The sequence below is a fragment of the Tinamus guttatus genome, unplaced genomic scaffold (assembly GCF_059628265.1).
Source record: "Tinamus guttatus ecotype Peru unplaced genomic scaffold, ASM5962826v1 Tinamus_guttatus_pri_ptg000773l, whole genome shotgun sequence".
Classification (NCBI taxonomy): Eukaryota; Metazoa; Chordata; class Aves; order Tinamiformes; family Tinamidae; genus Tinamus; species Tinamus guttatus.
In genome coordinates, this window is record NW_028289307.1 from 227 (window position 1) to 69957 (window position 69731).

General features: G+C 50.5%; 3 protein-coding genes across 3 annotated transcripts; 1 reads left to right on the plus strand and 2 right to left on the minus strand.

The window, feature by feature from the left end:
• Positions 1-2275: 2275 nt before the first annotated feature.
• NANS (N-acetylneuraminate synthase) lies at positions 2276-5876 on the minus strand. The gene is given in 7 exon segments (XM_088537451.1): positions 2276-2485; positions 2813-3064; positions 3066-3080; positions 3802-3956; positions 4197-4296; positions 5430-5645; positions 5745-5876. Coding segments are annotated over 7 exon segments (1080 nt in total).
• Positions 5877-10799: 4923 nt separating this feature from the next.
• CLTA (clathrin light chain A) lies at positions 10800-17736 on the plus strand. Its single transcript, XM_088537450.1, has 8 exons — positions 10800-11012; positions 11491-11509; positions 13552-13574; positions 14852-14969; positions 15480-15591; positions 16454-16507; positions 17350-17385; positions 17533-17736. The coding sequence occupies exons 1-8, from the start codon at positions 10800-10802 to the stop codon at positions 17702-17704; spliced, it is 747 nt and encodes a 248-aa protein (XP_088393576.1). The 3' UTR covers positions 17705-17736.
• Positions 17737-21512: 3776 nt separating this feature from the next.
• On the minus strand, positions 21513-34059 carry GNE (glucosamine (UDP-N-acetyl)-2-epimerase/N-acetylmannosamine kinase). The gene is made up of 11 exons (XM_010225189.2): positions 33847-34059; positions 32028-32479; positions 30840-30992; positions 30252-30464; positions 30021-30108; positions 28894-29104; positions 26884-27013; positions 23697-23918; positions 23100-23282; positions 22619-22735; positions 21513-21751 (listed from the first exon to the last, which is right to left on the minus strand). The coding sequence occupies exons 1-11, from the start codon at positions 34008-34010 to the stop codon at positions 21516-21518; spliced, it is 2169 nt and encodes a 722-aa protein (XP_010223491.1). The 5' UTR covers positions 34011-34059; the 3' UTR covers positions 21513-21515.
• Between the last annotated feature and the right edge of the window lie 35672 nt (positions 34060-69731).

Here is a 69731-nt window from a genome sequence, read left to right on the forward strand (position 1 = left end):
AGGGTTCAACCACCTGCTCTGCAGTGAGGGACGAGGGTCTCAGCAGCAGCTTTCCTGGCTGGGAGCAAAGTCACTCCGTGCCAGCTGTGCAGAACCCCTTGGTTCTCCCGGGACAAGTCCTGCAGAACTACCCCAGGCCGGAGAGCTGCATCTGCTTCCTCCGGGGACTGCACAGAAATGGGGATGGCAGGAGCGTAGCCAACAGGGGCATCCAGTCCCGCATCGCTGGCCACTGTAGGCGTCTCAGGGCAGTTCCTCAGTCCATCCTATAGGAACCTTCAGGAAGAGGACAGGCTTCAAGAGAAACAAGGTTTCTAAGAGTGCTGAGAACTTTGCATTCTCCTGCTCTCCATTTAAGCAAAGCAAGATCTGTGAATGGGAACAGTATCTTTCACTAGACCAACCACGAACGGGAGATCAAGTAACAAGTTCTTCAGACAAGGGCAGGTTCTCCAACAGTACTGAGGTAATGTTCCTGTAACTGTGATAATTTAGACACGTGTGGAGTTTCTCTTTCAAGTCTGAAGGACGCATTTTGTGAGCCTCCGGGTGCCTCCAATGTGCCACGGAGTGAAGCTGCCGCTGCCATCCAGCGGCACCCGAGGAACCGGGGAGCACCAGAGCGGGAGGCTCTTGGCAGCAAGGGCCGTCCGTTCACGTGGCGGAACGGAGCATGGCCGCGTGGCCCTGGGTAGGAACTGGTGGAATTCACAGGGAAGAGGCAAGCTATCTGTACATTATCACAGCTGTATGATACTAATTTATTCTCTTATTACCCCGAATATACACTAAATTTCAGAAATTTTTTGGAGTCCATGCTTACTGCATTGTCTAGGAAATGCCCTGCTGCAGTGAGCAAGCACTGCCACTCATGGGAGGCTGGGAAGGCTGGGGGATTCACAGACCAAAACTGGAATAGCCTGCTGGCAAAGGCAAGGTCGCACCACCTATGGAAACATAGAAACAACAACTTCCTTTATAAGATCCTTTTATTTTTTTCAGGCTTGCAATTCAAAACAAAAAGTCTTAAGAATCAAGTAGTCTCTTAAGATAAGGCAGGTATATTCCATGAATTGAGGTTTACAGACCAGAACAAGCACATGATTCTCCCCAAGAATTTCTTCTTCCCACATCAAGGACAGGACTCCCCTCACTCTTGAAGACTTGATTCCAACAGAAACAGTTAAGTCTCCCACAACTTAACCCACCCCCCCACTCCACACTAAGATCCCAGGTCACGACCAGGAGGCAACAGGTTCCCCACAGCTGTCACCACTGTGGCGACCAGGGCAGAGGCAGAGCGGCAGTGGTGCAGCAGCCTCCTAGATTTCACAGGACAGTGTGGAAAAAAGAAGGAACAAAACACTGACTCCATCTTCATTTGATGCTCCACAGAGCAGGTTGCTGAAAAAATTCAAGGAGGACCCAGGCTGCAGTCTGGTGTTCTTGTGGAGTATCCGCCACGAGCAATTACATTTGTTTCTACTGATGGCTACTGATGCATCCTAGATGCATTTTTATTTACTCTGGCTGCCTCCTTTGCCTCTCAATTCAGAAGCAAGGACAAAAGGCCCCTCCTCGCCTCACACAGGGCTTCCTGCATACGCTGTTGACTGCCATTTTGGTGCTGCCTCCTCCAGAGGTTCAGGCACATGGAGAAAGAGCTTGCTCATAGAGACTGCATGTCCTCGGCGCGCACTGCAGGAGCGGGCATCTCCCCTTCCCTGCACAGCCCCACTTCCCATGCGCCCATCTCCACACAGAGAGCTGCTTCCAACCCAGTCCTTGGGACTAACCAACTGCGAAACCCGCTAGATTGCACGGATGATGCCACTGACACCACCTCTCATGTGCGTGGGCTCAGATTAACAGTCTGTTATTAAAGAGGTGGAAGAAACAACAGGAGAGGGCGCCACCAAAGAGCAGTTAGAGCAGCTCAAAGCGTAGACAAGCCATAACCATTTCGCATAACCTCATCAGAAAAGGGACCTGGAGAGCGACAGACCTTGGTCTCTGATTTGGCAGAATGAACTAGTTTAAGTGGAATGGGAAAGGGAGAACACGGCATTTTCTGAACACCATGTTGATATACGTTTTCTGATTAAAATTTGTAACATAAACCCGTCTGCTGCCCGCAAGAACTGGAGTGCTCTGATCCATTGCAATTCTCAAGATTCCCCCTCCCCTCTAATAACCTACAATGCTGCTAGACCTAAACACGCAGTGCGGTGGTACAGCACCACATCACCAAAGGGGTGGCGCAGAACGCTGTGCTTTAATGCTTTGCTTTTTTGACGTGATTTTCCAATGCCTGTTCCACAATGGTTTCGTCTTCTTCGATGTTCACGTTAGCCTTCCGTCCCACCAGATCAAAGATGGATTCAGGGGGAAACCCCTTGGGCTCTCCCACCTTCACGGTCAGCATGTCCAGTGTCAGCACGGTACCTTCGGGAATCGCCACCTTCGCCACAACAGATTTTCCCAGCTACAGAGGATAAATTAGGAAGAAGACAAAAGTCAAACGGAGTTCCACTGGGAGGACGCTGAACAGGATACAAATGCCTGCAGCTGCTGGGGAAGGAATGTCCTCTCCACCAACCCACTCTAACATCATATCTAGGGTAAGAGCACGGCAGCCGGCACTGCTGGACATGCTCTGTCTTTCCCGAAACACGGCTCCTGGGAACATCTCCAAACCAGAATGCAGAGGAAGCCGAGTAGCTGACCCAGAGTGACACGTTGCAGAGAACGAAGCCATCAACGCAAGGCTTTTCTGCAGACAGAGCATCGCACGTGGGGAGCGCAGCGTTACCTTCTCATTGCAGGCCATCTCACAGGGCAGGAGCTGCTTGAGCGGGGAGCCCAGGGCCCTCTCCACTGTGCGCACGGCCTTCACCAGCTCCGCCAGCTCGCTGGGCTCCAGCGACGCCTGGTGGTCGCTCCCCTTCCACGTCTTGTCCAGTGTCACATGGCGCTCCAGGACTTTGGCACCCATAGCCACGGCTGCCACTGAGATGGCGATGCCCGTCTCGTGTCCTGAGTAGCCGATGGGGATGTCGGGAAAAGGCCGACTGGTAGGCCTGGAAGGGCGGCAGAGTGGGTCTCCATTAGCAGGGCAGCAACTTCAGAGCAGAGCACATTCAGCAGCAATAACCACAGTGAAAACGTGGACAGCTACAGCGCCACAAAACAAGCAGTTGGCCACACTAAGCACACGTTTCTTAAGAAACTAGGGTACATTACTGACCATCTTGTTCTACAGAGGTCTCCGGGATAATGAATACTGACTGAAATCAGAACCGGATAATCAGTACTGACAAGAACAGCGGGAATACACTCTATTCTACATCCTCTTGTAGGCTTTTTGTGTTTAACTGTCCTCCTCAGGCTCCCAAAAGCCCACGTCTCAGAGTTACGGCTGTGGAGCAGGCCTCTGGGGAGAAGGGCAGTGGTTGCCTTGGTCAGCAGCCGGAGCAGGCTCCCCCAGCTCCAGCCAAATCCCTGTTCTTACAGCCAAGTGGCTGGCCAAGCTGGAAAACGTTGGATTTTCTCGCATTGACAGCAATATCCCAGTGATACATTCAGCACAGGAAACTGTAGCACTGCCTAATCCATTCTATTCCTTGCTCTGACACTCACACAAAACCTTCTTAATGAAAGCTTCCCACCTGCCTCCCTCCGTTCATATTCTCAGTGATGCTTTCTTAGTGGTAATCGTTTCTTTCCGTACCATGCTAGCCCCCAGCTCTGGCTTTTGCCTGCGTAACCGTGAGGGCCCGCGCGGCTTCGCACCACGCTCACCGTGATGACGCGCAGGTGCACGTCCTCGGGCTGCAGCGGGTAGGCGCTGGTGCACTGCAGGAAGCAGAAGTTGGGGTTGAGGGGCTTCACGATGCTGTACACCCGCTGCATGGTGCTCATGGACTGCATCCCACTGGAGATCACCATGGGCCGACCTGGGCACAAAGCACACAGCCGCCTTGACCCCTGCTCCACTGACAGAGCAGGCCCAAAACGCGGCCACAATTCCTGTTTCTGAAGCAAATGAGTTCAGCAGGGCCAGAAACACACGTTGGGTCATTTTTTTCCCCCTCCGTTTTCTTTAAAGGTATTTTAGGTTTGTTCCAAAAATGGATATAAGGCAACTCAGGGGGACACAGAGATGCTCGCGAAGCTGCCCGAAAGAAAAGGCTTACCCTTCTTGGCGGTCTTTTCCAGGTACGGAAAATTGTTTGTGTCTCCTGACCCTACTTTGAAGAATGGAACATCCAGTTCATGTAGGAATTCCACAGCCATCTGCAAAAAAGGGAAACCAAAATCACTGAATTTTAACGTACCAGTCCATCTTGGAGGGACTAACAGGAACCACCCTTCTAAAACATGCACACGAATGCACAAGAGCAAAACCAAAACCTATTAAATGCACAAGGTGATAAAATATATACATATTCCTCAAAACATACTGCCACAGAACCAAAGCCTGAAACAAAACAAACAAGTCAGACTAATCAGACGCTCTGTTCTGAGGGCTTGTAGCTTCCAGCCTGTCTCCAGCAGCGGCACCCAAAAAGGCAAACGGACATACATGGATCTGCTTCAAAAACACGGCACTGGAAAAACAGAGGTTGCGAAGGTGAAATAGATTTTCCAAATATTGCTTAAATACCCCTCCCCCATCTAAAAAACATCCATGCTACACTTAAGGCAATTCACGAGTTATAAGAGATTATTCATGCAATCAATTTAATGATTCTGGTGAAACATAATATACAGAAATGTAGCATATATATGATTTTTATTCCTAAAAGGCCACTGGAGAGAAAAAAAAGAAGGCCGTGAAGGAGAACGGCAGCAGCACAACAGCTCACCTCTCTCCACACACACCAAGAAAGCAGTGAAATCCTGATCCGGCCCCAGAACCCTCCAAAACCAACCAAAACAGAAACAAAACCCAGCGGAAAACAAACAAACTGACAAACAAACCCCCACACACTTTTTCAGTTCCTTCCTTGTAGCTTTTAAATTTACTCAGCGCCCAGACATCAGAGATAGCATCTAACGCAGTAACACATCTTCCCTCATTCAATTTTCCTGTCTCCACACCGTGCTGATTTGACTTCTCGCGCCTTGGACGCACATTCTATTAAGAGGCACCAAGACAGAAGGCAGCAAACACACTCGGCTCTCCTCCAGGAAGGCAGTGATGACACAGGGCGGGCTACGGCACTCCCGTTAGGAGACCTGATTCCTTGAAAACTCGGTGCATCTCTGGTATAGGAGCAGGAAGAGCCCTGAGCAGCTGGGAAAGCCAAGGGAGCGTCACTGGCTCCGGGGACATCCTGCTGTGTCACCAGCACGCGCGGGGGCCTCGCTCACAACCTGGGGGTTTGCTCTGCGCGGCAGGACACGCGGCGCGACCGCTCGCCTACCTCGTCCATGCCCGAGGCAGTGAAGAAGATGCCGACCTCCGCGGCGTAGCGCTTCAGCTCCCGGTATTGCTCGTGGCTGAACTCCAGGTGCCGCTTGTGCTCGCCGTACGTTCTGCCCCAGGAGTGTGGTGAGGTGTAGGGCCGCTCCAGGGCCCTCCTGTTGAACTTGTGCTCCAGCTCGCTCTTCTGGAACTTGGCGCAGTCGGCGCCGCAGTCCTGTGGGCACAGCGCGGCCCTGAGCGTGCCGCGCCGCCGCCGCCACCGCGCTCGCCCGCCCGCCCGCCCACCCACCCACCCACCCACCCCGCCGCGCACCTTGGCCATGCGGATCATGCGCTTGGCGATGTCCAGGTCGCCCTGGTGGTTCTGCCCGATCTCGGCGATGATGAAGCAGGGCTGCCCGCCGCCCACGCGCCGCCCGGGGCACAGCTCGATCTCCCGCGACATCATGGCGCTGCCGCGGCCGCGGAGCCACTGCGCCCGCGCTCGCCGCCCCGCGCCGCGCGCGCCCGCGCTGCCAATCCCGGCCCAATGGGCGCCGCGTGAGATGGCGGGGGCGGCGCGAGATGGCGGCGGGGGCGGTGCGGGATGGCGGCGGTGGGGGGGGGGACGGCGCGGGATGGCGGCGGGGGCGGCGCGATTCCAAGCGGGAGCGGAAGGAAGACGCGGCGGGATCTCAGAGGGGGTGGTCGGAGGGGGTCGGGCTGCGCTCCAGTTGCGGTTCACTAGCCGAGACTGTTTCTCCCCCCGCCGCGTAACGAGATACATAGTCTGTTGCATAGACACCTAAATATCTATTGAGCGGAATGCTCAAGTTTGTGTATTCACCAACAAGGGGATTTCCCCACAGTCTGGCTGAAGAGCAGGACAAAGGGAGGGGAGAGACTGGGCGGAGCCATGAGCGAGCGGGACAAAGGAGCAGGTGCCGAGAGTTGGGGGCCTTTACAAATAAGGGAAATAAGGGAATTCCCCCACATTCTTCAGCAAGGGGGACAAAGGAGTCAGGTGACCTTAGGTGAGAACAGATGGAGGGAGACAGGCGTTTGGTATAGGCGGGCCGGAAGGCTGTAACTTCTGAGTACCTTGGCCACTGGGGAAAAGGAAAGGGCGTCCCTCGCTCGGGAAATTAGGATAAAACGGGGGGCTGCGTCCTCCAGCAATTTGAGAGACCCCACAGGGATAAAGTTTTAGGACTCCTCTGTCTCCTTTTTGGACATTCGGTTCTTGACAGTAGGATTTTCCACACGTCTATGTTATCAGTTCTCTTAACACCGAGAATTAATTGTATTTATTCATAATATATATATATATATATATTGCTATTTAAAAGATAGTAATTTATTTTACCTTGAAAAAATGCCTCGAAATGGGATGCATTGGCGAGGTTTGACTTGTTTCGTTTCGTAAGTTTTGTAACAATAAGAGATAACAGGGATAAAAAAAAAAAGAGATAAAAAAAGAAGAAGAAGAAAAAGCACCTTTGCTCAACCCTCCTCTCCATGCATACTTTGCCCTGCCCATAACTGACCCGTCGTTTGGCTCCGAGGGTTTGCCCAGGATTGCAGCTACTGCCCCTTGGGCATTCAGAGATGTTTTAAGGAGCGCTGGCAGGATCGAAGCCGCAGGACGATGCAACTGTGGGCCCAAGAGCGCGTTCCCGTGTAAACACGGGCCGGTCGCGCTAGTGGCGGCGGCAGGAGCACCGTGCAGTGTGCGGGAATTTATGCACCGCATCAGGCAGCTACGGCATAGCGTCAAGGACAGTGAGATTGGCCCTGGGCCGTGTGGCGTAAAATGAGGTGGGCTAGACAAGAATTAAACCAAGAGACGCCGGGCGGACAAAGTCTGGTCTCTATCCAAAAAAAAAAAAAAGGCGTTAATTCTCCTCATTTCCCCTCATTTCCTCCAGATTTCTTTTGAATAAACCTCATAAGAGTGCAAGACTTGTTTATGTGAATCACAGTTTATTTCCTCTTTACAAAATAATTCAAGTATGCATTTTTGTCAGAAAAAAAGAAAAAAAAGATTAGCAGTGCTGCAGAAGAAAATATTGTGTGTGCAGCGGAGCTGACATTCAGCCCTTCCAACCCTGATCATTCCTGAGGGGGAATGCTTATCCCCCCTTTAGCTTATGATCTGTAGAACTGTGGAAACTGCCAGGTTTTCCTTCAGGAGGCCAGGGGAGGTCTGGAAGGCTCTCATGAATGCTCTTCCGCCATGGTGATTGCTGCCTTCTCCCCAGTGAGAACCAAGGCAATATTCAGGTGAATTATGGAGGATTTGTTTAGTGGCTGCCTGGATTATCCTGTACCAAAAAACAGCAACCAAAAAGCCTTACATAGGAAGAGGTGAAACAAGGACGTTCTGGATTTGATGGAGATGCGTGGATGAGAGAGAATTGTCACTATAGGAGGACGCTGACTGAGCTAAGTAAGGAGTTCAGATTGCTGCTTGTGTCAGTTCACTTAAGCTGTCAAAATCATTCAAGGATAACCTAGTCCCTGGTTATTTGGATGGTAATCATTAACCACTGGTGTGACCGAAGAACATCCATGGAATTTGCTGAAAGTCTCAGGCTTCTGCCGCGGAAGGATCCTTCTGGTATTCAGAGTTAGGGTAACCTTGGAAATGAGGCAGCGGGTTCTGCTCGGTGGGGATGGCAAACATGGGACTACAACAGGCTCAACAGCTCGGTGGCTGCAAGTCCTGACTCTGTACAAGGAGAAGCCCACACACTTCTCAGAAAATTGAGTGAAAACAAATGCTTTTTCTTTTTTTTTTTTGTGACGTATTTTGGAAAGCTGAGTATTTTTGACAGGGGATGCTCGGTGCTCATAAACTGAAGGTGCTCTTGCTTGTGCTCCCCTTGTGCTCCAAGTGATGGGGCTGTTCTCATTTTGTAAGGAAACGCTCTCCGATTGCCACGGACACTGGACACTGCTGGGGTGTCCCCCTGTTACCTAGCACCTAGATTTCCTGTAAGATAGGGGACTATATACTGTGTACTACAAATGATGGCCTTGGTACTGACACTTTCGTGCAGGCAAAAATCCCACTGAAAACAAGCAGACCTCCTTATGCTGTCCAGTATCAGAGATCTCTGACTCACATTTCTGGTGAGGCTGTAGCAACAGCAATTGCAAAATCGGACTGATGAAGCTCCCTGTGGTGTCTAAAACGCTGTTTCTGCTGGAATTTTGCCTTCCGTTCCAGTGGGACAGGCCCCCGACGCTGGAGCTGTTTGTTTGGCACAGCAGCAGGGGCAGGCATGGAACGGCCGTGCAGGGAGGCCGTGTCGGGAACAGAGATGGGGAGCCCTGCACACGCCCACCCGGGATGGCTGCATTCCAGCTGTCTGCGTCCGCATTACGTGCAGAGCAGTTTTCTTCCCCATCCTTCACAGCGGCACTTCTTCAGGAATAAGTTGTTTTCTCTATATTTTCGTTATTAAGTGCCTCTTCCCCTAGGGATGGTGCTGGATTAGGTTGGGAACTTAATCAAAAGAGGTTGTTAAGATGCTGGAGCATCTATCGTATGAGGAAGGACTAAGCGAGTGGGGCCTGTTTAGTCTGAAGAACAGAAGATTGAGAGGGATCTGATCAGCATGTACAAGTACCTGAGGGGAGAGTGTAGGCAGGATGGGCCCAAATGCTTCTTGGTGGTGGCCAGTGACAGGACAAGGGGTCATGGGTGCAAGCTGAAACTCAGGAAGTTCCATCTCCATGCGAGAAAGAACTTCTTTCCTGTGAGGGTGCCAGGGCCCTGGTACAGGCTGCCCCGAGAGGCCGTGGCGTCTCCTGCTCTGGAGATCTTCAAAACCTGCCTTGTAAACACTTGACACAAAGGAGAGAGGGAATTGTGCCTCTCGCTTTCTGCCCTGCATTTACAGAGCAGAACCAAAACAAAATGATAACAGTGGGAAGTGCCTGTTCAGTCCGAATGCCCATTGAGAGACGCCAAGGACAAGGTATTTTATAAACACTGTGCCGGTTTTGGACACTCTTCCCGTTGTTTTGTGGCCACAAGAATTCAGCACTTCTGCAAATCAGATCGCATGGCCACGAGATGAGGAAGGCAAGTCAGCAGTTGTATAAGAAAACGCTCAAAGCACTGGAGAGAGAGTGGCCTCCAAGGAGGCTGGTCGGCTGATGCTCCCTCCAGAACCCATTCCCTGAATCTGCCCCGGCTCCAGAACAAGCTGTTCTGATCAACTGGGTGAGATGTTCATAGAGCTGCTCCGTTGGGCCAGGCCTGCCCCCGTGATCCCCGCACACTCGCTGCTCTTCCCGGGCGGACAGGGAGGCCCCTCCAGGCTGTTGGCACCTGTAGGATACCTGCTCCTGAAATTTGTCTGAAATTTGTCTGCTTCGAGAACGCGCCATTGCTGAAAAACATTTTGAAGCAGCCAGTGGTGACACCCGTTCTGATGCAGTGGTTTCCATCATGCTGGAGCTGCATGGCTGCCGCCTCATATGTTGGTAAATACTAGAAAAAAACTACTTGTTCACTTGCTTTAAAAAAAAAAATAACGAAGATCCAAATAGCTTTTAAAACAACGTTTAAAATAGAAGTCAGTACATTTGGAAATGGGAATTTCATGTCATTTGTTTCCAAAGACCATGGAGAAATGGAGCCAGCCTGTGAGTGTTTCATAGGCCGGCGGTCCTTGGTTCCCATGTAGGTCATTTGGCTGCTGCTCCTGTACTGAACAGTGGCTGTCGGTGCAACCTGCGAGCGAGCTGCGAGAGTCACACAGCAAGGTTGAAGCTTTCTGTCCCGATGGATGAGGTTGGGGTATCTTTTTTAAGTTTTGTTTTCCAGGCAAATGATCTACACAGTATAACCAAAGCCACAGTTAACCTCGAGCCAATCCATGCGGGAGACGGCAGGCTCCCAGAACAGGCCTTTCTCGGGACTCGGCCCCCCTCGGAGCCGTGTTCGGGCGGGATTATCGCCTCAGCGCGCGCCATGCGCGCGGGCTGCCCGCTGGCACCGCCGTGAAGGGCTCAGCCGGCGCCGCCGCGGGCGGACAACCGGGCCCACGAGGCTCTGGTGCCGCGCAACCTCTGTCCGCCGTTATTCCGCCCGTTACTTCCCGCAGACGCTTTGCGGGCCCGGGCGCAGCGGGCGGAGCGCGACGCGCCGCCCCGGCCGCCTCAGTGCCGCCTCAGTGCCGCCTCCCGCCGCTGCCGCCGCGCGCTCGGCGCCCATTGGCTGCGGCGCCGCCCGTGCCTCCGCCGCACCCGCCCATTGGCTGCGGCACGGCGCCGCCCCGCCCCCCCGCGCCGCGCGTTGGACAGGGGCGGGAGTCCGGAAGCCGCCGTCGTTGCCGCCGTTGCTGCCACTGCTGCTACTGTTGCCGCTGCTGCCATGTCCGACGCGGAGCCCTTCGGCGCCCAGCAGCCGGTGCAGCCAGTGGAGGCCGAAAACGGCGTCAAGGATGGCCCCGAGGAGGACCCGGCCGCCGCCTTCCTGGCGCAGCAGCAGGACGAGATCGCCGGCATCGAGAACGACGAGGGCTACAACATCCTGGAGGGCGGCGCGGTGCCCGCCGAGCTGCAGGCCGGTGCGCGGGGCGGCGGGGTCTGCGCGGGCCGCGGAGCCGCGTTCGGCGGTGCCGCCCCGCTCCGCTCGCGGGCCGGGGCCGATCCCGGCGCATCCCGGCTGGGGATTTGGGGATTTGCTTATTTTAGCCGCAGCCTCTCTGAGCTCCTTACTCGCAGCCCTGCCAGAGCAGAAGCTGTTGCTCGGGCAGCTTTCAGACGAGGTCTGAAGATGTGAGCCTCAAATGAGAAGTCGGTGCCAAATTTCTCAAGGAAGGCCGTGACCCAGGGACTGTGCCTTGCAAGCTGCAGGGGCAGAGCGAGCTCAGCGCTTTCCCTGCATAGATGAGGCACAGGCACAGTTTCGGGAGGTGGGAAACGGTTGTACAGAGCTGTTGCCTGTTGGGGTGTCCCGTGCGTATTGCGAGTGGAGCTTCTCCCTCCTCTCCAGCCTTACAGCGTTAAGTCTGCTTGCAGCTACCTTGCAGCGTGTTCCCAGCAAGCCAGGATGGGTCCAGTCTGAGGGGGTGGCGGGCGGTTAAGGCACCTAGTTGCATTTAATGGTTGTCTGTAAGCCATAGGAAACTTGCAATGCTTCTTAGTCTGGCAGGGAGTCTCAGTTATCTTGAGAAAACAGTTAGGGTAGAGTTGCTTCCCCCTGTAGGTAATCGCACCGTGGAAGCAGTTCCTATCTGGTGACTGCTGGACCCTGGCTTGTCATGACCCGTGGAGGTGGCCACCCCATCAGGTGGCATGCGCCTAGGGCCGTCATCCCCATGACGGCAAGGAGGCCCGGCTTGTCCTTTACAACGTGCAGCAGCAGTCATGGGGGAACACAACACAGAGCCTCGGCGGCGCTGGCACCCGCGCCGGGCTCAGGAGGTGCAGCGGCAACGAGAGCTTGTTATTGCTGTGTTCTTGTGGACGTGGCAGCAGAATTACAACTAGGGCAGAGGAAACGAGCACTCTTTGGGATCTGTTAGTCTGTGCTTAGCATAGGGGCTTGACAGCGTATAGCTAGAAAAACTTAATTTTCTCTTTGCCGCGTTTCCTTACGTTGTAATGCAAGAACCCCTGAAAAGACTCTTGTGTCAAATGATAAGTAAGTCGCTCCCACAAACGGGGAGCTTGCCTACTTGTGCTCTCGCCTTCCTCCCAGGCCAAGGCTGTGTGGAAATGAATACCCCGTTGTCAACACACACAGCAGCAGCTTCTGCACGTGTCCTGTATCAGCCTGACCAAGGTGCACGCTGGCAAACACAGCTACAATGAATTATGCAATCCCAGAGAGCTGGGACAGGAGGGTATTTGCTGTGTGTGCAGCTGCTGCCAGCGCTCCTGCTCGCGCGTGGAGCCTTCTCCGCGGCCACTCGCAGGCTCTGCGCAAGGCTGCAGGAAATGCGTGTGAAAACTCAAAAAGCTGCTGGTGCCTGCGCTCTCAGAAAACACTCTGGCTCTGTGCTGGCCAGCATCTACTGCCATGCGCAAGAACAGCCAACATGCACATAGGTCTCGGCAAGAACCCTCCTTCTTCGCAATTCTGACTACCAGCCTCTGCTCTGAAGATCTTTATGAGCATTTTTTTCCTTCACTGATGTAATAAGAAAGTCATCTGTATTATCGGGGCTCTTGAAAGACCCCTTCAAGACGGAGTGACCCTCCAAGCTCGTGGGTCGGCCCGTGCTCGTGCCCCGTTGGGTTGTTGGGAGGCTCCGTAGGGCCGTGCAGCAGCAAGCACAGGGCCTCACTGCTTCCCAGGCAGGCAGAGAGGCCCATCCCGGCTGTTGGCACCTGTGGGACGTGCAGGAAGGGGCACTGCTGTGTGCACAGACATCCATCCCTAATAGGATTGCAGTGAAGGGGAATCACGGCCAAGCGTGTCACCTGTGTGGGCTGCGGTTGTCACTGGAGCTGTTAATTGTACCTGCCCCAGTCGGTGTGTGAACAGTACATGCAAGAGGAGATTTCCACCTTGGTATTTAGTGATGTTCAGGGTAACGACTGCGAAGCAAACTGGTCCTGTCACCTTCGTGTGCCTCTTGTACACGTTCTGCAGCTTCCAGAAATGCAGCAAGCAGATGGAGTAACCATCATCCTTCAGGCACAGGAGTCTATTAGAAAACAGGCTGTGTTGTCCTTTCCTGGGACACCATGTTCCTGGAGCCTGGCTGCTGTGCAGGGTCTGGGTGCCTTGGTGTTTGTTTGAGATCTGGACAGTTTCACTGCATCAGTCTCGTTCATCTGCAGCTGCGAGACGCTCCCTGCCGCTCCCTTGTTGTACGGTTCCATCCCAAGCTGCTCAAGTTGTTGTCCTACTCCCGTTCCTGCCGTGTCCCTTTGGAGGATCATGCTGCGGGGAGCCCTCCAAAGGCTGGGAGCAGCTTTCGCTAGAAGTGCTAATCCCGTCCTTAGAGCTGCGTGAGAACTAGGAGTACCCACAGTGTGACAGAGGGATCAGTGCGTTCCAAGGAGTGGCGCCACGCTTGCCCAACTGCTCTCCTAGATGCTGTGATAGGTCTCTCCGAGCCAATTACGGAGCTCACTAACCAACGGTCCCTTCTTTGCAGGGGCTGATGAAGTAGTGAATGGAGAAGTCTACCAGGTAAGATGGAATTACTTTGTATTTGCAGTGTGTTGTTGTACTGCGCTGCAACTTTTATGTAAACAAGCATTTTCCATGGCTTCTCTAATGTGCTTGTCTCCTTTGCGAAGCGGCGCTTCTGTTACCTCGTTTCAAAGCTATTAATGCTTCTAATGTGATCAAAGTCAATTTGGAGCAGCCATCTGCTTTGCATTGTGGCTTCTTACAGCATAACCACTGTGGGTCATGGACAGGTTGTGTCTGATGGTGGATGAGCTCAATACAAGCAGCTCTGTATGCCTAGTCTCTTAAATTGCTTATCCCATAAGGATAAGTCATGCGTCCTGCTTCTCTGACTGAGACGGGCCTTCTGAGGAGCTAACTGATAGAAAAGAGTTGCTGTACATAACTTTTACATAACTTTTCCGTTAGCTCCTGTAACTTGTTTGTCCCTGAACTAGTCTGTGCAGTCTTTGTTTTGGATACCTTTGAGTTCTGGCAGTTTATTTGTGGTGTTCTGCTTGTGCTTTCTTTGCTGGCACCCCTGCAGCCCTCACAAAGAGGACACAACCAGGTCCTCTGCTGGCTGTGATCCAGTCGGTGCTTTCTGGAGTGGGTTTTCCTAGCTCTGTTAGGAGAAGGATGAGCCCGTAAACTGTCCTTTGTGGCAAATGCTGCATTCAGCAAATTTGGGAGACCAATCCACTAGCAACAGCCTTGCTGATTGAGCATGTTTTAGTTAAAATATATCCTAGTGTGTGCACTATTCTGAAGCTCAGTTTGGAGTTGCATCCTGTGTTCTGAGTTGCATGCAGCAATCCAGATTATGTAATATCTTCTTAGGAAGTTGCCTTTTAATTAAGGCTTGTAAAGTTCCCTTAAGCAGAAAATGAACAAAAGTTACGGCGCGCAGCAGTGAAGTCCTGTGCACAGTGATAGAAGTTTGGAAAGATTTATTTTCACCACCAGTGCTTAGGGTGAGTCGAAGTGGACAACCTCCAAGCCTGCAGTTGCATACTACAGTGCTGGTTGCTGCCTTTCTCCACATTTAAAGCTCTCTTACAGCGAGGTTTCCCAGCCAGCTTGAAGTTTTGTTCCCAACTTACCCAAGATAGCCTTGTGTTAATTTGCCTAAAATAAGCCCTAATCCGTGATCATAGTTTCTCATCTTAGTAGTAAACATGCACTCGGATGTGAGTGCTCAGTTCAATTAATGTCTGACTTTGTGCTGCTTGCAGACTGTAATTGAACCCTGCTGTTTTGCCGTTGGTGTAACACTCCCACCCCCTCCTTTTCAGGAGAGCAACGGTCCCACAGACTGCTACGCCGCCATCTCGCACGCTGACCGGCTGCACTCGGAGCCGGAGAGCATCCGCAAGTGGCGGGAGGAGCAGAAGGAGCGCCTCGAGCAGCTCGGTAAGGAGGGCTCTTCCTTGGGACACCTTGTGGAGCTTCCCAGAGCTCCTGGAGATCCCACAGGCTAGCCAGGCAGCGAGCTTGGACATATGAGTGAGCAGCCAAGTGCCTCTCTGAGCACTGGCGCAGGAGTCTTGCTTTGTGCTTGCCCGTAGGCTGCTGCTCAATCCTAGACAGAAAGGGAGCAGCTTTTACCAGCACAAACAGGTGTCTGAGCGCCACCAACATCCACTGTGATTCTTTTCCGCCCTCCCCCAAGGATGGTGTTTGCTCATACTGGAATTGGTGAGGCCACTGAGGCCATCTGTGACCGCAGGGATGTTAATCCCCCAGCTAGCCCCTGGCTAGCCAGCGCTTGCGTGTTGCGGCCTGCGGGGCTGCAGTGCTCTGCCTCAGGAAGCTGCTGAGCTGTGTGGATTAAATGCCCGCACAGACTCGCTGGGGCCCAGGGCCGCCTGCCCTGGGAAGGGCCTGTCAGCACAACTGAGGGATCCGTTCTTGGCTCTGCAGATGCAAACTCGCGAAAGCAGGAGGCCGAGTGGAAGGAGAAGGCCATAAAAGAGCTGGAGGAGTGGTATGCAAGGCAAGATGAGAAGCTGCAGAAAACCAAGGCCAGCAACAGGTAAGGAGCCTGGCTGTGCCCGGGCTGCAGTGCTGCTGTGGCCCTGCTGCAAGGGGAGGGTTCCCGCAGCACCAGTGCCGAGGTCACTGTTCCTGATGAGGGGCAGGTCTCCAGGAGGGCAGGACGATGTTTTGTCTGAGAAGCTAGCTTGAATGTCCAAGGACAACAGGTCCTTGGTGCTTGTAGCCACCTCTGAACTGGCACTCCTGCTTGCTCCCTTTGCACGTGGAAGGGCCCTTCTGCTCCACCTCTGCCCACTTTGCTGCATGCAACACTGTGAGAGCTTGGGCAGCTCCTTTTGGAAGTGCCTGAGGAGGAACCTGGCTCCATTCCACCAGCACAGAACGATGCGCTGGTTCTATCTAAGCCATACGTGTGGGGGCTGAGCTGGCTTACTGTGAGTTCGAAGTGATCAGATTGGGTTGCAGGTCCAAGACAATATTAGATTTTCTTAGAGGCCCCCTTGGGGGATTTGGATTTCAAGTTTTATAAAAGTAAATATGATGATATTAACTGAATACCACTTAGATGTGCACTTGTGTAAGGGTTTGCAGTGCCACTCTCTCCAGGTCATTTGGCCTGCCTTAAGCTTTGGCAGCCCACAGAACTTGAGCCGGACAGTATTTCAGAAAAGCCTTTGTCTTACCTAGCTTGGCTGACAGGTTTGTCCTCAGCGAGCAGATTTACAGCTCAGCTTTGGGGAAGGAGGGCTGGGGGGACAGGGCAGCGTTTCCCAAGATGCTCTGCGGGCTGTGCCAGGAGAACGTGCCTGTTGGAATGCCTTCCACTGCGTTCTCTGCCTCTCATCCTTCTCTCTTCTCTCCTGACTGCTTGCCTGCCTGTTGGACAACTTGCTACCTAGGGTGGCAGATGAAGCTTTCTACAGACAACCCTCCGCTGACGTGATCGGTTATGTGTATGTTGCTTAACTACTAATTCTGCCTGATCCTCCTCATTACCTAGCTGACCAGCAGGAATAGGGCTAGCTGTGTGAAGGTGACTGCTGCTGAGGACTTGGTGCCAGCAGTCCCTAGCGTGGGCGGACGGCCGCGGCTGCAGAGCAGCACTCATCCGCAGCGCCGAGCGCAGCTTTCCTGGAGGGACCCCTCCATTCCATTCCTGTCCCTTGGAGGTTAGGGTGCGGAGTGCTGCTCCCTGGGCAGCTGCTGAGGGCTCTGGAGCAGACTGCAGCAGCTAGAGGTGTCTCCGGGGCGCCGCATGCCGCTCTGCAGGAGGCTGTGCTGGCTCCGCAGCCCTGCGTGTGCGGCCTCCCTAGGGTCACCTCCACGGAGAACGTTCCCTCCATGTGCCCATGGCAGGGGATGAACGTCTGCCCATGTATTCCCCAAACCCTCGAGCAAGCCTTGGCCCCGCGGCCGACAGGGCAGGCACGGCACGGAGGGGCAGCTTGCAACGTGGTGCCCTCGTGCCAGGCTCTGAGCAGCGCAGACGCGGCGCAGGGGTCCCCTGCCCGCCTGTGGGGGATGTGACGCAAAGCTTGAAGTGCTGGACTGCTGGGTCGTTTGACTGTGCTCTGCCATCTGCGGGAGCTGCCTTTGACAGATTTTCCGCTCAAACCCCCTGCTCCCAGAGCGTGCGTGCAGCCCGAGGGCCACGCAGTGTGAGCGGCAGCATTTCCTCAGCGCAGGCCAGGCCGCACCTGCATGCCCAGCTAGCTAACCATCTGCACGAGCTCATTCCCATTTTCTGTATCTGACTTTAACTTTCCTTGTTTCTTTTCTTCTCTTCACCTTTAAGCACAAACATAAACCATCCTTGCTACAGCCTAGAACAGTTAAGTAAACCCTTCGCTGCCCCTTCAGTGTCACGTGCTGCGGAGTAGCGCTGTGGTAGTGACCCTGGTGTGCGGCGCCAGCGCCGGCGCCCCACGTGCAGCCCCGTGCGGGCTCTAACCCCTGCGCTGCGCTGCCTTCCTTGCAGGGCTGCCGAGGAGGCCTTCGTGAGCAACGCGGAGGACGTGTTTCCAGGCACGGAGTGGGAGCGCGTGGCGCAGCTGTGCGACTTCAACCCCAAGGCCAGCAAGCAGGCGAAGGATGTGTCCCGCATGCGCTCGGTGCTCATCTCGCTCAAGCAGGCCCCCCTGGTGCGCTGAGGGCAGCAGTGGGTGTGATGCCGCCGACGCAACGCCCTGACCTCGCTCGGAGCAGCGTGCTATAGTAATTGCACCGTCTGCTCCAGTGTGGTGGGGTTTTGTTTGTCTTTTTTGGACCAAACCTCATGATGTACCTAAAGCTGATCATTGTTTGATTGCATGTTTCCCCTCACGTTTCCTTCCTGTGTCTGGAATGGGGATACCTCTGAATTTGTAGTCTCTCTGTGTTGCTCTGCACTGAGATGTCACTCCCAATATTATTACTGGTATTAAAGATCTGTTTCAACAACAAAATGTGTTGACTTTGGATGAGTTGAGGAGGTGTCTCGCTCTCCTTCCCCTGCGTGCTGGAGGTGGGTGAGCATACAGCACCAGTGCCGCTGCCCCGCGGTGCAGCTCGGGCCGATGCAGCCTGTGGATGGTGATGGCGGAGCCCGAGTTCGTGAGTGAAGCCACAGGTGAGTCAAGAAAGAGGCAGAGAGCAGGTCCCTGGAACAGGGACACCCAGTGATAACTCCGGCCACCTATGCCTTGACTTGCACCTTGGCTGCACCTGCGCAGGAATAACTCCAGGCTCCAGCACAGACTAGGGGTTGACCTGCTGGAATGCAGCTCCGCAGACAGGGATTTGGGAGTCCTGGTTGACACTGAAGTTACCTGTAAGTCAGCAACGTGCCCTCGTGGCCAAGAAGGCCAATGGGATCCTGGCTGCAGCAGGAGGAGCGTTGCCAGCAGGGCGAGTTGCGGGATCCTGCCCCTCTGCTCAGCTCCGGGGAGGCACCTGGAGCACTGGGGGCAGTTCTGGGCTTCCCAGGACAAGAGAGATGTGGAGCTTCTAGAGAGGGTCCAGCATAGGGCAAAGAAGATGATGAAGGGACTGGAGCAGCCATTGTGTGAGGAAAGACTGAGCGAGTTGGGTACAAATACCTGAGGGGAAGATGTAGGGAGGGTGGGGCCAAACTCTTCTCAGTGGTGGCCAGTGACAGGACAAGGGGTAATGGGCACACATTGAAACACACATTGAGGATGTTCCGTCTCCATATGAGGAAAAACTTTCCTGTGAGGGTGACAGAGCCCTGGCACCGGCTGCCCAGCGAGGCTGTGGCATCTCCTTCTCTGGAGATCTTCAAACCCATCTGGGTGCCACCCTGTGCCACGTGCTCTGGATTTCCCTGCTGGAGCAGGGGGTTGGTCTGGATGATTCCTAGAGGTCCCTTCCAACCTCAGCCATTCTGGGATTCTGTGACTTGAGCCAAATTGACTGTGACTTTCATTTAATTTCCACTCCAAAGTCTCCATAGACTACAAAGGCTCCAGCAAGAATACCTCAATAAATAAAACCCCATTATGTCACAAAGAGTCAGGTGCTATGTTTACAGTGTGCTAAAAGGCTATTTGTATTTCCTGTAGTTTGAAAGATGGCAGCGCAGCAGAGGGGACGGCTCCCGTGTGAGCTGTGGAGCGGGCAGGCATGCTGCATGCATCCAGGGAGACGTGCGCTGTGCCAGGACCCACCGAAAGCCGTAGCAGTGTGGGAGTGATCCTGTTTTCCAAGAACTGGCAGCTTGCCTGGTTTATCCAGGGTCTGGGCAAATCCACAAGCGCCACAGTGACGTGCAATATGAAGCAGGGGATGTGCCGTCCTCTGGTCATCTGCAGAGCTTCATAAACACTTTTTAGTGCTTTTTTTTTTTTTTTTTTTTTTTTTAAGTCTTCATCAACAAGAAATGTCTGTGAATCACCTGCTTTCAAGGCATGAAGTCGGCACTAAGGGTTTGGTGCCAGGCCAAAACATAAGTGCCTTGAACACAGGGCTTTGGCAGCTGCATTTCAGCTGCTAGAAACACTCGTTTCGACCTGTCTCTGTTGGCTGCATGCGGAGCACCCTATGCAGAGCGCGTGGGGGCCGGGCTTTTCACGTGGACCAGGAGCTTGTCCCAGGCTGGCCCTGGGACAGGGTTTGCACAGGAGCAGAAGGGCTCGTAGCTCCGAGGGTGTCCGCGGTGCTGCCAGGGCCACTTCCCAACACGCTGCTCCCTGGTGCTGCACGCATCCCCCCTGCCGAGTGCCCAGGGCAAAACTGTAAGGAGTTTTGGCATCACCTGTGTTTATGTAGTGGGTTTCTAGCACCCCGCTGCCAGAAAAATGATTTTGACCAGATTTTAAGATCAGTTTTCCTGAGGGGACCAGACTTCACAGGTGTTTTGGGTCAAACTTCCCAAAACTCACTTTGTTTTGCAAAGGATGTGTCAGCAGTCCCCTCCACAGTCCCCAGCTGTGGTCAAAGCCACTAATGTAGCTCAAGGCTACTGCATGGCAGCAGCAGCGAGCGAAACTGTGCTGCGCTTTGGCTGCAGAAAAACTGCCAACACCAACTCCCCTCTCCTCATACATCACTGGGGAGAAAAACAGACCCTCTGCAAGCAGCAGCCAGCGAGCAGGAATGAGCGCCCTTCAAACAGGCCTTTAAACGTGGAGTGGGAGACAGTCTTGTCCCTGCCCCATGGCCGGCGGCTTCTCTCAGGGTGGGCTCATCAACTAGGCAGCTGCTTTTCGTTCTGCCCTTGTGGCAAGTAAGTGTCATCAGGTGACTCTGGCAGGGTTGTGCTGAGGAACAGCTGGATAAAGACAGACCCGAATTTAACAAGTCAGGAAGGTTTGCTCAAAAAAAAATGCTGGACACTGTTGAGAGGGCCCACGGGCCTGGCTTTGAGCCTCGTGCGATGCCAGCAGAGCCTCCCCTCTCCTCCGGACCCTCTCTGGCCAGAAGCTGCACCGTGTCGCTCTGACCCACAGCTGCCCGACAGACTCTGCTCCTTGGCCTGCACCTGCCTCAGGTTTGGTCGCTGCAGCCAACGGGACGAGGCCCCACCAGCGCTCACGCTGTGGGGCCAACGGGCTGTGCCACGGGAAACTCCCTCAGGGCAGCGGGTTTTTGCTCCACTGCATCACACTAATGGTGTGAAGGCACCCGAGCGGCCACCCTGCCTGTGCTGGGAGACAAAACATAGCTGAGCGAGTCCAGTGAGAAACTAAACCCTTCCCACACCCTTCACCACCACAAACCAAACACAAAGCCCCCAGCAATAAAAGTCAAATAATTTACTGTTGACCGCTGATAAAGACGACGCTCCCGGCTACGCTTGTCACATTCTGTGGACAGCGCTGGCCACCTGCGCGCTCTGTAGATGACAGGCTGCCTTTTCCTTCACATACAGAGCCTCCAAAATGGGGTTCAGCCCCATAAAGGTGCTTTCACAAACAACCGATTCCCCCCGGTACTTCATAAACTGCAGTTTTTGGATGCAGCCCTTCTGTTTGTAGATGCAACATCTCTTTCCACCCCATGAATCCACTACCTACTACGTGTGATTACACAGCTATTTGTGGGTGGAAGTTTGGAAATGGAAAAGCTAGTCAAATTTTGAAGTTTTCATTCCATATAGATGAGAAGTAGGATGCAAGACCTGAGGCATTAACTGTAATTTGACAGACCACCCCATATCTGCTTCCCAGAGTACATCATAGTATGCTTATAAATAATTCAACTACCCTTAACCCAATATCAGAGCTTGCACAGACGGAGGTGATTAAAACAATAAAATTGCACATTATTTCCCAAAAGAAGGAGACAAAAAATCAGGAAAAAAAAAATACAAAAAAAGGTATGAACTCAATCAGGAATTGCTGAAGTAGTCACTTGTGACTTGGAACCCTACTCTGATTCAATAGCTGCTCTGGTCAAGGAAGAACATTGGACCCGGACTCCCCTTTGCGCACCGGGAGCCTGTAGAGCCGTCCATGCCGGGACCTAGCAGGTTCTGCGTGTCGTGTAGTCCAGGACGAGGCTGGCAGCGCCGAGCAGAGCCGGGTCTGCCAGGTTGGAGACCACGACGTCCACGGCCTTGGCGGAGGAGAGCGCCTGCCGCTGGATCACATCGCGCACAGCGCCCGCATAGTGCGTGGCCAGCACCCCTGAGAGCACCACCAGCGACGGGTTCAGCGTGTGCAGGATGTTCACGACGCCCAGGCCCAGCGCCGTCCCCGCTGTGAACGACACCAGGAGGGCAGTGAGCGCTGGCCGCTGCAGCAGGCCTCCCAGCGCCCTGTAACACTGCGCCCGAGGCCCTGCTCTGCCGCACGCTACACTGAAAAGCAGCAGCAATTGCCATTTCCTTTCCCCTCCCCCCCCTCCAAAAAAAAAGGCAAAAGAGAGAGGCAATTTTACTGCAGGATAATGCATTATGCAGGGATACGTATGGCAAGGATAAAACATTGTATTACCACACTTCTAGTCTAAGGCTGAGGATCGACCTTCTGGAGAGCAGCCCTGCAGAGAGGGAACTGGGCATCATGGTGGACGATAAGTTGACCATGAGGCAGCAGTGTGCCCTTGTGGCCAAGAAGGCCAATGGCAGCCTAGGGTGCATTACGAAGAGCATCTCCAGCAGGTCGAGGGAGGTGATCCTGCCCCTCTACTCAGCCCTGGTGAGGCCACATCCGGAGTATTGTGTCCAGTTCTGGGCTCCACAGTACAAGAGGGACATGGAGCTGATCTACAAGGATGATCAGGGGCCTTGAACATCCTAGGATGGTGCTGGCCTCTTTTCAGTGGTGGCCATGGACAGAATCAGAGGAAATAGCCGGAAACTAAAGCACCCAAAGTTCCACAGGAACTTAAGGAAAAAATTCTTAACAGTAGTGGAGGGACAGAGCACTGGAACAGGCTGCCCAGAGAGGTTGTGGAATCTCTGTCTCTGGAGATTTTCAAAATCCGCTTGGATGCAGTTCTGTGCCATGTGCTCTGGGTGACCCTGCGTGTGCTGGGTGGTTGGACTAGATGACCTCTAGAGGCCCCTTCCAACCTTAAGCATTCTGTGATTCTAAGGGAAAGGCTGCTGCCACCCGTCTCACCTGTGCGCAGGATGCCCGCAGCCCTGGCGTTGCCCAGCCGGGCAGCCTGGATGAGGTGTGCAGCACCGACAGGCTCCTCCTCCTTCATGGACATCCCCTCCACGAGGAGCAGATCCGCTGTGGGAAGGGAAAAGGCCGACATGGGGGGGGGTGACAGGCGGCCAGCTACCATCCTTACATCTCCGTTTGGGCATCCTGAGGCACCCACCCAGCCTTGCCCTTAGTCAAGGATGTCTTATTTGCGTTATTCTGGGAATTGTTTGTGGAACAAACACCTGAGACCCCAACCAGTCTCAGGTAACTTGCTAGTCTTGTCAGCCCCAGAACTTAGTAAACGAAGTTTCTCTAAATGCTTTCATGCTTGTCCAAGCCTGAGAACCTACTGCTCAATGACAACTGCTGCAAAACCAAATGCAAAGTGCTCACAGCAGTGGCTACCACGCGGCCCCGTTGCTTTCCCAAAGGTAAAGCACATAAATACCATCATGCAGCTTCTTCGCTTCTCTCTGCAGGGCTATTCCCGAGGCATAGGCTTCGATACAGCCTTGGCTCCCGCAGAGACACTCTGGCCCGTCCAAGGAGACGACGATGTGCCCAAGCTCTGCTGCACAGAACGAGCTGCCATGGATCAGCTCGTGCTGGTGGATGATGCCGCCACCGATCCCTGCAAGCACAAAACAACGCGATGCCTCCACGTCTGCGCACTTTCAAAGGTGAAGAGCAGGGACTGGTACTGCTATCTGCGATACAATAAACAAGGCTTGCCATGCTAATGTCTCATCTAGCTACTTTAGCTAGGTATCTCCATAGGGCTTGTATTTTCCGCAGATGAAAGAAAACTAAATTAAGCCATAAAGCTAATCCAGAAGATGATTCTAGCCAAGGCTGCTCTAGTTTTGCTTACCTAAAACAGTTTGTCTGCAGAGCTGTATCAGCGGAACTTCTTTTTATCACTGCAGCTCGTGCAATGCCAAATGTTCCCTTTGCCTAAGTAAACAAGCACTGCATATGGTACCAGCGGGGACGGTTCTGCCTCGGGAAGCTTCCGGCCTGCGGCACCCTCGCGCTGCCCACCCACCTGTGCCCGTGATGAGTGTCACAAAGTTCTCGACACCCTTCCCGTGGCCGAACTTCCTCTCGGCCAGCGCGGCGCAGTTGCCATCGTTGTCCACCCACACGGGCAGGTGCAGCGCGTCCGAGATGGGCGTGCGCAGGTCCACGCTGCTCCACTCCTGGATGAGCTTGGTGGAGTGAAGCACGACCCCCTCACGGGGGTTGACGCGGCCCCCTGTGGAGATACCTGCAGGTGCCGGGCAGAGAAGGCGACATTGAGTGCACGCTCTGCCCCAGCAGGAGGGAGCATCCCCACGTTCACCACCCGCTTGCAAAATAACCGAGACAAAAATCTGTATGCGTTACTGGACGTGCTCTCAGGAGGATGCACCCGACATCCCGAAAAGAACGACATTGGGAAGAGCACTGCTCAATCAAGGGTTCATGTTCAGACTTCAGCAAACACTGCAGGAAAACATTGAGCCTTTATGATTTTTTTCTTCCAAGTCTTGTGTTAAAGACCATAATAACAAACTGCACTGACCAAATTGCTAAAAACACGCAGTAGTAAAAATATCTTGAAATTTGCTATACCCTTGCAAATTTGGAATGACTAAAAATAATCATGGGACTTTCAGTGGTAAGTCCTACTTAGAAACACAGTGTTTTCCTTACAAAAGTAACAAACTAGGTCCAGGGCGCTGCCTATTGAATAAGAACGAGGTTAGCAGTGCTTTATTCACGGGAAGGGGTCCCAGCGTTGATGACCTCTGGGAACACTCCGGAAAAGTAAGCTGCCCCATTACACAAGTATTTAGCTCCAGTAAACAGAGTTTAAACCTTTTAACCACTTTTCTTATACAGACATTAAATAATTGTGAAACTTACCTACAGGTGTCAAAAGACCCTATGAAAGCAACTCCAATTGCTTAGTGAAAATCTTAACAAGTTCATGGAGAGCCCTGTGACAGCAAAGTCTGTCTGGGTGAAAAATTATCTAGCTTCAGATCTGTCATCAAGTACCTACTAGAAACATTACTGACAGAAGATCTGAGAGGGGATTTCAAGAAGACAAATGTGTTTTCCTGCGGTAGAAAGGATTATCAGGAGGTGCCCGAGCAGCACAAGGACCACCAGGACAGGGCCCTGTGGGCAGGTAATCTTTTTGTTTGACTGTTTATTTCTTTATATTTATTTTTCTTTTTTCCCCTTCAGTTCTTCAGAAAGTACCTTTCAGAACAGGAAGAGCAAGACAGAGAGATGCTCCCCCATTGGCACATATATAAAGGTACAAAATCTAGAGCTTCTAATACATGTAGTTCCCGGGTTGTTTCATCTCTAAACAGAGACAACGTGTTTAACCAACAGGCAGGGCTTATTTTTGCAATCTACCAGAATCGGCACTGAACAAACTGCAATTTCCATGGGTAAAAAGCATCAAAAAAGTTTACTTTTGTGGAACTAGTGAATCTGGATAAGAGAAGCTTTAGTTCACCTGCAGTAAAGGATAGTCTTAACGACATGACTTGACAGATGACACATTTCTCCTCAAGTTTTGGATACTTCCAAGTTTCTTGAAAAACAAATATCTTTAAAATTTCCGACTAACGATATCTTCCCCCTCCCTCCGCCCTGGTAATTTCTCAGCTAAAGCAGAATGGGGAATTTTATGCCCTCCTTTGTATACAGGACCCCCACACCAATAATTAGTTTCTCAGACCAAATGTATTATGCAGGGAAGAAGTATATAAATACACACTCTAAAGCAGATCACAAAATGCCAGAATGGCTGAGGTTGGAAGGGACCTCTAGGGATCATCGAGCCCAAGCCCCTGCTCCAGCAGGTACACCCAGAGCACGGGGCACAGGGTGGCATCCAGATGGGTTTGAAGATCTCCAGAGAAGGAGCCTCCACAGCCTCTCTAGGTAGCCTGTGCCCAGGCTCTGGCACCCTCACAGCAAAAAAGTTCTTCCTCATATGGAGATGGAACTTCCTGGGTTTCAATGTGTGCCCATTACCCCTTGTCCTGTCACTGGCCACCATCAAGAAGAGTTTGGCTTCATCCTGCCTACATCATCCCCTCAGATACTTGTACATACTGATCATATGCCTCTCACTCTTCTCTTCTCCAGACAAAACAGGCCCAGCTTGCTCAGTCTTTCCTCACACAATGGCTGCTCCAGTCCCTTCACCATCTTTGTCGCTCTGTGCTGGCCCTTCTCTAGAAGCTCCACATCCCTCTTGTCCTGGGAAGCCCAGAACTGCCCCCAGTGCTCCAGGTGCCTCCCCGGAGCTGAGGAGAGGGGCAGGATCCCGCAACTCACCCTGCTGGCAACGCTCCTCCTGCTGCAGCCAGGATCCCATTGGCCTTCTTGGCCACGAGGGCACGTTGCTGACTTACGGGTAACTTCAGTGTCAACCAGGACTCCCAAGTCCCTCTCCACAGAGCTGCTTTGCAGCAGGTCAACTCCTGATCTGTACTTGTGCCTGGGGTTTTTCCTCCCCAGGTGCAAAACCCTGTGCTTGTCCTTGTTGAACCTCACGATGTTCCTCTCTGTCCAACTCTCCATCCTGTCCAAGTCCCTCTGAATGGGAGCACAGCCCTTGGGAGTGCCAGACACTCCTCCCAGTTTGGCGTCACCTGCAATGTGGCGAGGGAGCCCTCTGTGCCCTCATCCAAGTCACTGATGAACAACTGAACAGCACCAGGCCCAGTACTGACACCTGGGGGACACCACTGGCCACAGGCCTCCAGACTCGGCCCCATTTATCACAACACTGCAAGCTCTGCCATCCAGACAGCCCTCAATCTACCTCATCGCCAGGAGGACTTGCTGACTTGAGCAGAACTATTTACACATCACTTCAAATCACAACGTTACAGTCAGAGACCGTGCAATTGAGCACCAACAGCATTTCCCTGGGTAGCATAGCACCCTTACACGCACTGGTGGCACAGCTTAAGCCTTGGGTGCTGTTAGGGATCAGCAGGTTATCCTATAGCTTCGTGCAGAATGGGGCAACTTTGGGTATTATCGCCAGCTTCTCATCTTCACAGCTATTTAAAAAAAAAGTTACTGTGCAAAAAACATAATTTAAGAGCATCAAAATATACTTGGTCTGTTTTGGCGGGGAAAAGCCAAAAACGTTCTAAATGAACCTGTAGCAATTTCACTTAGTGAGAAGCTCAGAAAAGCGGATGTGAACTCACCCACTCCCAAAATCCTGCAGTTCATGTTTACTGCCTCCGAGGCAGCCTCCACGCACATCTTCAGGATTAATTCCAGCCTGTCTTCATAGGTCTTGGGGTTCAGCTGCGTATACTTCTTCACTATTTCGCCCTAGAAAACAACAATGACAGAACAGCCAATAAAAGAATGAGCGTTATAAGCTCTTGTTACACTCATTACGGTGTTGCCATCACTCTCTTCTTGTCCTGACCACTAATGTTTCAACTCCCAAAATGTCGCCCCAGGGCTCTACCCTCCAAAAGAGACAAGATTTCTTTTTCAGGACAGTTTGTATTTTACCCATGCCACAGTCTTACTTTCAAATAGGTCATACTTAGAAGACTTTATCTGCCCAGTATCTCCTCTTAAGGGAACGAAAGAGATGTGGAACAAAACAGGCCCAACGAGGCAGCCCTTCCAGTTGTGCAAGGCAACAGCTATGTGCTAGGTGTTTGGAGGTGCACAGTGTGACACCAGGAACAAATACCCAACACTGCTCAGAGTAACACCCAAAAACCTCTGGACGCCAATTTCAATCAAATCCTTACTGCAGGGCTTAGGGGTTCAGTTTTTATGTACTTCCCAAAGCAAGGAGATAGGTGTCTTAAGTGAGTTAATACTTCAGTCCTACGTGTCCTTCTATCAAACAAAATAGATTAAAAGTTATTTGACAAACACCTATGCCATCGCGAAGAAACTTTTTCTCCCATCTTTGCCAAGAGCTTGAGGCTTCAGAGTTTAAACAGAAATTCCTTTTTAGTGGTTCAGATCATCACTGACTGCATGAGCCTATATGCTTATTTCATTATGGGATGCCTTTACAGGGGATTTAGTGCCATGCTGTCCCACTGGTCCATCACTTTAGGACATTGGTAATTTCTCCCAAGCACATCTTCTCATGAGAAGTTACCTGGGATGTCTTGAAGATATTTAACAGCCCACCTGTACATGGCAGAGCTACACAAACCATGCAGCTCTTAGCTGCGTGGCACAGCCTGAAGAAATGAGGAGGACGGGTCCAGGATCTCCTGTGCATGGAGTCCATCAGTCACAAAATGCTCCTAGACCTGAGCACCAATCCGTAAGTACTTCCAGCTTTTTCTTTTTTTTTCCCCCCCTACTTACAACTCAAAACAGTCCTTAAAGTACCTAGGCATCTGTGCATATTTATCAAACGTGGGTTATGCTGAAGACAGTGCTAAACCATTATCGCTTTTCAGACATTGGAGGGAAAACAGTCACAGCCAACACAATCACTCAAAGCCCTAGAAGGAGTTTCAGAAGATTGTCGTGTTGTTCTCATCAATTCTAGATTGACAGACTGTAACTGCACCGTTATTCAGAGACCGTTTTTTAACATCCATTCACAGTGGTTTAGTGGCGAGACACTGTCCTCTTCTAGGTGATACAGCTCTCTCCTGCACTGAAGCTAGGTTAGGCACCAAGAAAGGCCTTGGAAGCTCACCCTTTTTAATACCCCACTCTTTGATCATGCACAAACCAAACAGACTTTTTCCTCCTCCTCTTGGAAAAAGGCTCTGTGCATTTGAACACCTTTTCCAGTCAGCTCCCGCTTCCTTCCGTATCTCCCTGTTTTCCAGGCTGCAAGGATTGCTGTGGCTCTTCTCCCAGCTGTCTCCACACGCTCCACGTGTCCATGGTGCCTCATACTGAGCAATACAGCTGGCCGAGGCCTGGCCTGGTCTTGTTTGCTTCTGTGCAGGGAGATCTCGGAAGACATGAAGAGTTTTCTTCTGCCAGTAAAGGAGAAGCAAAGGCGCTGCCCCATGGACCTGCACACCCTGAACCCATCACCCGTCCTCCATAAACAGCTCTTCTAGCTATGGACTGTTGTCCAGGAGGATCCTGTGTGTCCGGTCTGTGGCTCCTTCTCAGGTGTCTTGTTGTGAGGAAACCATCCGCACACAGGAAGAGATCTTCAGAGCCTCACCAAGGTGGCAGAACCCAAACAAGCACTGCAGAGTATTTACCTTCATGCTGACGATCGCCACGCGGAGGTTTGTGCCGCCCAGATCCACCGCCAAGGCACTCTGCGTCTCCAGGATGTGGTCAATGTCTTGCGAGATGTTGTCTTTGACAGGAGGAAAACAGAACTTCTTCTGCAGCGGCTCCTCGAGGTTAATAGACTTGAGGAACTTCAGAATCCTGGGTACTGCATTGCCATCCCCATATATTTTTGAGCTATAATACAAAAGAAATTAAAGAGTACTAGGTGTGACACTGCAACCTCCAGGTTTTTACACGACAGAAGGCTGTAACGTGTTTCATTACAAAACTACAGCACGTCTCCTGTGGCACAACTCCACCTCAGACCACCTGTAGAGCCAGGCATGGGAGAGGGTAGGTGTGCCATTACCGTGGAGGAGTTTGGAGATTAGACCTAGCAGCTGGAGAAAGTCTGGCATCTGCTCCATTTTGGGGTAGGAAACACGGAATGTGAAAAGCTGGAGCACCAAAGACACCAGAAAATTAAACAAAAAATTCAGGGTTTAATGAGCAAACTTGCGTCATAAAGCTCTAACAGTTAGAACCATGAGCTCCTGCTGCTACATGTCCATAAAAAAAATGTACTTTTCACACAGCCAATTTTAAAGCGTACAATTCATGTCAGCCAGACAGAAGCCTGCTTTCAGAATATTACCACACACTGCACCAGACATTCAATAAAAAAAGCAACTCACATTCATCCCATTATGGAGATTCTTAGCAAATACACCCGTGGTTCCTGCCCTTGAACACATGCAACCCAATGACGCCGGGCACAACTTGGTTGTTTTAAGCCCAAACCCCACTGTGTGCTGTGACCCAGGAGTTCCTTGGGGAGGTGCTGGTTGGAACCCACAGCTACGTGAGTTCTGACTGCTTGACTTTCTGTTAAAGCATCACTCACACCAAAACATCACTGGCACTGTTAGCTCTCTAGGTACTGCTCTGTACACGGGATGGTGCACTGCGATTCCGAGTGAGCCACATAAAATGAAAAACAGTTTACAGCTGCAGGCTAGTACAGCGAAATATCCTTGTAATTACGATGGACCACTGCAAGACTGAGTGCCGCTTTCTCCGGTGCCCAAAGAAGCAAAGCAAAGACACTTACCAGGGATATTGTTTACCAAACTGAAGCTGCAAAGCATGCAGAATCTTATCCTGGGTGTCAGCATCACGAACATGAAGAACGTTTTCACCTAGGTGACAAAAAATGAGCATAACAGAACAAGTCAGCTACATCAGACTAACTGTCCAGGAAAAATAGTAGTTGTCTGCTCTGGCGAATGGAAACCACAAGTGGAAATACCTTTTATTTGATCTGATTAAAAGAAAAGCAGACCTGTTTCCCTGCCGGTCTGGCGGGTGCCAAGGTTGATAACAGGGGTGCCGAAGGCTCCCACCTCCCGGACCCCACAGCTGCTGTTGCCGATCATGCAGCCCGCGTGGGCCACCAGCTGGATGAACTGCTCGAAGGGGACGTGCTTCACGGCGCGGAAGTTGGGGTGGTGCTCGATGCCCTTCTTCCTCATCACGCGAACCATCTCTTTGCTTCCTGTGGGAAAACGCTGCTGTCGCCAAGCGGCTCAGGGCTCCTTTCCCGCTGCAGCCTCAATTCGCAAGGAGTTGCTAGCAACTGACTGGACTGCCAGCTCCAGTCCTTCTTAGTCCACTGCTTTGTCCCCACTGCGTTCGTTTTGGAACTGGGCTCCTAAAGGTTGATCCCCAAACCCCCTGGAGAAGCCACCTCTGGGTGTCACACCTCCCTCTTCCCTCTAGGAAGGAGGAGAGGTGTCATCCTGCAGTGGAGCTGTGGCAGGCGAACCCCAGACACTGGGATCACCCTGCTGTCTCCAGCCAGAGGAACGCTCTGGCTTGAAAGCACTCCACAAATAAACATGCATTCTTTAAAACCAGCTGTCTTACTCACCAGCATCAACATTGGGGAACAGAACAAGAGTTCTCTTGTTGAAGGAGATGAGCGCATCCAGCGTCAACTCGAACATCTTTATGGAATGTTTGATATCTGTGGTTACTGGATGCTGCAGAGCCACGATATAGTCTCGGGGTTTGACATCTTCACCTGCTCAGGAAGACAGAGAAAGGAAAGAGGGACGATGAACCGATGAGAACCATCTAAGCACTGAACAGGGGGCATCTCGGCACACGACCTGCAGTGGTGCAACAAAGCTCAAGGGCGTGACAGCAGGACTGTGTGGGGGAACAGAAGCTGAAATGTTTTGAAGCACTTTACAGGTAAAAGGAACAAAGTTTGGGGGAAGAAGTGAGTTCATAACCATCTTTAGGCATGGGAATTTCAGCCCGCAGAAAAGCGGCTTGTGTTTTGTACCTACCTGGTGCTCTCCTCAGAGAAGATGCTCAGCAGATCCTCAGGGCTACACGCTGATAACAACGCTCAACGTTCTAATTTGCCAGTCTCACATATCTGCCACCCACCACTGATGTATTTGCAAAAATGGAAGCATCCAGGGAAATTCTAGCCCCAGACTGGTCTCTGAACTGCCTTGTCCCTGTCTGCCCACATGTACTACCCTCAGCAAACCCACAGACTGTTGCTTCTCAACTGTATTTCTCTATCATGCTTCAGATATCCTTAGGCTGTGATGAGAATAGCTATTACAATTTTATGGTATGCATTCCTTGGTTCTAATTATGATCTTCTTGCATATTTTCCAGCTTGAAAGGTCCATAAATCCCTCATTGCCTTTCCCTTGTTTCAGCCCTGACAGACAGAGGGACACAATGGCTTAATCGGTACCCTCTGTCTTACGAGGAATGAATTCAACTTTTGGTGAAATCAAAATGAAAAGACTGTGATAACCTATAATAAGCTATAATTTAATAATAATAAGCTATAATTTACCAAGTAAAGATGACTACATAGCAAACTGCTATACAACAAGATTTTTGGTGAAAAATGAAGTCAGGCTTAGGACATTACAGATGCTGGCAACAAGGACAGTGGGAAAGGAAGAGGGGAAAATATGTGTTTTCTTATACATATTCTTTCTCCTGCCATTCTTACTCTATAACCTAGTCACTTAGCTGGTCTAGCTTTGAAAGAGTCATGAAGCGCATGTCGAAGCGGACTACTCACCCAGCCACATGCATATGATGCTCATGTAGTCCTTGTTCTTGGCAGAGAGCAACTTGTCGTAAGAAGGACACCCAGCCAGGAGGATGCGGTCGTGGTCCTCGCACATGGCTATGAGGTGCTGCTCGGCACTGCGCGTGCAGCACACGTGGTAGTGGGCCAGCTTGGTGATGGCGTGCCTGATGGAGTCGTCGATGGTGCCGCTGACCTCGCCGCCCTCGATGTGCAGGATGCGGATGTTCATGAGTGCTGCCGAGGTGGCCAGTGCCAGCGCGTCGAACCTGTCGCCGTGCACGATCATGATGTCGGGCCGGAGGCGGTTGAGCACATCGGGCAGCTTCACCAGGGCCAGCCCCACTGACTCCACCATGGCCGCCTCGTCCTCGCCACGCACGATGGTGTGCAGCCGCGTGTGGATGTCGAAGTCGTCCTGCTCGATCATGCGGTATGTGTTGCTGCAAGGACAGCGCGAGCAGCTGAGGTGAGCTGCAAGGACAGGGCAAGCACCCAGCGCAGAGGTGCTCGTGCGCCAGCCTCCTCCCGCTGCAGCGGGGCTGCGCAGAGCTGCCTCGTGCATAAAACACGCTCCCAAGGCCACTTCGTACGGCCGCGTTTTCAGCTTAGACCTTCAACGCCGTGTCTGCAACGGCCTGTGGCAAGGAATCCAACAGCTTAATCACACGTTGTGCCAAGAACCGTTTTCTCTTCCTTGGATTCTGCCATACTCCCAGGTCACTGGGTGTCTCCTGCTCATGCACTGGGACAGACAGTCAGCTGCTGCTTCCTGTTCGTTTCCTACGAGCCTGTGAACCTGCAGACCTGTTTCCACCTCCACACGCAAGGCTAAAGCGCACACAGGTGTTTAGCAGCTTTAGCTGAAACGCGGCCCTGCAGCCCTGACCACCTCTGCTGCCTCCTCTCATCCCAGCATCCCCAGAAGCAGGGCAGCGAGCAGCCGGCACATCAGGACGGTGCCCACAAGCGCGGGCACCCCCAGATGCCCATAGCCACCTCACGACGTCTCCCACCTGTTCTTCCTTCCCTGGGAATTCTGAGTCTTCCACACCACTTTTGGACTGCTGCTCATCATTGCCCTGAGGTCCCCCAAGTACCCTCAGATCGGTGCCCTTGGCATCATTCCAGGGCACTAACAGTCCATCAGCTCTCTCCGCTGCACGAATAAAATATTCAGGCTGTTTCTTCACCCCATTTACTGCCAATACCCATTTACTTGCACTAAACTCCAACTGCTACTTGCTACTTCTGTGAGGGCCTTCTGAAACTCCTCATAACCAGCCTCCATGTCCACAACCTTCACTAAATACAGACAAAAATAACGTAACTTTTGAAGCAATGATTTTATCATCCTTAGGTGTTACTTGTACACTAGCTCAGCCCTCTGGCACGTTGCTCTACGTGTAGAGATCCTTTGGCAGTTTCCTGACACATCTGAGCAGGTATTTGCTGCGAGTGGTGATGCTTCGCTGCTCAGAACTTTTACCACCACTTTTCACATCAAACACTACTCTGCAGGTACACTTTCACACCTAATAATCTCTCTTACCCTGCTATTAAGCCACACCAGCCTTTTTCATCCCCTCTTTTTTTTGGACAGGTCATATATAATATATATAACTCCTACGCTGCACAAAGGTGTCTTTCAAACCTGCTGCCCCCAATAAGGTTCCTAAGCAGCTGTAACAAACCATTACAAACTCTTATGACACAAGATTATTTCTTTTCTTTTTAAACATACATTCCTGCTGTTCACACTAACATGTCAGGAACATAACAGCAGAGATGCAAAAACCATCCACCTTACCCGTAGTCGTCAATGAGATGGGACCCGAGCACCACAACGTCCAGCTCGAAGAACTGTGGTTCTGCCTTGATTCCAAACATAATGGGAGCCAGCTTGGAGTAATCGGCCCGGTTGCAGGTAGCGACACAAACGCGGAGCTTGTGGTGGCTCCCATTCTTCTCCATGACCTTCTTTTGCTTCTGCTTTGAGAGATTCTTAAAATACAGCTCCTGAAAGGCACAACAGAGGCATTATTGATAGTGTTCACAGCTACTGAGCGGCACACTGAAGGGCACACACAGCTGCACACGGGCACATACAGTGCAGACCCATGGAGCGGTACAGTCGCTGGCACTGCTAGGAAACTACCGGCACCCTGTTACTAAAAGATCTTTACTATTATTAAAGGAGTCTTGTTTTCAAAAAGGGCTGTTTAAGAGAAGCCAACTCTTTTTCTACAAACAATATTTAAATGTTCCATGCAAACAAGATTCAAACATTTTGAAGCTCAACTGTACTTAAAAAGTAAATAGGGATCGTAGCGAACGACAACAACAAACGATTCAAAATCACACCGCTTCTTACGTAAAAAGGATGCGGAATGGACTTTTTTTCCATGAGGCTTCTCAGTAAATAAAATCAAAACATAATTTTTAATCCCCTTTCAGGTCACAAGAGCTATATCCTCTCACAAGGCAAAATGTTAACACCCTGATTTCAGCCTTGTTTTGAGGACAGGAATAATGAGTTGACCGTTGTGGGTAACTGAGCCCCTAAAAGGAGCTTCCTTCCCCGTGGTGGCTCCAAGGCTAGGTCCCTCCCTCAGGTTGCTATTGCCACCATCATATGCGTTTTTTTTTTTTTATTATTTGTTTGTTATCATATGCATTTGCCATGCGCAAAAACAAGTCACTTTTGCTGCGTTGTTCCAGCAACAGCTGGAAATCCTGCCTCGTTCTTCCGTTCAGCAACTGCAGCCGAAGACACAGAAGATGAACTGCTAGCGGGACAGAAGGCCTCCGACCCAGGCTACACCTGCATCTTCACTTAAATAAATGAGCTGCGAAGCCTGCTCAGCTGCTGAATCACTAGACACAGGAATGGGTCTAGTGATCCATTCACATGGAGGTTTAATTATCAGGAGACTCAGTTTCCCTTCTTCTCTACTATACCCATACACGCGTATGTGTGTGTATATGTATACACACATATGCATATACATATATGTACAAATGCAGCAAACATACCCAGGCTCTTAGCCCAGAGGGTTTACCCTTTGAGGAAGCCACAAATGAAAATAAAGGTATCTTTTCATTTATGAAAAAATATAATTTTTAAAAGTGTATTTTTTCTGATGTCTGTAATCCTCACGGAGGGCTTCAGAAGCACCTGAGAAAGTCTCAAAACGTGAAGGCTGCCCAAACCCTTCACTTTTGCCAGAGGTTCCTCCTCAGGTGCAACCCAACAGCCTGAGGGCGCCTGTCCCTGACAATACTGCCCACAGCCGCCGCTCCGCCTGTGCCCACAGCCCCCCCACCACCTGTACCTACAGCCGCCGCTCCGCCTGCGCCCACAACCGCCATTCCGCCTGTACCTACAGCCGCACCCGCGGCGGGGGCGACCGCTCATTCCCATCCCGGGCGCCGCTGGCGCGAGGATGCCGCAGAGCGCGGGTCCGCTCGGGTACGTGTGCGCTATTTTATACGTATACATACACAGATACAAGCGCACGCACGCGCTGACGCCGGGCGGCGGGCGCTTTGCTGAAAACCCTCACTTTCACCCCAGAGGAAGCGCCTGACGACGTCACCCGCGCGCCAACAACCCCCGCCCCCCCCCCCCCCACGCCGCGGCGCGCATGCGCCCTCCGCCCCGCCCGCCCTGCGCACGCGCGTAGCTTCCCCCCCCTTCCCCGCCGGCCCGGGCCGTTACCGCCGCCGCCGCGCCCCCCCCGCCCTGCCGCAGCCTCTGTCTTCCCTGCACCCAAAGACGCGGGAAGCTCCGCGCTTTTCCTTCTCTTCTTTCCACGCTCCCTCTCTGAAAATAAACGAGCAGGAGCGATGCACTCTCGGCTGCCATCCCTGGTATGTCCCAAGTCAGTAAATGAGGGATTTCTGGAGGGATTCCTAACTTTAAGGGGGCTTAATGCTAGCACGGGAGTACAAAAGGTCTGCGCATCAGGCAAGCATCTAATGTCAGGACTAGCGAGTGATACTCGTATTTCATAATTTTCTCCATTTGGAAAGATTGTTTTTCTGTGCCAGTAGTGAGCTTGTGCTTGGGCTATTCAACTGCACCAAAGGAAAACTGAAAATATATGCAAGAGAAAGAAACTGCCCCTGCAGAGATGGCTACATTATACAGTTACTTTACAGGTCTAAAGACAACAAACGGAATTTCAGGAGGGAAAAAAAAAAACACTCCTTTTTGTAGATTAGGAGAAAGGGAAATCCTCCTGTCCTGAATGCCTCGGCGGAGCCACTCAAGTATGTCCTTTGAGTGCAGTGTGGGATCCTACAGCACTAACCAGCGACACCTCCCCAAAAGGACTGCGAGCGGGATGCTCCGGTGCCAGAAGCGCAGAGCCTCCTGCACAGGCGCCACAGAAAAGATTGTGCTTTAGGTCTTGGCCAGGAGTAAAATGTCCTCGTTTTTAGCATGCAGTATCCATAGCCCTGCTTTTCACTACCACGCTTTGCTTCTCCAAGTGGAAAATAAAGATTGGCGGAAAACCATGAGCTACTAGCACACGATTTGAGAGAGGGACTGCCCTGGCAGGGAATAAAAACCCTGCACTCGATAAGTCTTCTGTAAACACGTTTTACTCGGCTAGGGGAGCCCTTGTCTTGTAAGTGATGAAGAACAAAGCGTTGCTGCTCAGGATGCGAAACTGCAGTGCAGCTTAAAAATATTGTTGGTTATCAAAAAAAAAAAAAAAAAAAAAAGGGAAAAACCCCAGAGTCCCGCATGGCAGTTGGTCATTTAGTTCTCTCCGCCTTTCCACAGTTATCCTGGAAGCAGCGTGACTGCGGAGCGCCCGCGGGAGCGCAGTGGCCTCCTCTCCCCAGCGGCTCTCCACGTCCACGTCGTTTTCGCGACGTTTATGGGCGCTGTGATCCGCGGCGGGAAGGCGCCCCCTCCTCACGCTCCGCAGCTTGGCGGGTTCCTCGGCGACGTTTCCCCCGCGTCCTGCTCGCAGCCTGCGGGGCTGGCGCCAGCGCCTGTTCCGAGTCGCCGCCTTCCCCTGTGAAACCCCGCTCAGAGCCACCCCGCGCCCCGGCGCCCGCTCCGCACATCCCCCGTCCCGGCGGGCTCCCACGCTCCTCCTGCCCGCCGCCGGGCTGCGACGCGGCCTCGCGGGCCCCCACAGCCGCAGCGCCCCGCGAGGAGCCGCGGCCGCCGCCGTCTCCCGCGGGCTCCCCCCGGCGCCGCCACTTACGTGAGGGCCGCGGGCGGGCGGCGCGGCGCTGCCCATGGTGTTCGCTCCGCGCCGCGCCGTGCCGGGCCGCGCCGGGCAGCCCCGCTCCGCTCTGCTCCGCCCCCGGCGCCCGCCCGTCCCCCCAGGCCCCGCCGTGTCCGTGTGGCGAGCTTGGGCGCGCACCGGCTTCCCCGTGTTTCGCACAAACGGCCCTTGGCGGCGGGGCGCGGGGCTCGCCTGTCCTGGGGGGGCCGAACCCTCCCGCGTCCCGCCCGGGCTGTCGCCTCCCTCTCTGCACCTCAGCCCGTGGTGGGCACCAAGGGGTCCGAGCGCTGCCTGGACCTAATCCTGCACCTGCCGCCCCACGCGAAGCCAGATGTTCACATGCTCTCTCTGGCCTCCTCTGCCGATTTTTTTAATAAAATTTTCAGCACCTTCTATCAGATTCGACAAAATTCTCAATGTCCCCTGCCAGCCTTTCCTCTGTTGGGAGGCTGGCACCACCACCCTTTACCTGCGATTTTGGCCTTAGGTATTGCAAGATACGTGAACAATATATTTTGATGTATTTGAACAAAATCTTGCAAATTCACAGCCCTTCCCTTCTGAGGCACGTGTGGTCTGCGCTCCCTCTGTCCTGCCCCAGAGAGGAGGTGCTGAAAATCTGTCCCTCACAGTGTCCTGGGGGGCTACTCTGCAGCTAACGAGGCTCCCCTGGGCGAAGCCACATCCTGGGGCTGGTGTTGCAGAAAGCTGAGTGTAAATGTCAGCATCACTGACCCCTTCTTGGGAGATATGTCTCTGCTTCGGGTGAGGAGGGGCAGCAAGCTCCTTTCACACAGTCTTTGTGTGAACAATTAACCTTGCTGTACTAGCTTTTCTTGTTCCACCCTCCCATTTGTCCCTTTATTTGCCTCTGGGCTGTTCTTGCCAAAATGCTATCTGAACAAAACCCACTCAGAAAAGGCCTTTTGTAGAGGTCACGATGCAGGCTCAGTTGCAAGATGGCCCCTCCAAACACACACAGTTAGAATTCAGCGTACCTGCTAGGATGGAGAAGTTGGGCAGTGGGGATAGGAGGGGTCTAATTTGTCCACAGTCTATTCTGGCACTCACTGAAATCAGAACTTTCGCCCAAGCCTGGCTTTGGTTAATTCCTCTGTTGCCATCCCAGCGGGACGGCTGCACTGCACGAGGCCATTTCTCAGAGTACGGGCTCAGTGCACAGGCTCTGTGGTGCCAGGGTTTCCTAGGGACATGCTGCACCTGCAAGATCCTGCACGTGCCCTGTTCATAGTATCATAGAATCATAGAATCATAGAATCATAGAATGATTAAGGTTGGAAGGGACCTCCAGAGGTCACGTAGTCCAACCCCCCTGCACACGCAGGGTCACCTAGAACACGTGGCACAGGACTGCATCCAAGCGGGTTTTGAAGATCTCCAGAGAAGGAGACTCCACAACCTCTCTGGGCAGCCTGTTCCAGTGCTCTGTCACCCTCACTGTTAAGAAATTTTTCCTTAAGTTCCTATGGAACTTTTGGTGTTTCAGTTTCTGGCCATTACCTCTAGTTCTGACAGTGGCCACCACGGAAAAGAGGCCAGCACCATCCTCCTCACTCCCTCCCTTGAGGTACTTACAGAAACTGATTAGATCCTCTCTCAGCCTTCTCCTCTCCAGGCTGAACAGGCCCAGCTCCCTCAGCCTCTCCTCATAAGGCAGATGTTCCAGGCCCCTGATCATCCCTGTGGCCCTGCGCGGGACTCTCTCCAGCAGCTCCACATCCCTCTTGTACTGTGGGGCCCAGAACGGGACACAATACTCTGGATGCAGCGTCACTAGCTCTGAGTAGAGGGGCAGGATCACCTCCCTCGACCTGCTGGAGACGCTCTTAACGCTCCCCAGGATCTCATTGGCCTTCTTGGCTACGAGCGCACACTGCTGCCTCGTGGTCAACTTGTCCACCATGACACCCAGCTCCCTCTCTGCGGAGCTGCTCTCCAGAAGGTCAGTCCTCAGCCTGTACTGGTATATGGGGTTATTCTTCCCCAGGTGCAGGACCTTGCACTTGGCCTTGATGAATTTCATGAGGGTTTTTTCACCACCCATTTGTCCAGTCTGTCCAGATCCCTCTGGATGGCAGCGCAGCCCTCTGGGGTATCAGCTACTCCTCCCAGTTTCGTATCATCAGCAAACTTGCTGAAGGAGCACTCTATGCCTTCATCCAGATCATAAGGAAATACCTCCAACTGCGGTTGTCTTGAGACTGTGCCAGCAGCCCTATGCCTCAGTTCCCACGACACTCACCTGGAATTCCAGAGAACAGTAAGTCTTTACAAATATAGCCACAAGGAAGCAGCCTGGAGGACAGGCTGAGTGATGACAGCATATGTTGTCTGCCTAAGAAAAAGAAAAAGGGCCTATCTGGTGGTCTGTGTTCAAAAAAGGTCCCGTTTTGCGTGTTGATTTTGGCCTAGGAACGCCACTTATCCCCGTACCCCTTGGTGGTGTCTCACAGAGCAGTGTCCTGACGCTAGGATGGGCAAACAAGAACCAATACTTTGGGGAGAGCTGTGTCGTAGCTCATGGAGAGCCATGCAGATTTCAAAGCCCTCTGAGGATGCTGGCGACCACATGCAAAAGTCATGCGATCTAATTAGTTCTTCAGGAAACGGAGCCGTGTGATGGTCAGGCAAGTTTGCATGTGATTTTTGTAGAGAAAGGACTTGCAGAAACCCAGCAAACAGCCCTGCCGTGCTGTTTAATAGTGAGTCCTTACTGCTGTTAGGTGCCTGCACGGAAAGGTCCAAGTGATGGCAGTCACCGCCCTGTGTGCATCCCAGCGCGCGAGAGCGCTCTGTGCATGTCCGTCCCACGCGACAGAGCAGGAAGCGCTGAGCTGGGTGTGCAGACCTGGAGGTGTCCTTCCCTGCGGCTTCGCCCTGTGGAGCTGTGCTCTCAGTGAACAGTTCGGCCTCCCTTTGGCATTCTGCTAATCAGGCAACCTCAAAGTCACTTTTCTGAGGTGTTCATGAAGTATCCAAGACATGGAAACATCTCTGCAAGGCTAGCAATGGCAGCTGAAGGCCATGAGGGATGCTTGAAGGTCTCTACAACAATGCCAGACACCTATGCTTGGATCCCTGCCCTACGCTCTGTGAGGGCATTGTGTTAACTTCTCTGCAGAACAAGGGCGTTTCATTCACTGTTGTGCTTTTGGAGGGAGCAGATGGCATAGCTGGGGCAGGATGTGAATCCTGTTGAAGCAGGAGAAGATATTTACTTATAGGTGTTGGCTTGTGTTCTGTGTCAAATGACAGGCAGGCTCTTTTCAAGCATGAACCCTTCTCAGGGTCACTTTTCCTGGGTTTTATTTTTGTTTGAGGGTTGCTCTCTGGTGGTTTGCATGTGTGTGGGCAACTTTTGTTACAGCAAGGAAGAAATCAAATCCTCTGGTCTCTAGTGTTGAGGCTGCAGAAGACTTGGGAGCCTAACATTTGTAGAGCTGGGCCTTGCTGTTGGGCACCTCTGAGCTGCAGATTGCAGCCTCCAGGGCTTTGAGCCACCTGCCTGCGTCTCAATGCCTTTGAAGAGAAGATCTGGTCATGGAGATTTTGATAGGAGACTTGAAATCAGCATTAGGCATTGATCCCTGACACGTGAGGGCCTGGACATGGTGTCTTTAGGAATCGTGGTATCTACTCCGTGTCACGAAAAGCCCCTTTATACAACTGATAGATTGTATTTCAGCACATGGTTGTTGACAGACACACAGTCTTTCTACAACTTTGCTGTCAGAGGGTTTGATCTGGAACGTCTTTCTTCACTGTGCATGGCTATGCACCCACAGTAGAGTTCCTTATTGATGCAGTTCGGTGTGGTACCCGGTGCTTTCACCCGTTTTTCACCCTCTTGGCACACTACTGAAGGCTGTTTCTAGCCCGCTCTGGCAGAAACTCCAGTTCTGGAGCTAAGCTGCTCTGTGGTTATTCCTCCCTGAGCTGAAGGAGACCTTGTCTCTCTACCCCACAAGGGAGACCACAGGAAGGCTCTGGAGGACCTGTGATCCAGGCTGTGCCTGGCCTGGGTTTTGACCCTGGTGAGCAGTTCTTCGGACCAGCGGCTGTGCGCAGTGGGTGGAGATAAACTGTGTAAGTGTCAGCTCTTTGTGAATTCTGCACTCACCCTGCTTACCCTCTTGATTTGTTTCTCTAATAGTCGCCCTGTGCAGACCCAAGCACAAAGTCCTGAGATTAAATCCCCTCTAAACCTTCACAGGAGACTCCTCCCCCTTCATAAATGTCTTCCATAAACATCATAATCATGTACACTCACAGAAAGAATAAGAAAGCAGGCATAGAAAGCACCACTTTCAAGCATTCCTAACAACAAACCGATTGAAAAAAATCTGTGTCTTGGCATCTCTGTCTCTTTGGAGTCACCTATATACCTTTCTGGTAAGTGAAAGGTTTCAGAAAATGTTTTATTCTTCATATTTTAATTATCCCCAAGTACCCAAACTGAACTGACTGAAAAACAAATCGCCTTTGAGACAGCAGAGTAGAACATTTCAGATTAAAAGAGATTTGGTTGGAGCAAGGTAGATGAAAATGATGTAGAAAGGCAGAGATGCTGAAACACACAGTAGGCCTAGCAGGACCCTTCTTAACCTCATTTTGAAGCATCTGGGTCCTATTGGATTTCAGAGAGGCATGCTGTTTTTGCACTTAAAATGTAGGAAAACTGCTGAGACTTTCAAGTGTGCCTTTGAACCTGTTGAGGGCCTGAAATCCTCTGTCCACCAGTGCCTAACACACAGGTTTGTATCTATCAAAATGGAGACCTCTCTCCATCCCAGGGATCCCTCCTGATCGGAGATGCTGGAGCAGCAGGGGAAGGCGCAGCTCGGCTTGCGGCAGCAGGCTGCAGCGGTGCATGGGAGCCCACAAGGCTTGCGTGAGGGTGGCCTCTATCATGCCCAAAAACACAGACACTGCTGCTATTTGGCAAAAATCTGCAGGGTATGATACTGCACACAGACCTGTCTTTCCCTCCGTAAAATATATGGATAAGACCAAAGCAAAAGTAATTTATGTATCCTGCTTTGGTCTCTCCTAAGTGAGAAGGGTTAGGGCAAGGTTGAGGAGCAGCGTGTTTGCTGCCCTGACTGCAGAGTACTGAGTGACCCCCCCGTCAATTGTGCACCAGAATTTGGATGTTTGCCACTACCTCGTGAGTGGCTGTTCTTCGGAATAGCCTTATTGCTGCAGTTGTTGCAGAGAAATGGGTGCTGCATTTTCAAGACAATTGGAAAGCAGTGATTTCATTCCTTTCCACCTGTTAATACAGTCGTCACTAGAAACTTCCTTTTATTTATCTCTTATTTACCTGGTCTCCAGGAGTGTAAATTTTATTGGTTCCAGTGACGTCAAAAGAGAGTGAGTCATTTTTCCTTCTCAGCAGAGACCAGCTGGCCTGCTCTGAATGTTTGTTGTTAGTCAATAGTTAATCAAGGTGTGTTGTATTTGTTCTTTAGCTTGTGTCTCCTTCAATGCATCTTCCAGAAGGGGTCAGGAGAATACTCCATTCTCCAACAGAGTTGAAGAGAAACTTTCTCTCTAGAAATGTAGAAAATACAAAATGTGTGGTGTCAAAACTCTCTGTTACACTTCGAGGAGTAAGGGACAAGGGATACTCGAGGTCCCTGTGCTTCCTCTTGCCTCCTTTCTTTCTTCAGAGGCCAGGTTCTCTTCAGGAAGAGAAAATGCATCTCCCTAGACGGCAAAGGAGATTTCCTATGGCATAAAGAAATGGACAGAAACAATCTGCCCATCATCCTGAAAAGGTCTTGCCTACAGCTGTACGAGCAAGAGGATTACTCCGTACCTTCTCAGTGAATCAGGCTGAGGGACAGCTAAGAAAGCCATGGACATCTTGCCATTGCCTTTTGCAGGGAAAGGCTGGTGTCAGACTTCTGAGGAGTGCTGTCTGATGGCACAGGATGGACCTGAGTCACTGGGACCTGAGACCTTCTATGGACCTGAGTCACTGGGTGAAAGCATCCCACTGACTTGAACCAGCCTCCTGCGAAGCTCGTTTGGCCAACTGGGTCCTCTCTCACCCTCTGAAACTACATGGTGTCATTCTCCCAGCGGCAAAAAAGACTGTAGCACAAGTGTGATCCGATAGGAGGGATTTTTGTTCACCCTACACGAGGTGTGTGATGAGCTGCCCTTGGTCTGGCTGGGATTGATGCTGTTGGCCGAGTTTATCACTCAAGACATAGGTGAGGGAGGAGGCCCAGTCCCTGCTGTGGCTCTACAGCTCCAAAGGGCTCGTGCTGGGATGTGAGAGGCCAAAGTGCACCTGAGAGGCCCTGGGACTGAGCAGAGCTAGAGACCAGCTGTACATCCAGAATTCATCATCATGCAGCAATAAGGGCATGATGGCGCTGAATGAAACACGTTAACCTTCCAGAGAAAATGAGCCCCCTCACTGGACCTTCGGGGCTCTGAGGTGGGTGCTTGTGAAATGGAAGGCGCGCCATGCCGCCCATCAGAGCAGCGCCGTTCCCTGGCTCCTGCCCGTGGTGAGGCTCAGCGTGGGGCATGTGGAGAGGTGAGAGCTCCTCTCAGCAAGATGCACTGGCAAACCCCACGGGAGATGAGTTACAGTGGGTGTGTTTTCTGTCAGCGTGGAGACTGCTGTTGCTTTCCATTCGGTAAGCTGGCCTGGACAGGCCAACTGAATCGCTTGGCCCCCTCAGCAGGATTTCAGAAGGTCCTGAAATGGTTCCTTCATGGTTTAATTATCTGCAGCAAGCAACACATGCTGAGAAAATGCCCTTTTGAGATGGGAGGTTTAGCCCCAAAGGCCAGGACTTTTTCTGCTTCCTCTTCCAGCAAAAAGAAGAGTTTCAGACCAAAAAAAAAAAAGGAGAGAGAAAGAGAAAAGCATCTGAGGCCTGAGGACATATTTGCTTCCTTAGAATTAAGCATGCGCTCAAAGCTGTAAGATGTCAAAGCAATGAGGTGGTTTCCTTCTCCATAGCGCATGTTTTCCATGATGCTTTACAGATGTTGTTGACTTGTCTCTCCCTGAACCACCTCAGTCTGCTGGGAGGAGGCAGTGACCGAGCTTGGGGGTTGAGGGCAGTGCAGCAGCTCTGTGTGGGTGGCTGGTAGCGCCATGGCGGGGAGGGCTCCTCGTGCGCAGCCTGTGCCTCGTTAGTTACACAGGGAGCCGACCCTATCTCCACATGAGGGGACAGCGGGTTTAGCTGCACAATCATAGACATTAGCAGGGCCGAGTGTACACGTTTCTCCCCCAGAGGCCAGTCCAGCGTGGGAGAGGTGTGTGTGCGGTGCAGCCCAATACCGCACGTAAAGCCCAAGCAGCTACTGAAGGAGCTTCGTGAAGAGCAAGGGGCTTGAGCTGGCTTCGGCCCAGGGGGTCAAAGGCACCCAGTGCCGTGATGGTGAATGCTGTGTAGACACTGCTAATGACGGTCGCACTCATGTTCCAGTGTATATGCTTGTGTTGTGATTTCACTCTATCAAAAATCACCCTGCAACATTAAACACCCCCAAAGTGAGCTGCTCCATTGAGCATGATACGCTGTGTGTATGGAGTAGCTGAAGGAGCACGGTGCGGGCACAGTGGGCGCGGAGGAGACCTTGTGCTTCACAGCAGGCAGTGAAGCAGCACCTTCCAAAGCAGTGGCAGCCACGCGTGCCGATCCTCCGTGCCAGCCAGGCCCAGGTGCTCTTTAAAGGTCATTACTTCTGTGCAAATGTTTATTTAAATGTTTAAATGTAATTTTCAGATCTTGACCTGGCTCCTTGTCAGTGTTTTGATGGCTGTGCAAGGAGGCGAGACGGTGCTTGGGCCTGTGTGGAGCAGGCAGCAGAGTTCCAAGTGCTGCCAGTGTCAGGAGCAGCTACGAGTGGCTTCGTGCAGGTCTGTGACCAGAAAAGCCCCTTCCAATCTTTTTGTTTTGCTAGGAATGGGGCAGCAGGACAGGATAGCGGCTGCTCCATCCCATGCTGAGCTGTGAGGAGGTGAGGGCCATGTCTAAGTATAGACTAAATATTTTCTTGTCACCTTGTATACACGTAAAGATCCAACCACAGTGGATGTGGGATTGCTAAACACCATCAGAACCTGCATATTTCATAACGGAAATGACAATTAATCCTTGCAAAGCAAGAGGGATTTTTATTTTAATGTGGCGGCCAAGTTGAGAAAAAAGTATTTGTTACACCTTGTTTGGGAGTTCACCAGCCAAATAGGCTTAGATGGCTTCTTGCTGGCCACCTGTAGAGGTTAGAGAGTTTTGTTCTGAGAACAAAAAAAAAAAAAAAAGGTCTAAAGCTAAATCTATATCTTGTTTTTGTTTGTTTACGATTCAGCTTAAAAAAGTAATGAGCCATTTTTATAGACTGAAAATGGAAGCACTTCATTTTTTGAAACCTGCAAAGGAACATTTACCATCTTGGGAGACAAAATAAGACCTTTGTTTCTTACTGAAATCCTTCCCCCTGCCTTTTTTCAGTAAAAATGGTTGGTAAGAACTGTTTTGTTCTGCTGCACTTTTCTGCTGGTACTTAAGAAAGCATTTGCCCATTTATTTTTGGTAAGGATGCTAAAACACTGTGCGGCATGGCAAATCTGACCTGTCAAGCAATGTACTAGTGCATGTATATACAGGGTAGCTGGTATAAAAAGCTGCCTCCCAACAATGAAAATAATTATGTATGAGCAATTAACCAACCCAAAGCTATGTTGATGCTCCTCCAGAACCCAAAGTCTAATTAGCACGCTAAGCCACAAAACGAGGCACTAGGTGGTCACAGAAACCTCCAGTGCCTGAGGCTGTTTGGAGAAGTGAGTGAGCCTTAGTAGGACGCACCCAGGAGATCCCCACGGGTGCTTCCTTCTTGATCCTGTGGTGAGATCCTGGATCTGGGCGCTTCTAGCACCCAGAAGTTGCTGCAGCTGCAGGTGGAGGTGGGTAGAGGCAACGGTGATTCGGTATGGAGTGCTGCAGGGTCTTGCTGGTGAACCACGCTGCCTCGGTTCCTTTCAGCTGCTGCACTGAGGGGATGATCTCAGGAGGCTTCCTGCAGGGCTGCCTGCTGGTCGGAAGAGCAGGCTGTGCCACACATACCCTGGGACCGGCTCCCTGGCCCAGCAGGGTCTGCAAAAGGGTGCATCACGCAGTGCTAGTACTTCTTCAAGAAACACTCTGTGTTCCTGCAATGCAAAACAATCCTTGATGTGATTTCAGAAGCCAACTCTTGCTCTGGTAGTGCAGGCAGAGAGTCACAGTGCTGTAATCTTAAACATTTTATTAAATAACTCTGGAATAATATGGCTGTGTTCTCACTTCTCCAAATCTAGCAAGGAGCCTTGGATCTTTGTACTGTCTGATGAGGCAGGGAGTAATTCAGTTTATTGTTAGGACCTGTTTGCATGCCAGATACTTGAAAAACATTTACCACTGATAATTATGCCAAGGAGCATGTGCTGCAAAATACTGTGTTGCCAAAGCTTTGTGCATGGATTGCATTCAGTCACCAAGGAGAGGAGGAGGGGAAGACATTTTCAGACATCCTAAAGACATCTAAACTGTTCCTCATTCTCATTCTCTGTTCAAGGAGCTTCACAGCAAGTCCCTGAGGTTGCACATCAGGCTCCTGAAATGGCTTGAATCATTCTCTCTGTTGGCAATGTGGTTCAGGGTGGATGGAGTGAACCGCAAACTGTGTGACTCCGCAGAAGCATTTCATGTTATTTATGGGGCAGAAGTCGCTTTTTGGATGTGGTATAAAAGCACAGCCAAAGCCTGCCACGTTCCCAGGGCTTATTCAATGGTGAGCTCGGGTGACCCTGTACTCGGAGTGCAGGTCAGATGAAGAGCAGTGGCAGCTCTCCCTTGCACTTTCCCATGAGCTGGGATGGGAACCCACTCTTGTGAGTTAAGCCATGTGCCTGCACTTGCCCTGTGGTCATCCGTAGGTACCACCCCATTACAGACCCCACTGCACTGAAGACACAGAGCTGTGCCTGGCAGTGGGTGAAGGACCAGACTCTTGACCTTTTGTTGCTGTGCTCCATTCCCTCTCCATTTCTTGCTGGAAAGTCCATTTCAGGCCAAAGAGGGTAGGAAAAGGCTTTTCTTTTTCAGGTAAGTGGGGTTCCCTTGCAAACTTCACTGGGAGAGAGAATGAAATTTCAGGTTGCCTCCATGGTAGGCCAAGACTTGGATGGGCTCAGCATCTGAAACAGGACCATGGGTGGGAGTAGCTGCAATGCAAGGGCCATATTTCCCTGCTGGACTCTGGACTGTTTCTTGTGTTGGAACTTGTCTCTTACAGATCCCCCTGGAAAGGGAGAAGGCTTCCTAGAGAAGCAGGAGGCTCCACCTGGAAACCTGCTCATCTCCCTTTCTTGCTGCAGTTAGAGAATACGCAGTGCGGGTTGCCTGGGGCTTGTCTTCCCTCTTGCGTAGCAAACCCATGCTTCACAGGCACTCCGGGCATCCCAGCAAGGGACAAAGAGCCCTTTCTGTCCTAGCAGCTTGTTATGGCTGTCTGTGTACCCGAATGTGCTGGGCTTGAATACCACAGTAAGAAAATGGTATAAAAAGGTAGGTAAGAAAAGGTACCTGCAGAGGGATAAGCAGTGCTGCAAGAAGGAATCCTAGGAGTCTACTTCAGGGAATGGCTTAGCACGCTGCGTGGTTTCACCAGACCAGGTTACCAAAGCACATCTGGCGTCTGCCAGGAGCTGAGCCCTTCAGCCAAGACCTCGAATAATCAGAGCACCTGGAAATGCTGAGACATCTTCTGTGCTGCGTGTTCTTCTGGCAGCATGCAGCAGAACCTGGATGCCATGCACACGTGTAACCAGCCCTTCCAAAATACGCTTCCCTCTGAGAGAGTGTCGACGGTCAGCAGGAACACAAAACCACACAGAGGTTAAATGATTTTTCCAGAAAGTTAGTGACAGGATGACCAGGATCATGACCTCCGTGTATAGACCTCAGCCTTCATCCTGTGTGCTATGCTCTTTCCCCTCATCATTTTGTGCTGAATTTGGGTGTATCCACCACCCTCATACCTGTCTCGAGAAATCCTGTCTGCAACTTCACCGAACCCGTACGTTTAGTGTCTGGTAGATGCTGGTCTCCAGTGGCCAAGCTGGTGTCACTGTGCACTGACCCAACAGGAAGGGGGATGCAGCTGCCTGTGGGGCTCTCCCTTTGCCAGGCTGCAGAGTGGAGCTGGGCCGCGCGTTTCCACCTTGGAAACACCAGAGGTAAAGGCAAACTTTGTGGGCAGAACACCAGCACCAGCCAGGGAGGCCTGTGGGAAGGGCAAGGCTGGTGCTATCTGTCACATATCCTGCTGCAGTTTGCTTTTTTTCTTCTGCTTCTTGGATATCCCTTTATTCTCTCAGCGGGCCCCGGGAGAGCTAGGTTTTCTGTTCATTTCTGTCGTTTGTTCCCCTTTCCTCCTCCCTGAAGAGGCAGCAGAATTCTGTCTCAATTATCCTCCACAGTGTGCTAAACCTGGTTCTGTAATGAAAAGAAATCTGTGTTTTTCAAATGAAATATTACAGAAATACTGAGGCAAAAATCAGCTTTCTCTCTCTTTTTTTTTAAGTGACATTTTCTCCTTTTTTTCATCTCTCCTCATACTTCCTCTTAGCACGTGTGCAGGCATCTCTGTGCTAGATTTGCATGGAAAACCTGACTGAGGCTTGAGGTTTTTTTCATGTCAGAAACTGTGTGCAGTTGTGCGCAGAATGGTGGAGAATGCCTCAAACAGATCACATGTGACGTGGCACAGATAAAAGCAGGAGATGAGTGTGAGAGCAGAGAGCAGCATAGTATGCACGGCGCTGTTGTTTTGATTATATCGGCTCTGTGCTTTTTACCAGCACGGAGTGAGTAAGTTCAGGATGCTACTGGTTTCATAAACCTTTTTCTTATTAATCAAAAATAATACAATAGCCACGAGGAAGCAGGTCTGAAGGTCCTGCCACAAGGAGAAGGGAAATGTTGGTATGCTGGTGGCTTCTTGCAAATTGGTTTTGTCGTGATTTTACAACCCAAATGTCTTTTATTTATTTTTTTTAACCTTGAAGGCAGCACCAGGACCAACATCACCGCCTGTGGAGTTGCGTAAGTTTTATTGCACGTGGAGGTCAGTGTTGTCTGGCGGGTGACGGTCCATTCATTGTGCTCAAAGCAATTTAAAAAAAGTAATTCTAGCAAAATCAGACAGTTTTACTGTCTGCAGATCTGATTTGACATATTCAGGGTGCTTCTAGGAGTCAGAGTAAGTTTTGTTTGAAACTTTGGTTTGTTTTGGGAAAGCTCATTTCCTGATGAGCTGGCAAACATGCAGTTCCTCCCACATCAGTCTTGCAAAAAATCCCAAGAGTAGTCAGAAATGGCTTTCACCCACGTGTTCTTGGTCTCTCAGAGACTTGTTCTCCATCACCAGATGTGAGAAATCTGTTTTATTTTTCTTTCTTTCTTTCTTTCTTTCTTTCTTTCTTTCTTTCTTTCTTTCTTTCTTTCTTTCTTTCTTTCTTTCTTTCTTTCTTTCTTTCTTTCTTTCTTTCTTTCTTTCTTTCTTTCTTTCTTTCTCTCTTTCTTTCTCTCTTTCTTTCTCTCTTTCTTTCTCTCTTTCTTTCTCTCTTTCTCTCTTTCTCTCTTTCTCTCTTTCTCTCTTTCTCTCTTTCTCTCTTTCTCTCTTTCTCTCTTTCTTTCTTTTTCCTTAAGAAAGCAGAGTTATTCTCAAGACTGCACCGGGGATTTCCTCTAAACCTTGAAAGGCTGAAGTGATACCAACTGCAGCCAGCTGAAGGCCGCGATTTCAGGGAACCAGTCTGAACAAATCCACAGATAAACTTTCCCCACTTCCCATCATGAGCTGGCATCCCCTTCCAGAACATTCTCCTCGCCAGGAAGGGGAGTGAATGTAGCCGCTGTTGTGGAAGGGAGTCTCGGTGCCTGTCTCGATTGCTTTTCCATGTGACGCAGATGTGCTCAGCTCCTGCTGGCGCAGAGCACAGGGCGGTGGAGCACATGCTGTGCATTCACAGCAGCTGCGTCCCAGCATCTTGTCTCCTCTGACACTCCTCACGATGCAGAAAAGGAGGAGAAAACAGGGTAGGGAAACCTCAGAAACGTGGCTGCTCACTCGGCATGCAAAACCTGCCAGCGGGCACATGGAGCAGCTATCAGAGCTCTGGATGAGCTCGCGTGAGTCAGCCGGCCCGGAGCTCGCTGGGAAGAGTGCTTCAGGGACCAGGCTTTGACCCAGCGCCTCCTCTCCCCCAGCCCAGATGCCTCTCCCCGTTAGCTGTCAGGCATGCCTGGCGCTGTTGCAAGGGGGCAGAAAGTGGAGGCTGGTCAAGCTGTCGATGGTAGCCCTGGGAAAGGTCTGGCTCACGCTGAGCTATGTGGTGGGTGAAGGAGCCAGCGTGAGGAGCTGGTGGTGGCACCTCTGGGGATGCTCCTGCAAATCAGAGAGAGCGGAGACCCAGACAGGGCAGAGCGACGGATGGGGACTGGGAGGCAGCTTGTGGTGGCTGTGATGGCCACATGAAACCAGAGCTGGGGTGTTCTGGCCAGCTGGAGCCTCCCTGAGCGTGCAGAACCCCAGACACCGCTGGCTTGACTTGCAAGAGAGCAGGGGAGCTCAGGAGAGCTTACATGGGTATGAGGGACCACGAAGGGGTCCTGCACCCGGCCCAGGCAGTGGGCGAGCATCCCAGCATAGCAGCAGGAGCCAGGCTGCATGTCCCTTGCAGTGCGGCTCTGCATGGAGCACGCGTGGGCAAGGCCGAGTGTGAGGTCAGCTCTCATCACCAGCCTTGCCAGACGCACCCTGGTGCAGTGGCTGTGCTGGAACAAGAGGAGCATCCTCCCCACACAGGGCACTCACAGCCCAGCCAGCGGATGCCAGGAGACGCGGAGCGGATCCATGGCAGTTCAGCCAGATCTTGTGCTGAGTAGCTTCCGCAGAGAGCTCCAGCCACATATCTTGGGTCGCAGCACCTTGGCTGGGTGTCCTTGTCCGCAGGTGGGCCTGGCTGGTCCAGCCACTAGGGAAGGCAGGGAGGTGGCCCAGACTGCCCCCCTCTGATGAAGTGGCAGCCTCAAGCATCAGCATGGCTGCAGTCTGCTTGGGAGGGAGCCTGGCTTGTGTTTTTGCTGTGTTTTTGACCACTGGCTTGTGTTTTCGCTGTCCTGGGCAATGCAGGCACAGTCCCACACACACCCTGGCCTGCGTGTCTTTCCAGGGCTGCCCTTCTTTCCACAGCAGGGAGCCTTGGGCCGCCCCTCTCTCCATCCACACCCAGGATCACCCCAGCTTCAACCCTGGGAATGCCCGGCCCGCACTGCTTCCTCCTCAAGATCTTGGTCTTCCCGGAGCGCCCTCACCGTGCATCACCCTGTCACAGCCCTTCCGAGGGCGATCCCGGCCTGGTGCTGGCGCAGGCAGCGTGAGCCCCCTGCTCCCCACGGCTGCGGGCGCAGGGGCAGCCCCCTCTGCTCGCCCTTGGTGTGAGCTCTCCCTGCCCAAACTTCGGCTTGTGGCACCTCAAGCCTCATTAGCGCGCTGGCCGTCACCTCTGTGGAGCAGCAGCGACATCCAGTGGTCAATAACTCAGCACAGGGCCCCTTTCCGTTCGCTCTCCACCGTCTCCTCGGGCACGCTTGCTTGGGGCGTTAAACCCGGACACACCAGCTCAGCCACCCGGCGGCCTCACCCACAGCCCTCTTCCCCACCCAAGGCAAGGCTTGAGCAGATTTACGAGGTCTCCTGAGAGCTGCTGCGTCAACTGCTTTTACTGCATTACGCCCAAATAACAAATCTCTAGGACATATAAGCCAAATCATCTGTAAATTACATCCCTTTTCCTTCTGAGAAAAGCACTGTGAGCAGCAAGAGGAGGGAATGTTTTTACAAAGTTTTACGTCCAATGGTGGCAGGTTCTCCCCACGCAGCTTTTGTGGCCTCCTTGCACAGGCGCCTCTTCACGCATAGAAGGAAGACGGAACTAATATACTTCCCAGTGATGAAGGTGGTTGTGAGCCAAGGCCAGGGCTGGTGATGCCAGCTACCTAAAAAAACTCTCCTTCCTTCCCCCACCTGTCTGCTATTTCATACTTGGAGTTAACTTCCTTGGGGCTGCAGTCCAATTTTTGCTGTTTAGCAGGAGCACTGTGAGGTCAATGTGGCATGACCGTGATCATGCAAGTACTAAAATAAGCATTTGCAATATTTGGTATGTTTCCCCCGTTTGTAGAGAAACGTGCAGGCTTGCTCCTTAATTCACGTTTTCACTTGGCTCGTTTGAAAAATAATATTTGCTCATGTGTGCTTCTGCCGTAGAGCCAGGGCCATCGTCAGCCAGGTGTTTACACAAAGGGCACTGGGCTGGGGAGCAGAAGGGCACTCCAGAGATGGTCTCCGAAGGGTGTCCTTGCATAGAGCCTTCTGTGGAGCGAGTCCCTCGTCCCATCTGGGAGGCAGGGAGTGCTGCGCTTCTGGCTGCCTCACTGATGCGCTGCCAGCCAGATACTTCCCCACCAGGGAGAGAGGAAACCGCAGGCTTTAGAAGGAAACAAGATAGCAAATTTGGCAAATAGCTGCCAAATGCTTTCTGGACTACATGTGGTTTAGACAATTAGCAAGATCTCTAGGGCCTTGCTCTTACACGATCCACAGGTTGTCCATGGAGACAACTTTTTCTGAATGGAAGATAACTGATAAAGATTTTATAGGAAGAATTTCTACACGGACGGAGTGCTGAAGCACCGGAACAGGCTGCCCAGGGCAGCGGTGGAGTCTCCGTCCCAGCGGTGTTCAGAAAACCTGTAGATGAGGCGCTTAGGGATGTGATTTAGCAGACAGGGTGGCCATGGGCTTACGGTTGGACTTGATGATCTCGAAGGTCTTTTCCAACCATGATAATTCTGTGATTCTGTCTTATTTCCTAAAAATGTGGGGAGAGTGCTACCTAACCTAGAGTTGCATCAGTTGCGATGTGTTCAAATAGCCATCTGTTTCTTGCTTTGTAACAACTGGATGCTCCTCTGCAGTGAGTAACTCCCTTCCCCATCTAAAAAGCCAGTGGGATCCCTGGCATCTTGAACAACATGTTTTCCCTTCCAGTGCCTTTATGGATTAGCCTGGAAAGTCAGTTCACCTCGCTTGACTTCAGCAGATCTGTATCAAGAGTCCGGGTAGAGGGAAAGACACAGAATTCTGCTAATGGATGCTGCTAAGAAAGGTCATTGCTCACAAGAACTCAATTTTAGCAAGTAATTTCATTTAGGCCAGTTCTAACTGCTTATATCAGATCTGTATTTGGCATTTTTATGAACTATAGTCTTCTTGAGCTTTGCTTATTAGATCTGTTTTTCACTAAACTGGTGATGAAGCTGGAGCTTTATCCTGTGTCTCTTGATACTGAAATACACTCTTATGTTGTTTATAAATTCCGCTTTGCTGAGCTGTAACCATGCGTTGGCCCTGTGGTGACATTGGCTGGTTGTGACATGGTGACCAGTGCGTCAAGCATGGCAAAAGTAACCGAAGGGACACTGTTTTCCGAAAAACAGTGCCTCATCAATGTCTCTGAAGCATGCATGAGAGCTAAAATGTACTTTTTAAAGCTAATTACCTCATAGACTTACCAACAGCTTGGCTCTCTCTGGACAGCCCTGGCAGCTGGACCTTTTGGACACTGTCGACCAGAGTATTCTCAATCCTTAGCCCAACAGTTCTACTTAGATCAGGTTGGCCCCAGCCTACTATTGCAGAATCTGCCTTAGCTGCAGTCAATTGCAAACCACTCAGTTTGCAGACAGTCAGTTTGTAAGTAGAGAAAGAGATAAAATTCATCAACTCTAATATTTACACTGAATTATTTACTGAGTTCCATAGAGGGAGCTGATGGTCCCTCTGAGGCTGCTTTGATTCTTCCTGCCAGACTTAGACCTTCCAGATACTAGTAAATAATGTGATTTACAGTAAATACATTATATATAAAAAAACCACTCTATGCCCCATCATTTCATTAGCTGCCTGTGAAGGGACAATGAAATCCTCATTTTCTAGGGAAGCCTTTGTGAATTTTCTTGATTTGCTGCAGACTTTCACAGCCTATGTTGAATGGGCTTTGTAGGTCCTCATAGGAAAATCTCAGTTTCCACTTTGTGTTGTTTGAAATAATTAACAGACTCTGCAGGAATTTTAGAAGAAATGATTAATTTCTGCGAAGAGAAAGTCAGTAAAAGTAGATCTTGAGGCATAAAAGTGAAAACCAAACTCCTTAATCTCGGTTTGCAAGAAAAACAAGACTGATGTTTTGCAGAGTGGTGCAAAGCCTATGGTAGAGGAAGGCTGATATACAGGGGAATCATTTGAAAAACAGGTAAACTTGGACATTTATGATAAAATGTGGGAAAAAACAGGATATTATTTGATAAAAAGGGAACACAAGTGCCTTTACTGGTGGCAGATTTATTCCCTCCCCCTTCCTCTTTCATTTTCTCTCTCTTTTCTCTCTCTGTCTCTCCTCTTCCTCTCTCTTCTCTCCAATTCCCTCTCTGCTCCCTGGTTTTGCTCTCTCTCCCCACTTCTTCTCTGTCTCTCTAAATCAGTGCCCAGAAGCCACGCAGACCTTCTGCTTTCCAAAATATCCATGTTTTATCCTGACCTCTCCGTTGGCCTAATTAATGATATTTTTCCTCTTTATAAGGCCTGCCTGGCTAAGCATGTTTTAATTCAATCATGGAGTCATGGCTATCCCAGTTTGACAGGAAGGCAAGAAACAACTATCATCTCTGTTAAACTGCCTGTGCTAAAGACATTATACCCAGCAAGAAAGGGATGGAGCATGACACTGTAACTCAGATTCTCAGATGAAGACTGCAAAGGTCAAAAATAGCTTTCTCCTTTCTCCTAATATAGAATATCTGATAAAACTTAAGAAGCAGTCCATTGAAAAGTGATCTAATTAACTCATAGGACATAAGGCTAACTCATCTGGCGTGGCTGCATGGTGACAGCTGAGAAGTTATCCAAATCCATGACAGCACAGACAGTGACAGACACAGCTTGTCAAAACCCTTGTTGCTCAATCTAGCTTGTCAAAACCCTTGTTGCTCAATCTGTTGGGTGCTCCTTCCACCTGAAGGTGAAATTTGAATGACACATGCTGGAGACGGCTGCATTCTAGGCCAGATCTGCCTTGTCATTAAGGGGACATTGTCTTTATAAGGGACTTGTTCACTTGTTTGCTTCCTCATGGTAGGTGGCCTTGTACTCATTTTCCATTCTACCCTTTGACCAAGATGGAACTTTAAACAAACCTACTCTGTTATCTCTGCCATCATTTTGTGGCAGATGATCTTCCCCAGGTTTTAGACACTGAGTCCATGTCTGGTGAGATGGAAAGTCACAACACAGGATTTGCTTACATCCTGTTGGTTGCTAGAAGGTATTGCCTGTGACAAGACCTTCGTGGCTCTCATTTCACCCCTGGGGGGTGGGGGGGGCATTATTTATCCTGTTGTAGGCTGAATTCCTGCTCCATCTTCTTCATTATCCCAGCTTCTTACTTTTTGTATGGCAGCATCTCTCCAAGGAGTAGTCCCAGGTCCTCCCTCCTCTTCTGACACAGACATGCTTTGGTGTAGGAGGCAGAGTGGGTCTTTCCCCCTGATGCTTCCAGGGTGTCCTCCTGTGCATTGCTAGAAGAGGCCCTATCTCCTGCCTTCTGTTTTTGGTCGCAGACTCTAGTCCTTTATCTTCTTGGTTTGGTACAGGCTTTCCCCCTCTCTGTTTCAAAATCACCCCTTCTTGATCTTGTTTTGGTTTTCTTCCTCCAGGATTATTTGGTCTCATGGGCCCACTCAGGTTGTATCAAATTTCTTTTCTGTCTGAACACTCCAGGTAATCACTGCAGGACTACAGAGACCTTTGTGGCGGGTTTGCTTGGCCAAATGAGACATGATTGTTAGATACCATGTGCCAGGCTGTAGACCTTGCCATGCTGTAGGGTCGGTCCTCCGTAGACCTCAAGCATTACTCAGCTCAGTGTTGTACTTGTTTGGTGAGCCTCTGTCTGCCCTGTCTCTGATCATTGTGGACATCCAGAGCAAAGTTCTGGGCCTGGAAAATCACTCTTGAAGCAGATGTGATCTTGATCTTGCTTTATGACTCAGTCCTTGGTGCAACAGGTGGGACTCTGGGCCAATGTCCAAAATAGGATGCTAGTATGAAAATCATAGAGTTGTCTCATTTCCTGCTGTGTGACTCTGCTGCTGGTGAGAGAGACTTCTTTACGGGAGGGTTTTTCCCTCCCCTGTGTCTTTGCAGTGGGAAAGGCTAAATCCTTCCTATGAGGAGCCTGGCTACATGAATCCTGGCAGGTCAGACACATGTCAAAAAGTGCCAGTGCAGTTCAAGAGAGAACAATTCTGTTTTGCAATATTTAGGGACATTGCTACATCCTACACATGCAGGCAACCAGCTGTTCCTCCCTGAGGTAGAGAAGAAGTCTTCTTTCATCTCTGCCCTGCTCCACAGCACTTCATGTGGAGTGGCAAGGCTGGGGTGAAGTCTTCTCTTGCCACACGCTCATCCTCAGTGTAGTGGCCCGGGATTGTGCAGGGCTGCATGTGCTGGAAGAAAGCGTATGCTGTCCGATGCGCTGTGCAGGGCAGCGTGGGCTGTTCCTGCAAGAGCTATCAGGGCGCAAAGCGCTGCCCTGCAGCTTGTAGCACTTCAGTTCAGCTTGGATGGCCAGCCAAGAAGCAAAGTCACACCACGGAAAAGCCTGTCAGGCAAATGTATTCCAGAAGGGTGTATTGGCAGTGGAAATGTCTAGTATGCTCCTAAAAGTTTGGCAGATTTTGCAAGGAGACACACCACTACTCAAGGCCTGATGAGTGGTAATAGCGTGGTTCTCGCTGCTATGGTTGATCCCTGGTTATCACTATGGGAATCCGGCCCCTCTTTTCTCTGAAAGCAAACAGTCATCTGCCCTCAGGAGCCCCTCTTCCCAAGGTAATAAATCTTGGTAGCCCTTTCAAAGGGAACTGCTCTTTCTTAATTGTTTATTATACTTTAAGTGAACCTTGCATAAAAATATGTCATGCCCAAGAATATTAGAGATATCTGGATTCTTTCTGCAGGATTTGTAGTGTGGATTTGAGGGCAATTACCTTTCTGGAAGATTATAGATGCAAGAAGCAGATCCGTTGGCAGGGCTATAAAGAGGGAATTTGCTTCTTTACAGATCAGGACGTCAAATACTGAAGGCTATGTTTTTAAGCCACCATGGTAAATCAGAAGGATTAATCTATCTATCTCTCTATATATATAATGCAGGAAAAGCTGACTTTTAAAAATACCTCTCTCTGAAACAGCATCTTGCACTTCAACTTCTGAATCATTATTCTCAAGTATCCACAAGTGCCCAGTGTGATGAAAATTCACCATGACAACCATCACACCTTATTGTATTTTTATATCTAGGGCATTAATCTTGCTGTGGCTGCAATTCCTGAGGTTTTGGTTGATACCCATGAAATTCCTTTGGACGCAGACCGCCTCATTCATGGGTTGCTTGGAGCTGCCCATATAATGCCTCGAATTGCCTTCCTCACATTTCCCACCTGAGGGAAGAGAGGCAACACCACAGCCGTGGAGGTCACTTGTGATTTCAGCTATATGGGGAGACCCCGTCCAAGCCAAGGTGTGGAACACCGAGTTTCCTCTCTGTTGAAGCTCTAGGCTTCTTGTGCCCTGGCATCTCGGGAACTATACAAACCTGTATGGCTGCTTTATGTATCTGGGCAGAGAAGTGCAAATGGGTTAGCAGTTGGGGCAGATTGGTTTAAAGAAGCAAAGAACAACACATTTGTGAAAAACAGCCCCTTAAATTCAGGTCCATTTCAGGAGCTGGGTATGGCATAATCCTTGAAATTGCTCGGAATTAATGTATGTTCAGAGCGTGGTTTTAGGTACTCTGCCTTTGCAAACGCGATACATTCTTCGCTATAGCTATATGTAAGGAGTGCTTGCGCATGTCCTCTTTGCTCACAAACAAGATCTTGAGTCTAACAACTGTACCTGTTACCAAGACGTTTGGCTAAAGGCTTCTTTTGGTGGCAAAGTGCATGTTGAAGGGAACCTGTGACTTGGCCCAGGCTGGCTTTGATTAGGGTCTACAATAAAACCCTAAATGGCTCTATCACTGCCCCAGGATCCTTATGCACTGGTGCCTCTTCCAGGCATTGCTGCGCTGTGGCTATGAATGCACCAGGTAGCTGTGGGGCAGCAGAGACAGAGCAGCTCGTGAAGCCACTGGGCATGGTACGAGACAGGACTGGCATCTCCTGACACTGGGCTTTATTTTGCCTCCATAGAGGAGCTCCCCTCATTTTTGTGTGAGCTCCGGTCTGCCCACTGCAGTGGTAATGAGCTGGTGTCTCTCGATGAGATCCCTTGGGTCCCACAAAGCACGTCTTAGGAGCAGCTCCCTTCCACAGCTCCGCCAACGCTCCTGGAACTGGGTTTCCCTGTGCTTTGATGCGTGCAGTCCTGGGGCTTTCTCCAGTGTGGGGAGCTGCTTTTCCATGTTTCTTTTCTGGGGGAGGAGAAGAAGGGTAGAGGTGTGACACTGAGATAACTCATGTGTTGTCTGTTGTTTTGAGAAAATAAGGGCTCACCTGTATGCTAAGGAAGCAGCAATGAAGTTATAGATAGCAGGCTACTGGAGAGCAAAGCTGTGCTGATAGGGAAATAGGATCCTAATGAAACAAGACAGTGAAGTGTCAGGAATTTAATGTTAAATTTCCACAGGCTGTTAATGAAGAAATATTCTTTGCTTACCTTGCTGATCCAAGGATTTGCCACAAGCAGCTTGTACAGCGCAAGCTCCTAGGCTGCCTTGTGAGGAGAGATGTCATGTTGTCCTTGTGCAGGCAGCCGTTCTGGCAAGGCCAAGGGGACACAGCGCATGGTGGTGGTGGGGGCAGTGCAGAGCCTCTCTTAGCTGGTCTGTGGCTGCCTGGCACTTCTGGAGCAAGGACCTGCCTCTCTGGAGAGTGGGCAGCTCTTTTGAGATGGGCTGAAACACTCGCCCTGTGACTCTAGTCACCTCCCGTGGAGATGACTGAGGAAGGGAAGATGATTCCTGGGCTAAAGGATGCTTGACTGTTGGTTTTCAGGTGTCTGAGCCAATGCCTAGTAAGAAGATCCAAGCTTTACAGAATTGCAGGATGGTTGGAAGGGACCTCAGGAGATCAGGTAGTCCAACCTCCCTGCACAAACAGGGTCTCCTCCAGCACACTGCACAGGATCGTGTCCAGGTGGGCACAACCTCTCTGGACAACCTCTTCCAGTGTCCTATGAGCCTTTCATTTTTGTGGATCTCCAAACATTTGCCAGGTGAGGTGACCAGCCCTTCACTTTCCTTCTATTCCCTCAGGGTGCTACTGTGAGAAGTATGGTAAAAACAAGACATTCTCAGGCACTGTGGTGATACAGGCTGCATAAATGTTAAGAGCAAATACATGCAATAATAATAGCAATTGAAAATAACACTGTTACCACGGCTTCTGTATTTCATTCCATAGATATTGCACAGGAGAGGTAGCGTTGGGCTTTTCTTCATGTACATAGTACATTGTTTCCAGGCACTTCAAAAGCACAAATCCATTCTGCCAAACACTGTCCTGATTTAAAAATTGCATGTTTTTAAAGCAAATGCAGCTAGAGCCTGCTTAAGAAGCCAGTGAATGTGGATCATGCCTTCAAATGTTCTCTCCTAACCACCGATTAGAAATGTGGGTTTAAAAGAGATTATTTTTATAATAACCGGAGTTGTGGCTTTAGGAATAATGTCTGCTGCTGCAAGCTTTTAGCCTGATGTAAAGAGGAGTCCTTAAATTCCCCATGAAGCAGTGCTCTTTGGAGCTGGTTACCTCAGTTTGTAGATGTCTCATGGAGACCTACATTACTAAAGGATATGTGCTACCCACCTTGTCCCCCAGCACCACCAAAGGGTTAGGAACTGAGCCTCAGAAACAGCAATGGATACAAAGAATATGACCCTGGCTTCATTAGCAGGACCATGCAAGCAGATGTCCCATATAAGTCCTAGGTGATATACGTCCTATAGAGGTTACCTTGCTGATCCAAGGATTTGCCACAAGCAGCTTGTACAGCGCAAGCTCCTAGGCTGCCTTGTGAGGAGAGATGTCATGTTGTCCTTGTGCAGGCAGCCCTTCTGGCAAGGCCAAGGGCACACAGCGCATGGTGGTGGTGGGGGCAGTGCAGAGCACTGCAGATATACGTCCTATAGAGGACGTATATCACCAATGTCCCCATATGTGTTCCAAAGCACAACAGACCTCTGCCTTCTTCTGCCTCTGTGCTGGGTCTGTTGCAGACTGCTGTAGCTGTGCTGGATTGTGAGAGAAAATCTGCTCAGGGAGGGTGAAATCTCTGCCGGGACAGGCCCAACGCTAAGCCACCCACCTGGGGGTTGTACTGGCCTCCTTCTTGAGGCAGCAATGACGAACTCACCTGTGACTGCAGTCACCGTGACCATCCTGGGTCCCCATGAGCGAGGGAGGGAGCTGCCTCCACGGCCTTTTCTGTTGTCCTCGTTACTCACATCCTCCATCCTATGGGTGGTTGGAGCTGCTGGAGGGAACTGACGCATGTGCAGGCAGCATAAATCCATTGCTTTTTGGTGATTAGAAATAGGCACCCATCTAAAGCCATAAAATAAGATTCCTTAAATAGCTGTACTGAAGCTGGCTGTGATATTAGCTTGTCTTCTGCTTCTGGATTTAAACTGCTGATACTGCCAGCCTGTTTGTGTGTACTGCAAAGGAGAACACGTAAAACCTCAGCCCAGGAGAGTGAAGGAGAAAGTGGTACCAAACTTGGAAGTGCATGAAAATGCTTTAAAATCACTGAGAAGTGCAGTGCATCTGGGGAACGTGTTTTCTGCCATCTGCCTGCTGAGGTCCTCTGAGCTGGAGCAAGATCTAAAAGACACTTGGACTGGTACTTTCAGGCCTGAAGGTGTGCTATGGGGCTTGACTGAAGGGAAATGCAGCTCCAGGGTTTGAAATCAGACTCTGGACTGAACAGCAAGGCACAGTAGTATTGTTTTCTTTGTGAGAACCTTGCAGTATAACTTCCCTGTTGTCAATAAAATATTTTTTAAATGACCAAAAGACAAATTCCATCATTTTTCCTCATGCACAGAGTCCTAGGATGCTCTGAGAATAGTGAGAAATTCAGAATAATTTCTGTGCCTGTTTTCTATGAAGCTGGTAACTCCATACTGTCAGCTTTTGCTGACCATGTTCTCTAGTCAAACTCAAACCTCTGCGCCAGTAGCCTTCTCTGCTGACTCCTCGTATATTGTTGTACTAAAAGACTTCCAAATTGCTGTAATTTTGGCGTAATTGCTTGTGTGTCACTTTTGTTTCATGTGCTGTGGTTTGCCAGACATGGTGCCTGGTTCCTCTATTCCTGCACGTTCACGGAGAGAGTTCCTCCTGCTACTTAAGATCCATATTTGGCCATATGCACCCTGTGAAGGGGGTACTGATTGCTCTTTCTGAGGGCAGGTACGAGTCCTGGAGGAGAGCTTGGTGGGCCTAAGACCATCACCAGTTCTGGCTGCCCCAATGGGACACAGGGTTGGCGGGAGTGGTGTGATCGGAGGCAGCACTCTCCGAGGTACATGGGATATTAGCACGGTTCGCGTCCGCGTAGGTCACACTCCGAATAGTGACGTGTGTGCAGGAAAGGCTGGCAGTGGATAAGGTCTTATGAGTATGTGGGGTCCTTCCATGGTCCCACGAATACCCTTGGAAGGTGTCGCAGAAGGAAAACTTAGCTCTAAGTTGCTACCAAGTGGAATGGCAACTTAAAGCTGTGGAAAGTAGAAAGGCAACTCAGGTTGTTGCCTGAGGTTGTTCTTGCGTCCACAAGACTCAGGCTCAATGTTTTCAATAAAATGCAGAGCTATTTTACTCCCACGGTGCTGCTGGGAGTGAAGTGGTAGATCGCTGTGCCTAGGAAAGCAGTCGGAGAGAAGAGATGTTCACCCTCAGGAGCGGCATCAAACTGTAAATCTCCAAGGCTGCAGACACCTCTCTTGCGTGCACACAAAAATATCGTACTCTTGTCAGTGTTATTCCCCTGACGTCACCTGCAGGCTGGTGCCCTGCAAAGCTCTACAAGATGCAGATGCCTGCCGGTGTGAAGACGAGTGCTCGCTGCGACTCCCGCTCCTGCGGCACGGCGGGATGAACGCGCCGTTCCTGGAACCGTAGCAAGTTTGCGAATAGCAGCTTTCTGGGTGAAGCTGCCAGCTGCGTTGTCAGGACCAGCGTCTGGTATGTTATTTGCCTCGGTTTGCAGCAGGGGAGTCCTGCAGCCTCGTTTTTTTTATGTTCATTGCTAACACTTTGGCAGCTTCTTGAATCCTTCTGAAACCACCTGCAGAGGTTCCAGCCCACTCAGTGCCAATCCCAAACTGAGCCCTCTTGTGCCGTTGATTGCAGGTAGATTGAACAATCTACCTGCAAGTTTGTCAGGCCCAGGATTCATCTGCACTGAGGTGAAAGCAGATCCACTGAGGGAGCATTATGTTGCTATGGGAACAAGTGATGAAGATATCCCTAATATGTGAGAGATGCAGCATATCCTGTAAAGATTCCACACAGTTCCTGCAACCATGAGTGGTGGCTGCGTTTGATGCCAGGCCAGTGTATTGGGGAAGCGTGAGGAAGGTGAATGTCATGTCACAGTTTGACCGTGGCACCACTGGTCCTGAATTTGGAAGAGGAAACGGCACAAGGGTGAAGACCCAGCCAGGCGAGCCTGGAGAGCAGGTCTGAAGGCCTGGGGACATTGCACAGAGCTGCCGTGAGCTCTGTTGCAGTGAGCCAGCAGCACTGCAGGAAGAACAAGGGATTTGGTCCAGCATCTCCTCATGGTCCCATACTGCAGTGAGAAAACATCCTGAGGGACCCACCTCTTCCCCCCTAAGCTCAGCCCAGATTGTGGGACTTAACATCTGGGAAACAAGGGGCATCCTAAGTGTGTCTAGGGCTTCCAGAATGGAGTGTCTGGGGTCTTTGGTGTGCTTCATTCACACAGCAGGGCTAGGAAGTTTGCGAGGGAAGGGAACTGAGTCTCCAAGGAGGGCACTGCCTGCGGGTTGGGCGTTTGGCAGTGTAGTTTGCTTTAACTTGTCTCTGGTGACTTTGTAGACGGCATTTGAGAGACTTGATAAATCCAGCTAAGAACTTCTCATGAGCCTCAGCCCCAATCCATGTTTGCTTCAAGCCTTGATCTCCTCTGATTCCTCACCACCTCTGCCCCCAGTCACTAAAACACAGAAAATAAAACCTCCTTTTGTTCAGATTACAAGACCTCAGGCAGGCTGCCTCTCTGAAGACAGCACAGTTGTTTCAAGAGCAAAGGTGAACCTGATAGGCACAGAACTGGCAGGTGTAACAGTAATATGGTTGGCAAATTTTGGGAAAAGCTCTTCTGGCATATTCTGCAACCTTGTTTATCAGTCTCCTTAATTCAGCTCGACTGACAGGAGAAGCAGAGAATAACAAAACAGTTGTGGCTGGAAGATCCTTTGGAAATCACCTGGCCCAACCTCCTGTTTGAAAAGGGTCACCTTAAGCAGGTTGCCCAGGACTACATCCACCTAGGCTTTTAGTATCTCCAAGGACAAGTTGCTGTTTTCAACCACCTTCACAGTAAGGACATTTTTTTCTTTGCATTCAGGTGGAACTTACCATGTTTCAGCTTGTGTCTGACTCCTTTTTTTTGCAAAGGATGTTTCTGGGAAGAGAAAGCAGAGCATGGTCAGAACAGAGCTCCAAAGACATTCGTAAAATGGAGCCTCCTGCACCACGTGCACAGGGAGCCCTCTGCAGTGCACATGAGATGTGCTCCTGGTTGCCTCCGTTAGGTCAATGGCAAAATCCCTGCTGTTTGGTACCCAGGCACAGTTGTATCCTGTCAGAAGTAGGTTCGTTATTGGCCTGAGATCAGCCCCTTGGGAACAAAAGAGCTTCCCTGAATACTGTTTGTTCAGGGAGGGAGGAAACACCATGGGTTGCCAGGGAGGCCTGTGTTTCATGCCTGCTTCTTGCGCACACGGAAATGTAAGGAGAAAATGGTCCCTCCATAACCAGAGCCGATTTCCCACCCCCCACACAGAGTGCTTCTCCAGCCCTTCAGAGCCTCATGGCATGGCATGATCCTGGGCTGGAGTTTTTCGACACCCAGCCAGGCACTAAGGATGCTGGCAGGGTGAGTGGCCCGACAGGGCCGCGGTTTCGCTGAGCAAGGGGATGTGCTGGGGCGCCTGCCTTGCCCAGCCATGTCCAGGACTGCTGTGGAGCATTTCCCCACTCGGACCTGCTCCAGGGGTACCTGGAGGACCAAGGGCCAGGTAACCAACATGCATCCCAGATGTCCCGGCAGCCCTTCCTGGGATGCCTCTCATGTCTAGACTCTGGTCTTCTTATGTGCACGGATACAAAGCCAAAGGAGGGAATGGAAAGCCTTGGCGTGCAAAAGGCTGCTCTTAGGGAACCTCTTCAGTTTTCTGCCCAGACCTGCAATGCATTCAGAAAGAATAAGAGCTTCTGTAAAAGCTCTCGTAAAAATAAAATATCTAAAATAGGAGTTTGCCACCCTCCTATGTAAATGCATACCAAAAAAAAAAAAAAAAAGAGTGCGCGTATGTAGGCATTTATGCAGGTATCTCCACAGAAGCATGCACACACACAACACACAGACCTATAGATGCCCCTAAATGTTTTCTGAGATTTGATATTTTTTAAGATAATTTTTCTGCATTTGGAAAGAGAACTCCTTGAGCTCACTGAGTAATGCTGATTTTCAACATGGGAAATGCTTTCCTGCTCCTCTTTCTTCCATGCACAAATGCATATGCATGGTAACTGAATAAGAGCCATCTCTGAGAAAGCTGTCCCTCAGGACACAGTGAAAATGCCTAGATCTGCAGCAGGGAGAGGAGCTCTCTGCAGCCTTACCAGGGATGCAGCTGGAGATAGTTTTTAGCCTGGCAGTTTGGGAATGCTGTGAACAATTTGCTTCTGTTCCCCCCAGTGGCATGGAAGTTGCTATGGCTCCTTCGCTCACATGCCCTTTCATTTTGAGGGCATTTACGCTGTTTTCAGAGCCGACGAAGTGGCTAAGAGGAATCTTAAGGAGTTTACACTCTTTGGCAAGCAGAACAGACCTTGCTCTGCAGCCAAGTGGGCAGCTGGCAGAGATGCCATCGCAGCATCTCCTTCCTAGCCTGACTTTCAAGTGACCTTGAAGTAGGGCCAGGAGTGGAGATTAGTGTAACGGGACAGAATGGGCAGCATTGGGTGGAAGCCTTGCTCTCTACCAGCAGAAAATGACCCATCAGACCTGTCTCTGCTCCTCTGACAGTGGCTGACCCAGCAGGTCATGAGCAACCTACCATGATTAAGGTGTCTGCTGCCAAGGAGGGTGTGATGAGCATGCATGGGAATGTCCCAAAGAGTTCTGTGGTCACACCACAAACTGCAGTGAAGCAGTCCAATGGAAATGAGCCTAAATGGGTGGAAAAGGGGAATTGCATAAAAAAAATCAGGTTCTGTATCTCTTCAGCTCTAGAGTACTGTTAATTCCAGGTCTTTACCAGATGCAGAGGCAGAAGGGAGTAATGGTTTGCGAGACTTTAAACCACTTTGTCAAGTGACAAAGGAGACCCAATAAAGGACAAGCATCCCACCTTCCCGTCCATTGCTACTAATTTTTACAGGCTCTTCAGATTAAGAGAAATTACTTCCTTCCCTGGCGGGGAAGGAGGGGGGAATCCCACAACAATTTATATAATTTAGCCGTGACTAATACCTCACTCTTATTTATGTAATTTATCACTCCTGAAGGGAAACTGAAAGACAAGTGCTTTGATCACAGTTGCTCAGCTCTGGGTGCTGTTTGCTGACGCATGTCTACAAGCTGTTAGAAATGGTCGGAATTTCCCCACTGGAACACAGCTTTAGCACAAAGAATGTTGTGTTGTTTTGTTCTTTTTTATTTTCCTGAGTGCAACCGAGTTGCTTTTGCTAGATATGTCTACACTGTGCAGACAAATTCAGTTTTTCTTTTTTTTTTTCCTTTCAATTTTCAGTTTTTCTGTTGCAAATCTGAAAGTAACTGTATAAAAACACAAGTGCATCCATGCTGGCTGAGACCAGGGATTCATCTAGCTAAGCTGCCTATCTTTATCTGTGTACAAAAGCAGATGCTAAAGGGAGAGCCAGAGCAGAAAACTATATCTAATACTGCCATTGAGGATCCTCCGGCTTCCTGATGTTTTTAGCTGAGGAAATTCCCCGAATTTGACATGGTTTCTCTGTTTGGAAAGCCCTGATGTGTCTTATGCAAATACCTTGCCTTTTGTCAACCTTTTGCTGCCATAGCATCCTTCAAAAAGTTGTTCCACAGGTCTACAACAACTGAAATTTCAATTGGATGCCCCATGAAAGTACTTTTTTTTTTTCTTGTGTTCCCCATTGTCTTCTGTGTTTAGGTTTCTAGAGAAAACATTTCCTACATGTAAACACAAAAGACTACTGTGAGAAGCAAGAGTGAATTTTCTGTCAGGTTAGTGTAGAAACTTGGTCAGCTGTTATAACAGACAGACAGACAGAGAGCTAAGTTCTTACCTCCTTGAGGAATCTCCTTACGGGTCCCTGCCTCCCTGCACATCCTCTTTGGCATCTGTTTTACTGGTATGAATCCGCTGAGAAAGTGAAAGCAAGACGTGACTGCGGAGGGGAAGAGTGGCCCAGTTTTGCAGCTCCTAACACATGCCTTTGTCAGCTTGGAAGCCGCTAGGGGTTATGCAATTTAGAGAAATTCCTTCTTCAAGGGAAGAGTATTTGCTTGGTCTTCTGAGCCATGCTGGATAGACTGGTGCTTCTCATGAATCACGCGTCTGTAAAGATACCAGGTTTAGCTGAGCACTTTGGAGTGTCTTACCAAACTCCAACACAGAACTGATCTGGACCGTAGGGAAAGCATCACGTTATGAGTTGCTCTCAGCCCCACTAAGCTTTCTCAGGGTACCTGCTGGCTCCTGTATTCCCTTGGGCTTTGAAAGCATGCATCAAGGACTGGTGTTTTCCTTCCCTCATCTTTCTCCATGTTTGAGAGGCAAATATCAGCCAGGTTCCTGAACGCATTTGGTGGCCCACAGGTCAGAACACCCTAAGCACTGAGTCAGTGTCCCAAGCACTTGCCTCCTGCAGGTCTCCATCACCCATGACTTCCCAGGGTTCTCAGGAACAGCTGGTGAGACTCCTTCTGAGCAGCTGAGCTGCACATTGGGGTCAGGGCTGTCTTAGAGACGGCTGATGCCAGTCTCAGGGCTTCTGTCATGCTCTCCTGTATCTGGCTCCTGTTGCTTGGCCATCCTGTCGCTGTAAATATTCCGCTGCTCCTACATGCAAGGGCTGAGCAGATCCACTGGCCACTGCTGAGACTCTTTGCCCACTGAAAGACCTTTCCATATTCGTTCCTTTATGGGCCTTGACAGGCATGTCCCAGTGTGAAGTCAAGCCCAAGAATAACAATAATTTTGTGTTTTGCATTTTGGCAAAGGCCAGTGTCATCGTGGCTATCGTTAAAGTAGGTTTCTCCTCTGTATTATTACAGAATGCTTTTTGCACACGCTGAAAGAATGTAAAGTTAAAAAAAAATAAAAAAAGTTTTTAAATTAAACTGCAGTCATCTCTTCTTACAGATGGCTAAAAATGACTGTGTTATATTAGGAATAACCTGAATTATTCACAAATCTAATTTTATAATTCCCATTAATTTTGACATTGAATTAAAATGGCAGCATTTTTTCAGCTTTGAATGGTTTTGATGACTACATACATTGACCCTTTGGTGTCTATTAATAGCTTGGAGAGCAACCTTGTAATAAGATACTAGCAAAACTGTTTGATTGAATATGTCATTTAAGCCATGTCCTAAGCAACATATTAAAGTTGTCAGCCTGAGAATTAGTGGGAGCTGGGAACTAAATCCTTTACATGGCTTCTAGAATTGTGCAGAGAGTGATCATCATAATTTTCTGAAAATGAAAGTCACAAAAATCTTCTCCATTTCTCTTCAGTTTTCTAATGCAACCAAAGCCATATTCAGGGAAAATTCAGTTTTCCTAAAGTTCTAGGAAAGCCGTTTTGATAATCAGGATAAGCAACCTCTCTTGAGTTAAATTTCTAGGTGGGGAATTGCAGATGATGTTCTTCCCATGCATCACATATTCTCCCTGCTTCAGAGTTTTTCTCAGCAACTTTCTTTCTATTTTCTCTGAGCTTTCCCTTGGATGAAGATGTGGGAACTGTTCCCCGCCTGCAGTTCTTGACACTGCCACCACTTGTTTCCTTCCCCTTCTCTTTCTCTCAGAAGAAGGCAGCATCATCTGTCTCTTGCTGCTGCTGCCAACCAGCTTTCTGATTTCCTGCAGCAGTCTCTGACAGCCTGCAAGGGGATGTGGTGTGCCCAGAAATCCTGCTTCGAGTCTGGCGATGGTTGGGAATTCACAGGAGCATCTCGTAGCCTCCAGCAGCTTTGCAGTGAGCCAGGAAAAGGAGAGCAAGACCTACAGTTGGGCACTTGGGCATTTCAGTGGATCGTCAGCCACAACGTTATTTCTGCTCTTCTGATGCGTAGGTAGCAATCCTGACAGCTTCCCAGGGTTGGTTGTGCGTGTCTGAGCCCAGAGTGTCTGCCTGGTCCTGCTCTCGATGACTGCCCTCAAAATGGGACTGTAAACTTCTGGTGACAAGGGGTCTCCCAGCGTGACAAATAGAAGAGCCCTCAAGGCTAATCCAGCTACAGACATGAATGATCATGAATGAAGCTTCCTGACTTGTGAAGTCTGCTGGAGAACTCATTGCGTGCTGGAGAACTTGTGCCATAGATTTTCACTAGCTTTTGTTTATTATTTGCTTGACTCAAAAACGGTTGGAAACTGGGAAAGAACTGGAAGGGGAAGGCAGTAACACTATATGGTTTGATGTAACTTGATGTTCTTAATTGTCACCTGCTTTTGGCTACTGTGAGTGACAGGGTGCAGGGAGAGATGGACTGTCAGTGAGATCCAGCAGAATCTTTCTGAAAGTCTTCTGAGCACGGGTGCACAAGAGTTGCAGAAAAGCACAAAAGAAAAGGATCTTATTTGAAATCTCTGCAGCCTTTCTGTGTGTCTGAAAGTGAAACTCAGCTTGACAGCAAGAAGGACAATCCGGAAAATAAAAAGATTAAAATATCTGAAGGATTGGGCAAGCCGAATCGAGTAACGTATGGTGGC

Excerpts from the sequence above, each read along its gene's own strand:
- CLTA (XM_088537450.1), top strand. The coding sequence starts at position 10,800 with ATGTCCGACGCGGAGCCCTTCGGCGCCCAGCAGCCGGTGCAGCCAGTG. Across the intron at positions 13,575-14,851 it reads TGAATGGAGAAGTCTACCAG|GAGAGCAACGGTCCCACAGA; the intron begins GTAAGATGGAAT and ends CCTCCTTTTCAG. Across the intron at positions 17,386-17,532 it reads CCTTGCTACAGCCTAGAACA|GGCTGCCGAGGAGGCCTTCG; the intron begins GTTAAGTAAACC and ends CCTTCCTTGCAG.
- GNE (XM_010225189.2), bottom strand. The coding sequence starts at position 34,010 with ATGGAGAAGAATGGGAGCCACCACAAGCTCCGCGTTTGTGTCGCTACC. Across the intron at positions 29,105-30,020 it reads TTTGGTAAACAATATCCCTG|CTCAAAAATATATGGGGATG; the intron begins GTAAGTGTCTTT and ends TTTGTATTATAG. Across the intron at positions 22,736-23,099 it reads AGCGAAGAAGCTGCATGATG|CGGATCTGCTCCTCGTGGAG; the intron begins GTATTTATGTGC and ends CCCTTCCCACAG.